Source organism: Anomaloglossus baeobatrachus, chromosome 4 (genome assembly GCF_048569485.1).
Source record: "Anomaloglossus baeobatrachus isolate aAnoBae1 chromosome 4, aAnoBae1.hap1, whole genome shotgun sequence".
Taxonomy (NCBI): domain Eukaryota; kingdom Metazoa; phylum Chordata; class Amphibia; order Anura; family Aromobatidae; genus Anomaloglossus; species Anomaloglossus baeobatrachus.
In genome coordinates this window covers 329,482,938-329,555,026 of record NC_134356.1, presented here as the reverse complement: position 1 = coordinate 329,555,026, position 72,089 = coordinate 329,482,938, and positions in this window count along the sequence as shown.

The following is a 72,089-nucleotide window of genomic DNA, read 5'->3' as shown; positions in this document are numbered from 1 at the left end:
GCTTGCTTTTTACAACCCTTTACATTTAATATTGCATGTTGGCACAGGGTTACATGTCATGCTAACTATTATTTGTGTTCTACCTTACATGTCATGATTGGGGTTCTTCATGCTCAGGGTGAACTGACCCCCTTTTCTTTGTCTATTGTACAATTTTTAATTGTTTTTAATATCTGTTTTTGGCACATAATAAAGGTGTCTGTGAAACGCCCACGCCGGGGCATGCATGGATGACACGGTCACTGGGCCGGTGGTATTCGGGGTCAGGCTGTGAGTGGCCCGACCTGGCTTCCATGACGCCGGCGGGTTTCAATAAAGGGAAAGTCCGACAGTCAGTCCGGTGTGACAAGGGGGATGGAAGGAGGGTAACGGGGTTCCTGGGGAGCTTGCCATCGCTCACAGCGGCCACTGAGGTCTCGGCCTCCTCTGCCGCCACTCTCCCCCAGGAAATGGTACGGGAACGGGGGATGCTAGCAGTGCCACCTGTGGTCTGCGGCCAGATGTTTAGCCGCCGCTGCACAGTCTCTCTCCGGGGCAGGTGTTACAGGCAGCCGGATGGAATCGCTCCCCACGGGTGGAGCGGGGGAGCCCCGGGAGGTTAATGAGACCCAGGGCAACAGTCCTCAGGGACACCGGGGGCACGGGGCGGTAGCATTACTCACACCAATCATGGAGTGCGGCTTCCAGTTTCTCTTTATTTACAGTCTGTTCCACATCGCACCAGGGTGCTGGTCCTCGCTGCCTGTAGCCTCTGGTCGGTCCCGGGCAGGTAGGAGGAAGGGTCCGGTGGAGTGATCTGGGGGTCCCTCTCTTTCGGTGCATTAATGCTATCCCCGTGGCATGGAGCATCTTGGGGACCAGCTGCCATTCTGTCTCTCTTGCCCGGTAGCGTACACCTTAACCGCCACCAGGTACAATGTTCTCAAAGATCCCCAGTCCTCGGCTCCATCCCCGTCCTCAAGACATTATCAGCCCTGGTCTCGTGGCATCTGCTCAACAGGAGCTGCTCTCTGGAGGAGTGCACTCTCTCGCAGCCTCTGACGTTCTGACTAAAACTTCAGTCTGCTCTGCACTAAACTCACACATTCAGGGCCCCCTCCCCTTGGGTTGTCATGGGGACCTGCACACCTGCTCATTAAGGAGACAGGATGAGTCATGCAGGCTCAAACTACATGCTGAAGAATTATTAACTCCTTCCTGCCAGTGTGTGTGTGTGTGGACTCTTCTCCTCCTGCCTGAGAAAAATGGGGTAATATTTAATACCCTGTAACGACCCGGTTGCAGGGGCGTTACATCTGTTTCATTATAGTAGATTGGTGTGCATCTGTTTCATGTGCAGTAGCTTTTTTATTCTTTGTGCTGCTGAATAGCTGACGAATATGTCGCCGCTCTTCGACTATTCGCGAATATTCGACCCCCCAATGCAAGTCTCTAGGAAACCAGAATAATTTCATGTTGTCGTTAGCGACATCGCAGCGTGTGACACGTACGAGCGACCTTCAACGATCGCAAAAGAGGTAAAGATCATTGGTTTTGGAGAGGTCATTCATTTACCAAAAATCGTTGCTGCTGCAGGTACGATGTTGTTTGTCATTCCTGCGGCACAACACATCGCTACGCGTGACACCGCAGGAACAACGAATATCTCCTTACCTGCGTCCACCGGAAAAGAAGGAAGGAAGGAGGTGGGCGGGGATCTTCCGCCCGCTCATCTCCACCCCTCCGCTTCTATTGGACGGCTGCCGTGTGACGTCGCTGTGACGCCGCACGAACCTCCCCCTTATAAAGGAGGCGGTTTGCCGACCAGAGCGACGTCGCAGGGAAGGTAAGTCCATGTGACGGGTGTTGGCGATGTTGTGCGCCACGGGCAGCGATTTGCCCATGACGCACAACCGACGGGGACAGGTACGCTCGCTAGCAATAACGGTACCAATATCGCAACGTGTAAAGTACCCTTAATGCGCCACCCACATTCACCCTCTTCCTCTGATATCTGTCGTATGTGCCATAAAACATGAGACAGAAAACTCATCCCCAGGTCCAGCTAAGTCATCCCCCATATCCACCCCAGTATTTTCATTTTCCGGTGTTCCCCCGGTGTTGATTACCTTTTTGCAGCATTTATCCCCCGCGTCCCTCCTCCTTCACAATACACGGTAGGCGCATGTGCAGAGCGTAGCTGTCAGCTCAGCTTGCTGTGTTCAGTGATAACGGCTGTGGAGCTGCGCTGGCTGCACGCACACTGCTGCTGTGACCCGGGGAGGGTAGGTGCAGATTCTTTGCACCCACATGCTGTAACGCCTGCCTGGATCCACAGACTCAGATGGGCTGTAACGGGGAGGCTAGAGGGAAGCCACTCACCAAGTAGGACCCCCAGAACCCTGAAACCCTTTAACCCCTATACAGGGATTTGGAATTACACAGGGAACTGGAGATTACCTGTGGAAAGCTGCAGTCCGATGAGAGTAGTCGTCAGGCAGGGTCAAACCAGGAATAGCGGAACAGGGACATAATCGGCAGGCAGTGAACGTAGCAGAGGTCAGATCCGGGTCGGGCAGCAAGGTACAAAAACAGTAGGCAGAAGGGTAGTCAAAAACACGCAGAAGTCAACACACAGGAATCACCAACAGAATAGGATGTAACAGGAGCCAGGAAAATCAGAACTATATCTGGCAGTAATCATGTGACAGGAGGGGAAATAAGAAGGGTGTGGTGTCTTCCCATTGGCTGTAGCTGAACGCTGGCAACTTCAGCTGGAAGACACATGCCACCCACAGTCAGCCAGCGGTACTGCAGATCCCAAGCTAACCCAGCCCAGTGGATAATCGGAGCCTGCGCCCACCGGTGCTGCTGGCATCGACTTCTCTCCCATCACCAGCACCATCTACGGCAGGAACACGGCATCGCCTGGCGATCGGAGCAGAAGTCGCTGGAGCAGACTCCGGCGGTGACGTAACACATGCCTCACATGGAGGGTATGCACTCCTAGAAAATGGGGGACACGTTCCCTAAGCATGCCCCCCATATTCTAGAAGGTCAAGAGTCGTTGTGAGACTTCCAAAATGGATTACAGATGATTTATTTTTTTTGCAATAAATTGGTGAAAGAGGGAATGTTTTGGGGTGTGTTTTTTCAAATAATTTTTTGTTTGTCGTCTATTTTTTTTCTACTTTTATTACTGACAGTTGGTGATGTCGGGTATCTGATAGATGCCATGACATCACCAACTGCTGAGTTTGATGTCAGGTGACATTACACATCTGGTATCAACCCCATTTATTACCCCATTTTCCACCACACCAGGGCAGGGGATGAGCTGGGTCGAAGCGCCAGGATTGGCTCATCCAATGGATGCGCCACTTTTGGGGCGGCTGCAGCCTGCTATTTTTAGGCTGGGAAGGGCCAATAACTACGGACCTTCCCACCCTGAGAATACCAGACCACAGCTGTCCGCTTTACCTGGCTGGTGAACCAATTTGGGGGGAACCCCATTTTTTTTATTATTTATTTATAAATAATTATAAAAAAGAGCATGGGGGCCCTCCAAATTGGATCCCCAACCAAGGTAAAGCTGCCAGCTGTGGTTTAAAGGCTGCAGCCATCTGATTTACCTTAGCTGGCTATCAAAATGGGGGGGACGTCACGTCGCTTTTTTTTTTAATTATTTATTTTTTTGGCTAAATACAAGGCTAGGCACCCTTTAGTGCCACATGCAAGTCACTAAAGAGTGCCAGCCTTGCCTTAGAAGCAAGGAGGTGGGACATTATATATGTGTTTGACATCGGTCTACCTGTCTATCTATCTGTCTATATATCCATCTATCCATTATCTGTCTATCTATCTATCCATTATCTATCTGTCTTTCTATCATTCTATCTTTCTATCTATCCCTCTATCTATCCCTCTATCTATCCATCCATCTATCTATCTATCCATTATCTATCCATCTATCTATCTAGCTATCTATCTATCCCTCTATCTATCCATTATCTATCCCTCTATCTATCCATCTATCCCTCTATCTATCTATCTATCTCTCTATCTATCCATTATCTATCTATCTCTCTATCCCTCTATCTGTCCATTATCTATCTATCTGTCTATGCCTCTATCCCTCTATCTATCTATCCATTACCTATCTATCTGTCTATCTATCCATTATCTATCCCTCTATCAAATCATTATCTATCTATCCATCCATCAATCTATCCCTCTATCTATCTATCTATCATCTATCCATCCATCGATCTATCCATCTATCTATCTATCTTTCTATCTATCCCTCTATCTATCCCTCTATCTATTTATCTATCTATCTATCTATCCATCTATCTATTTATCTCTCTATCCCTCTGTCTATCCATTATCTATCTATCCATCTATCTAACTATGTATCCCTCTATCCCTCTATCTATCTATCTATATATCAATCTATCTATCCATCAATCTATCCCTCTATCTATCCATTATCTATCTATCTATTAGCTATCTATCCATCTATCTCTCTATCCCTCTATCTATCTATCCCTTTATCTATCCCTCTATCTATCTATCAATCTATCTGATAGATGGATGGATGGATAGATAGATAGATGGATAGATAGAGTGATAGATAGATAAATGGATAGATAGATGGATAGATGGATAGATAGATAGGTAGGTAGATAGGTAGATAAATAATGGATAGATAAGGCTGCTTTACATGCAGCGACATCGCTAGCGATGTCGCTGGTGAAAGCACCCACCCCCGTCGGTTGTGCGTCACGGGCAAATCGCTGCCCGTGGAGCACAATATTGCTAGGCCCCATCACACGGACTTACCTTCCCTGCGACGTCGCTGTGGTCGGCGAACCGCCTCCTTTCTAAGGGGGCGGTTCGTGCGGCGTCACAGCGACGTCACACGGCAGGCGGCCAAGAGAAGCGGAGGGGCGGGGAGCAGCCGAAGGAAAGACACGCCCACCTCGTTGCTGGCTGGACGCAGGTACGGTGCTGTTCGTCGTTCCTGGGGTGTCACACGTAACGATGTGTGCTGCCTCAGGAACGACGAACAACCTGCGTCCAAAAGCAGCAACGATATTTGAGATTAGAACGACGTGTCAACAATCAACGATAAGGTGAATAATTTTGATAGTTAGCGGTCGTTCGTACGTTTCACACGCAACAACGTCGCTAACGAGGCTGGATGTGCGTCACGAATTCCGTGACCCCAACGACATCTCGTTAGCGATGTTGTTGCATGTAAAGCCCCCCATAGATAGATAGATAGATAATGGATAGATAGTTAGATGGATAGATAGATAGATAGATAATAGATAGAGGGATAGATGGATAGATAGATAGATGATATTACAGCTTTTATTTGTGATGTACAGTATGTGTTCCCCCCCAACAGTATGTGTGATGGAGCAGTGACCCTGCGGGAGCTTGGATCTGAGTTCTTGCAGGGTCACTGCCAGTCAGTGACGTCACTCTGAGTTGTACTTTATGGCAGCACCGAAGTTCTTGCGATCGGTAATCTGATGACATCACCGAACATGAGAAATGACCTGGAGTTACCCCTGCAGCATCATTCACGGAATAAGGCTGCATTGAGCACTCGCTCAAAGACGTCGCTGAATCAGTGTGGATTACGCCGGACCTGGATATTTGTGGGGTTAATAAAGTGGTGACAGAGGGGCTTTTTGGTGTTTTATTTCAGATAAAGGATTTTTCGGTGTTGTGTTTATTTACTTTACGTACAGATTAGTGATGGCGTGTCATAGATGCTGCCGTTACTAATCTTGGACTTAGTGGCAGCTATAAGCTGCTATTAACTCCCTATTACACTGATTGCCACCGCATCACAGCAATCAGGAAGGGCCAGTAACACGCCGGGACTGTCGCATCTAATGGATGCGACATTCTCAGGGCTGCAGAGGGCTGATATTCTCGGCTGCGAGAGGGGGGGGCCGTAATCATGGCCCTCGCCCTCCCCAGCCTGAGAATACCGGCCCGCTGCTGTGTGCTTACTTCGGCAGGGTATCATTTGGGGGAGGACCGCACATCATTGTTTTACATTATTTATTTATTTATTTTACTACACGATATAGACAAGCCCACCGGCGGCTGTGATTGGTTGCAGTAAGATAGCTGTCACTCAGCGTGGGGGCGTGTCTGACTGCAACCAATCATAGGCGCCGGTGGGCGGGGGAAGCAGGGAATACGAAATGGAATAATGTGCGGCCGGCGTTTTCAAAAGCAGGAGAAGCCGCCACAGTGTGACAGCCGTGCAGCGCCGTGCCCGTGATCGATGAGTAAGAAAGAAAGAGGGAGAGACCGACCGACCATAATGGCCGCAGGCTTATATAGCCCAGATGATGCTGTGTGGCCAAGCCAATCACAGTAATACCACAACAAAGATGGCTGCGGCGTTACTGTGAGGGCAAGCAACGTCAGATGTGTTCATTGGCTAGAAAAAGGCGCCAGGAAGTCCAGAAATGAAAATGAAAGTATCGGAGCGAATACCATATTAGCCGTTGGATAGCGAATACCTCGAATACCCCATTATCAGTCGGATACCGAATTGTGGCGAATACATTCGCTCATCCCTAGTATCGATGTGTGACTGCAACCGTGCCCCTCACATTAACTGACAACCACTCAGTATTAGACCTAACTGTCAGTCAGTTCGGGGGGTGTGGGTAAGCTGCTGCTCTCTATTGACAAAGCAGTGACTGAACCCCTGCGGGCGCCTCCCCATGATTGAAGCTCAAACACTGTCGGGAGGATTAAAGTTCATTTTCTCCGGGCAGTAAGGCTCTATGTGCAGGTGTCGGGCAGGTTTCAAATGCTATTAACCCCTTCAGCCCCCAGCCTGTTTTCACCTTAAAGACCCGGCCATTTTTTGCAATTTTGACCAGTGTCACTTTGACAGGTTATAACTCTGGAACGCTTCAACGGATCCTGGCGATTCTGACATTGTTTTTTCGTGACATATTGTACTTCATGTCAGTGGTAAATTTAGGCCGATATGTTTTGCGTTTATTTGTGAAAATTTCGGAAATTTAGCGAAAATTTTGAAAATTTTGCAATTTTCAAAATTTGAAATTTTATGCCCATAAATCTGAGAGAAATGTCACACAAAAAAGTTACTAAATAACATTTCCCACATGTCTACTTTACACCAGCGCAATTTTTGAAAAAAAAAAAATTTCCGTTAGGAAGTTAGAAGGGTTCAAAGTTCATCACCAATTTCTCATTTTTCCAACAAAATTTACAAAAAAAAATTGTTTAGGTACCACATCACATTTGGAGTGATTTGAGAAACCTAGGCGACAGAAAATACCCAAAAGTGACCCAATTCTAAAATCTGCACCCCTCACTCTGCTCAAAACCACATCCAAGAAGTTTATTAACCCTTTAGGAGCTTCACAGCAACCAAAGCAATGTAGACGAAAAAATGAAAATTTTACTTTTTTAACACAAAAATGTTACTTTAGCCATAAAAATTAGTATTTTCACAAGGGTATCAGGAAAAATGCATCATAAAATGTATCGTGCATTTTCTCCTGAGTACGCAGATACCCCATATGTGGTGGTAATCAAATGTTTGGGCGCACGGCAGGACTCGGAAGGCAAGGAGCGCAATTTGAATTTTTGAGTGCAAAATTAGCTGCACTCATTAGCGGACGCCATGTCGGGTTTGAAGACCCCCTGAGGTGCCTAAACAATGGAGCTCCCCCACAAATGACCCCATTTTGGAAACTAGAGCCCTCAAATATTTTTTCTAGATGTTTGATGTGCACTTTGAACCCCTGGGGGCTTCACAGAAGTTTATAACGTTGAGCCGTGAAAAGAAAAAAAAAATTTTTTACCACAAAACTGTTGCTTCAACCAGGTAGCTTTTTTTATCACAAGGGTATCAGGAAAAAATGCACCATAAAATTTATGGTGCATTTTCTCCTGAGTACGCAGATACCCCATATGTGGTGGAAATCAAATGTTTGGGCGCACGGCAGGACTCGGAAGGCAAGGAGCGCCATTTCACAGCAAAATTGGTTGGAATTATTAGCGGACGCCATGTTTCATTTGGAGACCCCCCTGAAGTGCCTAAACAATGGAGCTCCCCCACAATTGACCCCATTTTGGAAACTAGACCCCTCATGGAATTTATCTAGCTGTTTAGTGAGCACTTTGAACCCCTGGAGGCTTCACAAGCGTTTGTAATGTTCAGCCGTGAAAATATTTTATTCTTTTTTTTACCACAAAATTGTTTTTTCAAACAGGTAGCTTTTTTTTCCACAAGGGTATCAGAAAAAAATGCACCATAAAATGTATTGTGCAATTTCTCCTGAGTACGACGATACCTCATATGTGGTGGAAATCAATTGTTTGGGCGTACGGCGGGGCTCAGAAGAGAAGGAGCGCCATTTCACAGTAAAATTGATTGGAATTATTAGCAGACGCCATGTTTCATTTGGAGACCCCCCTGAGGTGCCTAAACAATGGAGCTCCCCCACATGTGATCCCATTTTGGAAACTAGCCCCCCCCCCCCCCCATAAAAAAAAAATTAGTTTGGCGAAATAAAAAATACAGACATCAGTAAAAAAAAAAAAAAAAAAGAGCGCCTGCCACTAAGACCAGTGCCAAACGTGAGAGCAATGCACAAGTCTCGCATCGCATCATCCACTGCAGTCTGGAAGCGAGCAACTGCGCTGGATAATGCGATGCGAGAGGGCGGGGCGGCAGATGAGAAAGAGAGCGCAGCGGATGGAAGATGGGAAAGGGCGCAGCGGGTGGAAGATGGGAAAGGGCGCAGCGGATGGAAGATGGGAAAGGGCGCAGCGGGTGGAGGAGCGGCAGAGGATGGGAAAGGGCGCAGCGGATGGATGATGGGAAATGGCGCAGCGGATGGAGGAGCGGCAGAGGATGGGGGGGTGAGATGGGGATACCTACCTTACAGGATGGATCTAGGCAGCAGAATCACAGCAGACAGAAGAGGCAGCAGATGAAGGAGGGTGAAAAGGATGGGAGAGAGCAGGCAGCAGATCAGGGAGGGGGGCAGAGTCTGATGGGAGGGGGGAGGCAGCACATGGAGTGGAGGCAGCACATGGAGGGAGGGGGGAGGCAGCACATGGGGGGGGGAGGCAGCACATGGGGGGGGGAGGCAGCACATGGGGGGGAGGCAGCACATGAGGGGGGAGGCAGCACATGGGGGGGAGGCAGCACATGGGGGGGGAGGCAGCACATGGGGGGGGAGGCAGCACATGGGGGGGGAGGCAGCACATGGGGGGGGAGGCAGCACATGGGGGGGGAGGCAGCACATGGGGGGGAGGCAGCACATGGGGGGAAGCAGCACATGGGGGGAAGCAGCACATGGGGGGAGGCAGCACATGGGGGGGAGGCAGCACATGGGGGGGAGGCAGCACATGGGGGGAGGCAGCACATGGGGGGGGAGGCAGCACATGGGGGGGGAGGCAGCACATGGGGGGGAAGGCAGCACATGGGGGGGAAGGCAGCACATGGGGGGAAGGCAGCACATGGGGGGAAGGCAGCACATGGGGGGAAGGCAGCACATGGAGGGAAGGCAGCACATGGGGGGGGAGGCAGCACATGGGGGGGAGGCAGCACATGGGGGGGAGGCAGCACATGGGGGGGAGGCAGCACATGGGGGGGGGAGGCAGCACATGGGGGGGGAGGCAGCACATGGGGGGGGAGGCAGCACATGGGGGGGGAGGCAGCACATGGGGGGGGAGGCAGCACATGGGGGGGGAGGCAGCACATGGGGGGGGAGGCAGCACATGGGGGGGGAGGCAGCACATGGGGGGGGAGGCAGCACATGGGGGGGAGGCAGCACATGGGAGGAGGCAGCACATGGGAGGAGGCAGCACATGGGGGGAGGCAGCACATGGAGGGGGGGGGAGGCAGCACATGGAGGGGGGAAGGCAGCACATGGAGGGGGGGAGGGGGGGGGAGGCAGCACATGGAGGGGGGAAGGGGAGGCAGCACATGGAGGGGGGGAAGGGAGGCAGCACATGGAGGGGGGGAAGGGAGGCAGCACATGGAGGGGGGGAGGGGAGGCAGCACATGGAGGGGGGGAGGCAGCACATGGAGGGGGGGAGGCAGCACATGGAGGGGGGGAGCCGATTAGGTGCAGTGGCAGCCGATGGAGGCGGCGGCCGATCGGGTGCAGCGGCGGCTGAAAAAGGTGGGTGCGACTGAAAGGGGACGGTGGCGGCAGGGACAGCGGCGTGTAAAGCGGCGTGGCGACCAGGGACAGCGGCGTGGCGGGCAGCAGAGGTGGATCGGCGGGCAGGGACAGCGGCGGGAACAGCGGCGTGGCGGGCAGGGACAGCGGCGTGTAAAGCGGCGTGGCGACCAGGGACAGCAGCGGTGGATCTCGGCGGGGAGCGGCGGTGGATCTCGGCGGGGAGCGGCGGTGGATCTCGGCGGGGAGCGGCGGTGGATCTCGGCGGGGAGCGGCGGTGGATCTCGGCGGGGAGCGGCGGTGGATCTCGGCGGGGAGCGGCGGTGGATCTCGGCGGTGGATCTCGGCGGGGAGCGGCGGTGGATCTCGGCGGGGAGCGGCGGTGGATCTCGGCGGGGAGCGGCGGTGGATCTCGGCGGGGAGCGGCGGTGGATCTCGGCGGGGAGCGGCGGTGGATCTCGGCGGGGAGCGGCGGTGGATCTCGGCGGGGAGCGGCGGTGGATCTCGGCGGGGAGCGGCGGGGGATCTCGGCGGGGAGCGGCGGGGGATCTCGGCGGGGAGCGGCGGGGGATCTCGGCGGGGGATCGGGGGGGGGGGGTGCTATAACTTACCGATGGGCACCTGCAGCGACCGCTCTCATCAGCTTTCACGGACGGAGTGAAGCTGAGGGTAGCGGTGACGGCACAAGATCCACAGTGATTGGGAGAGATCGGTCACAAGGCCGGTCTCTCCAATCAGAGCTGGGGGCGGGTGAAACAAAGTTCACCCAGCTCCAGCCAGTCATCAGTGCTACAGCAGCACTGATTATGGCTGGATTGCAATGTGTTAGCCATTTTCAATGGCTGACACATTACAGTGACTGTAATTGGCTGAGCGGCGTTCGTCAGCCAATCACAGCCTCTGTAGGTTCGGGGAGGAGGCACCACCCCTCCTGAGGTCAGGCAGAGGTCCCCTCCTTCCCGAATCCACCGTTTAGGTAAACAAATTTCACTCCCCGGGGCTCCGGGACCGCGATTTCGCCAGGACGTACTGAGTACGTCATGGGTCGTTTAGCACCATGTGACCATGACGTACTCAGTACATCCAAGGTCGTTAAGGGGTTAACCTGCCCGGTGCCTGACTGCCAGCAGGTTCTAATGCTGCAGTCATATCTGCAAGTTAATCGTGTTTTTACACGTGACAGGTTCCCTTGAATAGCGTAAGATGTAACTGAAATAATCGTAATATATAAAAAGAATTACCACATGTAATGCCCTTACTGATGTCCAGATCAATTTCAAACACTTCAGAAAATGTCATATGCTTCGGCAGATTAAACAAGATGTTATTTTGAAGGTATATCAGAAAAAACAATTTTATTTTATGCTTTAAGCAAGGATGAAATTGGTGAAACTAGGCGGTAATGTGATTTTCTGGTTCCTAATAGACTACTACTTGATACTTTCAAAAGATATTCTTGAATGTGACTTTTTATTCCTTCACATTTGAAATGTCGGCTAAATGATTGACGTACTTTGTGTGGCTTTTGATGCTATTTATTCTCTTTCTTTATGTGGTTAATCATTCTGCTGTACATTTAACAGAATTTTACAGTTACATCTGGAATTAGTGGTTCTCAGAGGCTAAAACAGTTGCAAACTTGCCATGTTGAACCATACAAAGCCTTATACCAAAGGATAACCCCTTTTTCACTTTTATTTAAAGTGATTTTTAAACTTAGAAGCAAATAGAGACACCCTAACATTGCTACTGCAATAGCAAAACCGCTTGTTGGACTAAAGAACAAACTTTCCAAAATATATAATTGATTCTGAAAACCACAAATAAAAATGATTAATTAAAGCATAAAATTTAAACTACAAAGGTTACTGCTTATATGTAGTTGTATGCAGTGTTATAACTAGAGTCCATTGAGACCCAGTCAAAAATGTGAATGTTCGTCAGATATATGGGCCCTTGTAGTGCTCCAGATCCTATGAAGACAAACGTAGTCGCCCCATGTAATACTATCTCCCATCTTGTAATAATGTCCTCGATCCTGGCTTCTTTTGAAAATAATGTCCCTCATCCTGGCGCCTTCCTGTTACAATTCCCCCATCCTGGGCCCATTTTGATTGGCTTGCATTGTGTATTGCAGTGCAGGGAACCAGCAATTCTGTGGGCTGCAATACATTTCAGCTAAATGTGTGTTCTCAGCGTCAGCAGGCCCGTTTCCAGAATGGACCCAGTCGTGGTTGCACCCTTTGTAACCATGCTCATTATGCCCCTGGCTGTATTAGTCTTACCTCACCCTAGTGCTGGATTCACAGCTACACTGCACATTATGGCTCTATTATGTTCATGCCTTTGCTATTGCCAGCAAGGCCGTAAGGTGAGCAGGATCTTCTCTTCTATGAGTGTGATGCGTATGAGAGCCATTTAATCTGCCAGTTTTGTTTTCAGTCTGGAGCTTAGATCAGGTATAACTGATAATTAAAAATACAGCCTGTGTAAGCTGAGTTGGCATTTTGATGCAGACAGTTATCTTTACAGGCGCAATGAGATTAAAAATAAGAAAAGCCTTTACTTAATTTGTCCATTAAGGACAAGCTGCACCATACAGTGCTAGCCAAAAGTATTGGCACCCCTGCAATTCTGTCAGATAATACTCAGTTTCTTCTTGAAAATGATTGCAATCACAAATTCTTTGGTATTATCTTCATTTAATTTGTCTTCAATGAAAAAAAAAAAAAATTGTCATAAAGCCAAATTGGATATAATTCCACACCAAACATAAAAAAGGGGGGGGGACAAAAGTATTGGCCCTGTTTGAAAAATCATGGGATGCTTCTCTAATTTGTGTAATTAACAGCACCTGTAACTTACCTGTGGCACCTAACAGGTGTTGGCAATAACTAAATCACACTTGCAGCCAGTTGACATGGATTAAAGTTGACTCAACCTCTGTCCTGTGTCATTGTGTGTACCACATTGAGCATGGAGAAAAGAAAGAAGACCAAAGAACTGTCTGAGGACTTGAGAATCCAAATTGTGAGGAAGCATGAGAAATCTCAAGGCTACAAGTCCATCTCCAAAGACCTGAAAGTTCCTGTGTCTACGGTGCACAGTGTAATCAAGAAGTTTAAATCCCATGGCACTGTGGCTAACCTCCCTATATGTGGAAGGAAAAGAAAAATTGACAAGAGATTTCAACGCAAGATTGTGAGGATGGTGGAAAAAGAACCTCGACTAACATCCAAACAAGTGCAAGCTACCCTGCGGTCCGAGGGTACAACAGTGTCAACCCGTACTATCCGTCGGCGTCTGAATGAAAAGGGACTGTTTGGGAGGATACCCAGGAAGACCCCACTTCTTACCCCGAGACATAAAAAAGCAAGGCTGGAGTTTGCCAAAACTTACCTGAGAAAGCCTAAAACATTTTGGAAGAATGTTCTCTGGTCAAATGAGACAAAAGTAGAGCTTTTTGGGAAAAGCCATCAACATAGAGTTTACAGGAAAAAAAAGATACATTCAAAGAAAAGTCCCTACAGTCAAACATGGCGGAGGTTCCCTGATGTTTTGGGGTTGCTTTGCTGCCTCTGGCACTGGACTGCTTGACCGTGTGCATGGCATTATGAAGTTTGAAGACTACCAACAAATTTTGCAGCATAATGTAGGGCCCAGTGTGAGAAAGCTGGGTTTTCCTCAGAGGTCATGGGTCTTCCAGCAGGACAATGACCCAAAACACACTTCAAAAAGCACTAGAAAATGGTTTGATAGAAAGCACTGGAGACTACTAAAGTGGCCAGCAATGAGTCCAGACCTGAATCCCATAGAACACCTGTGGAGAGATCTCAAAATGGCAGTTTGGAGAAGGCCCCCTTCAAAGCTCAGGGACCTGGAGCAGTTTGCCAAAGAAGAATGGTCTAAAATTCCAGCAGAGCATTGTAAGAAACTCATTGATGGTTACCGGAAGCGGTTGTTCGCAGTTATTTTGGCTAAAGGTTGTGCAACCAAGTATTAGGCTAAGGGTGCCAATATTTTTGTCTGGCCCATTTTTGGAGTTTTGTGTGAAATAATCAATGATTTGATTTTTGTTTCATTCTCTTTTGTGTTTTTTCTTTGCAAGCAAAATAAATAAAGATACAGTAATAATACTAAAGAATTTGTGATTGCAATCATTTTCAAGAAGAAACTGAGTATTATCTGACAGAATTGCAGGGGTGCCAATACTTTTGGCCAGCACTGTAGGAGCATTGATTCACTACAAAGCCAGTTGTCGATCTGTGCCAGGTGTGCTTATAGTCGCTACTCCAGGTGCTGTGAGCAGTAACTGTAATTGCTCCAAGCATGACTGAAAGCTAAAGGCTCCCGGAAGAAATAAAGGTAATTTAATCCCAAGCGCAACATTTTCAGTACTGTCAATAACATTTTCGGACCTAAAGGGTTCCCTTTAAATGCCCAATAAAATAGGACTTTTTAAAAACAGGTCTGGAATCTGATTGGTTACTATCGATAACTGCTACCCCCCAGGTACTTATGCTCATCCTCTCCTTATATGAAATGTAAGAAAATTTAAAGCAAAATTATCCTTACTTTATCATCTGACGGCAGTGACCATTTTACACTCTTTTATGTGCTGAACCAGATTTTCTGGCACATACCACCACATGCAGTGAATGTAAATAGTACCTATAATTTTTTTATAACTCAACAATGGAAGAGAAACTAAGAAACTATGCAATATATTTTAGAGAAGGAAACTAAATATGACTTGTACAAAAAGAGACATTTTTCTCCACTGAGTAAAATACGTTTACAAATCTATCTGTAGCAATGATAGGTAAAAATATTCTAAGTACCCCAAGGCTGTGTAATCACCTACACTAGAAATCCTCTGACTGGCACCCTGGGCAGCTCTCTCACTTACTAGGATTCTTTGATGTCACAAATATTGTAGTGTGTGGAGGATGACCGACGATCGCGTTCCTGACCCTCAAAACACCAAATGCTAACGTCTTGTAACGTATTGTGCCTTGTGAATTGTCATGTTTTAAATGCATAGATGAAGCAGTGTTAGTAATGTTATGAAGAATATAACAATTATGTATAGGACTGCTAAGAAGAAACATTATGTGGGTAAATTCTGTCATTAACAGAGTACAGGGACAAAAATAGTTAAGTATGGGATGAGCCTATGTACTGCCCCGCGGGCTCGGCTACGACCGCCGAGGCGCTTGGATCCGTGCTCGTACTGCGGGTGGTGGCTCGAGCCTCTCACAGACCCGGGGGTCACGTCGCTCTGCAAGGGAGTTGGCGCAACACGCCAATGGAATGACAGTTCGTGACGCCACCCACGGTTTGTGGTGATTGTGGACACCACCGCTGTGGTGAAGGTACGGGGATCCTGGGAGCGGTGTAATGGCGCAGCTAGGTGTCGACCCCTCCGTGAGTAGGGGTTGTGTTATGGGGGGACCGGCCGATTAGGACCAGGGGTTATATATCCCAATCGCCAGTCGGGGCCCACCGTGCTCCAGATGGCAATGGAGCTGCTGGCACCCTGTGGGTTAGGCGGACACTATAGAGCTGGACGGCTCTGAGATAACCCAGGGAACCGGTCACGTGTGTAGGGACACGTCAGACCGGACGACAACCCAGTTAGCATTTCGGGGGGGGCGGACGCTACTCCGACCACGTGTGTAGGGAACACGTCAGGCCTGATGGTAACCAGTTAGCGTTGACCGAGAAGACCGCTGTGACAGCGCCCTGTCGGCCACGTGTGTAAGACACGTCAGACCAAGCTGTCCTCCGATTAGCGTTTCTGGCCACCACTCGACTGGCCACATGTGTAAAGGACACATCAGACCAGGTAGTCACACCAGTAGCATTTGACTGGGAAGCCGAGGAGGATAATAGGGTTCACACACCCAATCCAGGAACACCCTGTTAACTTCACAGGGGTTATGGGGTGCGCTGTCCGTGCGCATAGAAGGCACAACCGGACAGGTGGTGCAGCAGGTACACTGTCCGTGTGCGTAGAGGGCACTCTCGGACAGGTGACGCAACAGGTATTCTGTCCGTGTGCGTAGGAGGCACAACTGAACAGGTGACGCAGCAGCCGCAGCCCAGTTAACGCCACTGGACTGCTCTAGCACAACAGGAACGGTAGCAAGGAAGCACGGCGCCTGACCCTCATGTGCTGAGCCACGAATCTTGGCATGACAGGCACCGTTCGCCTAGCCCTACCTACCGCTTCCAACAAGGCTTATGCCACCATGAACTCTAAATGAAGACTGCGCACCTCCATGTTGTCTCCAGCCCCTTTTATAACCTGGGTCCGCCCCAAACCCAGGGTGGAACCACCAAGGTCCAATAGCAGAGTTCTATGTCATCAGTGACGTCACATGCGACCTATCCGGAACCGCCATGTCATTGAGGACCTCATGGCAGCCACGCCCCAAACACTTCACCAGTCATCGTCTGACGACCAATGGTGAGGTGCCAGATCATAGGGGCGGGCCTCTGCGAGCCAGTCCGGAGTTGCCACATCATCAGGACACCTGACACCCTCTGCCCTATCAGGGCCTGCCACCTCACGGACATGCTCAGTGAGGTCCTTACCGGACCTAGCCTCTGATGCACTAAGTGCCTGAGCATGCTCAGTAGCCTGAGCAACAGGCTCAGAAAGCAGACTATCAGTTTGAGCATGCTCAGTAGGCACATCCCAGAACTTAGACACAGCACGAAGTCCAAGTACCTGTGCAAAGAGGCTGTTAGGGTTAATTGTGGGAGCATGCTCAGTAGCCTGAACTGGGAACTTAGTCTCAGATATAACACAATCATGCTGAGCATGCTCACTAGGCAAAACACCGGGCTTAGACTCTGGCTGGGGTAAATCAGCGCACGCATGCGCACTAGCCGCCTCTCCACACTTAGACGTGGTGGAAGGAGCAGCCAACTGGACGACCCGAGGCACGGCCAAGAATGGCAGCCAGCGCCTGGGCGCAACAGGAATCGCAGCAGGCTGCTTGCGGCTATGCCGGCGCTGGTTCGTAACAGGTTGTTGGTCCTGGGGCATGGTAGGTGAGGGCCTGGGTGCAGGGTGAAGTGTTGCGGGGTACAGGGATCCCGGGAGCGGTGTAATGGCGCAGCTAGGTGTCGACCCCTCCGTGGGTAGGGGTTGTTGGTCCCGGGGCCCGGTAGGCGAGGGCCGGGGTGCAGGGTGAGGTGTTGCGGTGCAGTGTGGTGCGGTGCCTGATGGCACTGGTGTACTCACTCTGACACAAGACACTGAAGTTTCTGGTAAACCAAACGGAGTGATGAATGGGGCCCGCAGCCGGCTGCAGCTTCTTCCAGACTAGGTTGGTGGTCTCCACCTTTCTCCGGCACCTCTGTGTAAGTGTTTTGACTCCTGTGCCTAGACACTGGTAGTCCGCTCCCCAACTGGTATATGCCGGACGTGCCTGTTTGCCTGCAGACGCTGGCCCTTTGGGTCTCTATGCCTTGGCGGTGGCGTTACCTGGTATGGTTGGGCTGTTGTCTTCTAAAGGGACTTGTGCGGGGTAGGTCCTTGAGACCAGCCCGCAATCAGCTGATTCGACTCGACCCTGTCGGTTTAGGGCTTTGGCCTTCATAGGTCTGGCCCCACACCCAGAAGGTGGCACTCCGTAAATTCTCTTTTTCGCGGATGGTGCGGGCCAGCACCTCTGCTCTCTGCCGTTCCCGGGCTGCAATTTCTCAGCCCAGCTGGTTCGGCTGCCGCTCCCAGTACAGAGCATCCGCATGCTCCCGCTGCGCGAGGGTTGGGCCCTGCCGGAGCTCCCCCGCACCAGCTACGACCGGTGCCTTTGAGGCTGGGGAGCCAGGCAGTGACATGGCTAGTGTTGCTGCTCTGCAGCGGCAACCCTGTGCTGCCTCAGCCAAGGCCTGGGGTTCGGGAGCAACGGGCCTCACCTGCCAGGCCTTGTTCTGGACAGCTTCCACCTTCTCCGTGGCCGGGCGGACTGCCAGGGCCGGCGGCTTCACCTCGCGTGCGGGCACCTCCCGGGGAAACCTTCCACGGCAACGGGATCGGTGCAGGCTGTACGAAGGGACGTCCACGGGCAGCATCCACTGGCTTGTCCTCATATGCGGATGGGATGGACTCTGCAGCCGGTGTCGGGGGCAGCGGACCGATTGGTGGGGCAGCGGCAACCAATACAGGCGGCGGGGGGAGCAGCAGGGTGAGCGGGAGCAGACCGGGTCTCTCAGCTGCAGCGGCCGTTCCCTCGGGTGCACAGGGACGTGGGTCGCCTACACGCTCCTGCAACACTGCCTCCACCTCGCGTTTCCGCACGGCCGCAGCTACTTCCTCCATTTCGGCCACCCACCTTTCCATGAGGAACCGGACTTGGGCCTGTTGACGGCAACACTTCTGCACCGTCCGGGCTTCCACCCATGCCGCTGTTCCTGGCGTGGGCTCCGGGATTTCGGGTTTGCCGAACAGGATGGACATACTGCTGTTGAGGAGTCCAGGAACCAAACGGGTAGCAGAGTCCTGGCGTCCCTGCCTTGTATCTCCTTAGTCAGATGAGGCCAAATCTTCACCCGCCCCCCCTTGGTATTTTCCGAGCACTCTCTTTGCTTTTTGCTCCGCTCTGCTCTTGGGGGGGCAGGGCTTCATCTTTGCGCCCTTTCTGTTCAGGGCGCACTTCCACAGGTAAGTGGATGGTTCTATCCTGTTCGCAGACTCCAGAAGAGTCGATGTGTACCGCCCCGCGGGCTCGTCTGCGACCGCCAAGCCACTCGGATCCGTGCTCGTACTGCGAGTGGTGGCTTGAGCCTCTCACGGACCCGGGGGTCACGTCGCTCTGCAAGGGAGTTGGCGCTACACGCGGGGATTTGGGTGTTTGATTTGGAATGACAGTTCGTGACGCCACCCACGGGTTGTGGTGATTGTGGACACCACCGCTGCGGTGAAAGTACAGGGATCCCGGGAGCGGTGTAATGGCGCAGCTAGGTGTCGACCCCTCCGTGGGTAGGGGTTGTTGGTCCCGGGACCCGGTAGGCGAGGGCCGGGATGCAGGGTGAAGTGTTGCGGTGCAGTGCGGTGCGGTGCCTGATGGCACTGGTGTACTCACTCGGACACAAGACACTGAAGTCTCTGGTAAACCAAACGGAGTGATGAACGGGGCCCGCAGCCAGCTGCAGCTTCTTCCAGACTAGGTTGGTGGTCTCCACCTTTCTCCTGTTTCTCCAGCACCTCTGTGTAAATGTTTTAACTCCTGTGCCTAGACACCGGTAGTCAGCTCCCCGATTGGTATATGCCGGAGGAGCCCGTTTGCCCGCCGACGCTGGCCCTTTGGGTCTCTATGCCTTGGCGGTGGCGTTACCCGGTATGGTTGGGCTGTTGTCTTCTAAAGGGACTTGTGTGGGGTAGGTCCTTGAGTCCAGCCCACAATCAGTTGATTCGTCCTGGCCCTGTCGGTTCAGGGCTTTGTACAGGGTCTGAGTACCCTGCCTGGTGCTCCGGTATCCAGTTGGCTCCCCGGTTCGGTTCTGGCAGGCCATTACCCTGTCCCGGTCCCTTACGGTAACACCAGTCGTATATCTGGTCTCCTACAGGCGGCCACCACCGTCTGCCTCCTTGCCAATGGTGACTGGGCCCCGACCCAGCCACCGGAGTCATCTTTGGCAGGCCTGAGCGCAGGTCTGCCTGTGAACTTATCTGCTCTGCACTCGTCCTTGAACTTGGCTCAGACTCAGACTAACTGTTTTCCCGCCTCCAGGCATGGGAACTCCTCGGTGGGCGGAGCCAACCACCTGGCTCCGCCCCCTGGTGTGGACATCAAACCTGGAGGGTGGTGACAAGGGTTTTGGTTTGGCTGGTGTTACCTAACCGGGAAGGGGGGTGTGGTGTTGTGTGTGACTACCTGGGACGACCTGGATAGTTCAGGGCGTCACACCTACAATGTAGATAGTCTCAAGGGCAAAGGACTGCTTCCTGGTTAGAAGGGTGTTAGGGCCTCAGATTGTGTGTACACGGTGTGTTTGGTGCAGTACAGATTCATACTGGAACTCCCTGATCAGGGAACTCCTGTAACATCTGGAGAGGAAGGCTCGTGGCTGGAGTATGGGTGGGCATCTGATCCGCTTCCTAACAGAGGACGTGAGATGTGGAGTCACAGGTGGGGAAGTATTGAACCTGGACATGCTGCGGGATTGAGCTGTGAATCCCTGGGTCAGATATTGTGCAAGCAAGGATATTCCAAGGTGAACAGAACAATAATATGGAAGTGTACGTTGCTTTGGAGAGAAGAAAGGGAAAATGTTGTGCCCATTATTATGTGCTGCTATATGATGAGTTTGGACTGTTAGGTAAACCTCTTTGGTTTGAAACGAACTTAGTGTCCCCTGATTCAAGTGTGGCGGCTCCAGTCGTATATCTGGTCTCCTACAGGCGGCCACCACCGTCTGCCTCCTTGCCAATGGTGACTGGGCCCCGACCCAGCCACCGGAGTCATCTTTGGCAGGCCTGAGCGCAGGTCTGCCTGTGAACTTTTCTGCTCTGCACTCGTCCTTGAACTTGGCTCAGACTCAGACTAACTGTTTTCCCGCCTCCAGGCATGGGAACTCCTCGGTGGGTGGAGCCAACCACCTGGCTCCGCCCCCTGGTGTGGACATCAAACCTGGAGGGTGGTGACAAGGGTTTTGGTTTGGCTGGTGTTACCTAACCGGGAAGGGGGGTGTGGTGTTGTGTGTGACTACCTGGGACGACCTGGATAGTTCAGGGCGTCACACCTACAATGTAGATAGTCTCAAGGGCAAAGGACTGCTTCCTGGTTAGAAGGGTGTTAGGGCCTCAGATTGTGTGTACACGGTGTGTTTGGTGCAGTACAGATTCATACTGGAACTCCCTGATCAGGGAACTCCTGTAACATCTGGAGAGGAAGGCTCGTGGCTGGAGTATGGGTGGGCATCTGATCCGCTTCCTAACAGAGGACGTGAGATGTGGAGTCACAGGTAGGGAAGTATTGAACCTGGACATGCTGCGGGATTGAGCTGTGAATCCCTGGGTCAGATATTGTGCAAGCAAGGATATTCCAAGGTGAACAGAACAATAATATGGAAGTGTACGTTGCTTTGGAGAGAAGAAAGGGAAAATGTTGTGCCCATTATTATGTGCTGCTATATGATGAGTTTGGACTGTTAGGTAAACCTCTTTGGTTTGAAACGAACTTAGTGTCCCCTGATTCAAGTGTGGCGGCTCCATGAAACAGAAGACTTGGAGACAGCTGAGGAAGAGTCAGAGTCAACAGAAGACTGCGGTGTGCATGTAAGTATTGCACATTCCACAGCATCAGACCGCACATCTATTCAGGGACACAACTTCTCTGTAGAGTGCCAGGGCGTTATGCAGCAGCAGCAGTTCGCCTACTACTACCTCCCTCTGGCACCCTTCAGGAGGGTTTGTCACTATGTGCATCGTGCCGGGACGGGACATCAATAAGTCACAAGGGCCAAGTAAGATCAAACTGCTGACTGTAGACTAATGATGCCTAACTGAAGACATTCCATTGTCTACCTGCATTGACGACTGGAACTTGAGGCCAAACTAGGGTAATTGAAATCTTTTTGTTCACCTCTAGTCGGCCCGAAGGCCCCTGACACAGCCATCACAGCCTGTGCGTCATAATAGACCATGATATTTCCTATATTCCATTGAATAACTGTAGTGTATAGTATAAACAATCAAGGGCATGTAAGTTTAAATCTGTTATGGGGGCTAAAAAGTAAAGTGAAATGTAGTAAACAAAGTGTACTTTCTTTAAAAAAAATTAATGGAATCAATAGCATGCAGTTTTGGTGCTTTTTTTTTGCCAGCATATACACATTTGGTGCAGAAATAGCTACGTCGGACCTGCAGGGTTGTTTTGGGTGTTCGTAAATAAGAGAAAGAGGGTATTTTTTGTTTTTTGTTATAAATAAATGATTTTTCTATGTGTTATGTTCATTTCTTTTTACTTACACGACTAGTAATGGAGGAGGTCTCATAGACCTAATCCCAATTACTAACCATGGTCTTGATGACAGCTGTCATTTGTGACAAATCACAGCTCTCATTAACTCCTTATATTACCCTGATTGCCATGACAGCAGGGCAATTGAGATGACCTGGATGAAGTGCTACAATTGGTGCATCTAATGGATGCACAAATTCTGGGGCAGCTGCAGACTACTATTTTTAGACTGGGGAGGGTATACTCCCCAGCCTGAGAATTACAGCCCCCAGCTGTCTGCTTTATCTTGGCTGGTTATCAAAATGGGGGGGATGCCATTCTGAATTTTTTAATTTATTTAATTTAAAAAAAGCAGTATGGGATCCCTCGTATTTTGAGACACAGCCAAGATAACGCACGCAGCTGTTAGCTGCAGACTCCAGCTGTCTGTTTTGTCTGTGCTGGGTATCAAAATACTGGGGACCCTATGTCATTTTTCTCAATTATATTTTTGTTTTTATACTCCACTTCCGTGACCCAAACAGCTAGTGTGAGGGTAAAAAAAAATCACAAATGCTGGCACGCCAGAAGTCTGACTGCAACCAATCATAGACGCTGTCAGAGAGGGTGGGTGTGGCACCCCTGATGCTTCAGTCACCAGAGGGTATTGCATCTGTCTTAGGCCTCTTTTACACATCAGTATTTTGCATCAGTGTTTTGTCAGCGTTTCACCAGGGTTTGTCCGCCAAAACCAGGAGTGGAACTTAGAGAGAAGAACTATAATTGAAAGACTGACCCCTGTTCTGTGTTTTAGAGACACTCCTGGTTTTGGCATGAAAAAGGCCTTAAGGTGTAGTACTTATCCCAGGTAAGAAGAGGTTAACCACTGGTGCTCAGAGCTTACACAACATCCTGTGGTCATAGCTTACACAACACAGCCAGTCAGCAGTTACATAACACAGGTGGTCACCATAGCAATGGGTTTTTCCCGAGCAGGGTGAGTCATCAGGAAGGTGGGGGCTGACTGGGGAAGTTACAGAACACAAAGGAAATGACTTCAGATCATTCTGACATGCAGATGAAGGAACATGTCATTAAGTGGTGTGCTAATAAGCTCCCCTCAGAAAGACCACCCGGGATGAGTGCTTCACAATTATCCCGGGGAAGGAGAGAGGGAGAGTGCCAGGACATCATGGACTCATCGGACCATGGTGGCGAAGGGGCGTGCTTCATAGCTCCCTCCGTTAGGACCGGGCAAACTGGAAAGGACCGGGCAGACAGGGATAAAAAAGAGACAACTGGGTGGAGCTGGTGAGACAGAGGAGCAACTCGGTAGCCGGAGGGTGAGCACCAACAGCCACTTCGGGACCAGCGCAGTCAGGATGCAGAGCCCTAGGGTAGAGCAAACCCCACGTTGGACTACGAGAATCTGCAGGGAAGGGGGATTTCATGTCCCATTCCCCACCACTACAGAGATCCCGAGACACAGCAGCATATAGAGACAGGAGTCAAGACCACGGTCGGGCCCATAATTGTTTTCTGCTGCCTGCGAACGGGATGGAAACTAAAGGCGAGAGCATCGGGGTCCCCAAGTAGCTTCAGGCCATGGGGATCCAACTCTAGAAACGCAAGGAGGAAGGTCTCACATGCTCCACAACACTGGTGGTGACCTCTGATTCATCCGGGATCGGCCTGGGCTCAGCACGGCGGTGACCGGTACCCTGAGGGCAGCATCCTAACAGCTGTGAGTAAAAGACCTGGACCCACAACCGCTGCCTCAGCCTCTTATTACCAGTGGCATCACCCCACGCTTTAGCGCCAACAGCCCTTCCCCCCGTTGCCACCATCCTCCCTTGGGCTCGCTCCACCTGTGGGGAGCCGGACGACCTGAGCTGCATCAATATCAGCTCCGGAGGAGAGCAACATCTCGCAGCGGCGGCTAATTACTGGCCGCACACCACGGGTGGCGCGGCAAAGCAAACCCCCACCCCCCTTGCACCCTTTTTGCCTGTAGCCGAAGGGGCCACGGAGCTGACTCAGGCCAGTCACAGCAACTCCAAAAAACCACTGGCCTGGTGACGAGTAGCCCTGCAGGCCTCATGGGGCACTACATGGGCAGGGAATCAGTGAATATTCATGAGATCTAATGATCGGACCTGGAAGCAGTGTCTGTGTGGGAGACTCTGTAAGTATAATTGTCCAATTGTCCTGTTTATAACCCCATTTTGCTTCCTTTATCAGCCCCCTAGATCTTGCCTCCACCATTTTATAACATTTCAGTTTGAGTCCCTTTGACTTGTATAGAGTTTGGCGTCTGGAGTCAAGTTCGAGTTCAAGTTGGGTCCTGAACCAGAATTTTCTTAGGCTATGTCCGCACGTTGCTTTTTACCTGCTTTTTTGCTGCTTTTTCAACTGCAGCGTTTAATGCCAAAATGGTTGTGTTCTGCTTTTCAATCAAAGTCTATGGGAATTTGGGTTTCTTGTCCGCACTATGCTGTTCAAACTGCAGCCTTTTTGTTGCAGAACTTTGGTCAAAAACTCAGCTTTGCAGTGCAAAACCCAAATGGCGAAAACAATTGACATGTCAATTGTTTTTGCCATTTGGGTTTTGCACTGCAAAGCTGAGTTTTTGACCAAAGTTCTGCAACAAAAAGGCTGCAGTTTGAACAGCATAGTGTGAACAAGAAACCCAAATTCCCATAGACTTTGATTGAAAAGCAGAACACAACCATTTTGGCATTAAATGCTGCAGTTGAAAAAGCAGCAAAAAAGCAGGTAAAAAGCAGGTAAAAAGCAACGTGCGGACTAAAGTCTGTCCGGACCTGCCGAACCCGAACATCTGCAGGTTTGCCCATTTGTATTTGTGATCTTGACTGAAGTGACAGATAGCAATGTCTGTAAATTGTTGTGTTATACAACGTAAGTGTGTATATGTATATAAGTAACATAAATACATAGGTTCAAAAAATGTTGTGCAATGTTGATGCAGTGTAAGTATCTTTATTGTAACTTTTCAAATGAGACTGGAAAATCTATTTTTTCACCAATGAACATAGGTTCAAAGAACATATATCAGACATCCAAGTCATTTTATATTCTGCTTAGTATTGCCTTTATTATAGTACAGTATTTATTATTCTGGACATTACACATAAAAAGATAATATTTCAAGCTATAATAATTTTATCTTAATGCTGAATTACACAAATAAGGTCTCATTACAAGGGTTTATTTATGCAGAGGTCATGAACAAATGTCAACTACTTATGGCTGGCATTTTTATATATCTAATATTTTGCATGTATTGCTGGTAAACTGCAGAAACTGACATGTTTTTGATGACCATTTATGGAACCACAACTCCCGAGAGTCAGATTTGTTTGTTGAATGTTTTTCTTAGTGCAAATCTAGAAAAGAAATCATCCCTGAATGCCATTTAGGTTAAAAGACTGTAATGGTGAATCCCATTTCTGCATCACGTTAATGATTGTTATATGTTGTGACATAAAGTCAAGTGTATTTTTACTATAATAATAGCAATCCCTTTAAAGGGAGTCTGCAAGCAGGATTTCACACTCAAACTATTATATGCGCATGAACAGATATCACAAAAGTGAGTGCAAATGACGCTTTAATACAATGAAAAGTAGTCAGTGTACAGCGTAAATTTGATTTGCCCTTTAATTAACTCAACACACAGCCATTAATGTGCAAACTGATGGCAACAAAAGTGACTACGCCCCTAAGCGAAAATAGCCATATTGTGCCCAAACTGTCAATATTTTGTGTGGCCATCATTATTTCCAAGCATTGCCTTAACTTTCTTGGGCATGGAGTTCATCAGAGCTTCATGGGAGCTACTGGAATCCTCTTCCACTCCTCCATGATGAAATCACAGAGCTGGTGGATGTTAGAGACTTTGCACTCCTACCCCTTCTGTTTGAGGATGCCCCACAGATGCTCAATAGGGTTTAGGTATGGAGACATTTTTGGCTAGTCCAGCATCTTTACCCTCATTTTCTTTATTAAGGCAGGGGTATTTTGCATGTGTGTTTGGGATAATAATCATGTTGGAATACTGCCCTGTGACCCAGATTCCAAAGGGAGGGGATCATGATCACTTTACTATTTCACAGTACATATTGGTATTCACAGTACATATTGGCATTCATGGTTCCCTCAATGAACTGTAGCTCCTTATAGCCGGCAACACTTGTGCAGCTTCAAACCATGACACTCACATCACCATGCTTGATTTCATCAGACCCCAGGACATGGTTTCAGTAAGCAAACTAAAGACATGGATTACTGGAACCATGTCCTGTGGTCTGTGACCATGTCTTGTGGTCTGGTGGTGGGAGGGTTGTAGGAGTGGTGTATTTAGGGGCGGGAACGTGATCACCATTTTCCACTAAATGCGTCAATGTTATGTAATGTGAATAATTTCTTGCGTCATTTGTAAATATTGTGTCATGAAGTGTGACACCCCACGAAGCCCAAGATAGGAGCTTCAAACCTAACCTGGTATACCCATCGCCGGGCCAGTGGTTTGCAGAAGTAGTAGCTTGACCCGGTTCCGTGGCCCCATGGGGCAAAGTAAAAGGGGCAAGCAAGGATTGTTCCTGAAGAAGCTGTCACCGATTATGGTGGTGACTAGGGTCCCAGCCTCCTCCGCTGCGGACTCTTCCTCCAACCTTTCCTTCTCTACGAATGGAATGGATGATGTCGACTACACCACCTGTGGTGTGCGGCCAGGGATAAGGCCGTCGCTGCAGGGTACCTCGCCGGGGAAGATGTTGGGGTGCAGCCAGGATGATATCACTCCCCACAGGCGGAGCGGCCCCCAGGAGGGAGAATGGGGGGGACTGAGAATGACTGGAGCGCAAGGCAATGACAAGCAGAGTCTGAGTCACTGGGTTGCGGGTTTCAGATCTTTTACTCACTGGTTCTTTTGTGTCGCTCCCTGGATGCTGGTCTTTACTGTAATGAGCTCCGGTCGATCCCAGGCAGGGCAGAGGTCGAAGTCTGGGAGGGCAGTCTGTGGGCTCCCTCATTTTGTGCTCTCGTGTGGCTATCCTCTCCCATTCCAGGTCTCTGCCAGCTAATGGATTGGGAACCTCCTAACTGGTGGCATCCAGTACCCACCGGGATCCTCTCTCTCAGCTTAGGGCCCTCAGCCATCCACCAGCCCGGTCCTAGGTGAGGGAAGGGTGTATGCACCGGTCTGGACCTTGTTGTTCTGCTGCTCTGCCTCCCTGAGAGAGAGCTCCCAGAGGGAGCTCCTCACTGTGCGTTCACTCTGTCTGGTCCCTTAAGCCGTTCTGAGGTAAAGTGAAACTAAGGCTGCTTTCACACTACGTTATTTTAACATGCGTCATGAACGTTTTTTTGCTGTAAAAGCAGATCCTGCTTTTACAGCAAAAAAACGCATGCAAACGCATGTGTTATTTTGCAAGATCCTGTCACTTTAAGTTTATGGGCGGGCATTGGAGTCATGTGATCGGGAGTCAGTGGAACTGAACGTGATAGACTAGGAGCCGGCATCTAACAGCTGCGGAGGCTCGTAACCAAGGTAAACATCGGGTAACTTGATGGATACCCGATATTTACCTTGGTTATGAGCATCCGCAGCTTCTAGGAGCCGGGCTGCCTGCTCCCTGCACACGTAACCAACGTAAACATCGGGTAACTAAGAGAAGCGCTTTGCTTGGTTACCCGATATTTATCTTGGTTACGAGTGTCCGCAGCTCTCAGGCGGGGGAGAGAGAGGAGAGGAAGGGGGAGAGAGACAGAGAGGGAGGGGGAGAGAGGGAGGGGGAGAGAGACAGAGAGGGAAGGGGAGAGAGGGAGGGGGAGAGAGAGACTGATCACGCGAGGCTGGTTTCTGTGCATGCTCAGTAGAGCAAGCAGGATCCTGTCTATCAGCATGCCAGCATTCACAAAACGTTCAGGACGCATGTTAAAAAAACATAGTGTGAAAGCAGCTTAAGCTCTCTGTTTTGTAACTCCCTGCTGCTCATGCCCCCACCTGAGGAATTCCCCCTCTCTTTGTGTGAGGCATCTGCTGTCTGTGTTTGCAAGGCTGTGTGATGCAGAAAACGAAACTTACCAGACCTTAACCTCTTCCTACCCAGGATGGACAGACATTAAAAAATACATAAAATACAATACTCTGCAGTGACCAGTCTCAGGGGCGCTACAGAAGCGTATTGTATTGTATTGTCATTTAGAATGTGATAAATATTGATAATGCAGTAAGATGAATATGAAATGTAAAGTATTTATATGAGAATATTATGTAGGTGATAGGTTAAATCTATCTACCAACAAACCGCAGGGACAGAGACAGTTAAGTGTTGGGACTAGCTCCCAAAGGTACGTTTACTGAAGGAGGATGAACCACAGAGTTGGTACTCGATGGCCTTTACCTGACTATCGGAGGCTACTAGGGGCTTGTTAGCTACCAAAGGAATTGGTGACTCCGGGACCATCCTCAAGTCCTGAAAGTTGCAGAAAGAAAATAACTGGGGAAACTGCCTCAACTCTCCCTGCAATCCCGAAAAGAATGTGAATCAGTTTTAGGTCAGGGTCACATTAGCGTATAGCATTCGATGTGACATCTTCAGATGCGATATGCTAATGACCCTCGGCTTAAACTGCTGTTAGCGTGAGCCGAGTGTCATTCTACTGTGCTCCGATTCGCTCACATGTTAGAATCAGATCACAGGTGCGGAGAAGATGGAAAGATTAATTTCTCCATCTTCTCCATTTCCTGTTTCTGCGTATATCGGACTGCACAGGGATGAAATCTGAGTGTGATTCTGAGAGTGAATGAATGTCCAGTACACTACAATGCAGGGAACCTTTATCAAGTGGTCCTGATCCTCCAAAAGTCATTGTGACACGTCTGAATTCCTGACATCCTGACAGCACAATTCCAAAGGCTTGCTTAATTTGGGATAACTATTATCCAGCATCCAGATTTGCCCAGTGTACAACAGCCATTTAAATGGGTGATTTAATTTCATTTTACTCTACTTAGAGGCTGGCTAAGAGTCTTGAACCACTCCTATATAAAAGTCCACAGTAGATAGCTAAGTCCACAATTTAACTTAATTAATAGCTTTACACAGCTTCATGTTAAACCAATAAAAAGAAAATTAAATGGATACTTAACTACCACAGCAGTGGAGGTCTTCAACACTTGGTACTATGTCCTTCACCAGTCTTCTCAAATCTATATATGGAGAATGGGGGCATGATATGACCATTGCAGCCAATCTACTGCTGCTTACTCAGGCTCACATTCCATCCATATGGCATCTGGTGCTCAGATGGAATGTGGAGGCTCTACTTAACAAGCAGCCACTGACTGACTACGACACTCACATGATGTTCCCCAACCAATGTTGATGTCAGAAGACTGGTGGAGGACACAGTATTAAATGTGGAGCAGCTGCGCAATTGGGTTAGGGAGATATCTTTTTATTATTTTTTGCCCCACCATGGCCACATTAAGAAAATGTTTAAAAGTGGTGATAACCTCTTTAAATATGTCTGCACTTAAACCATTTACTTATAATGGGCTTCCGTATGTTTTTGATAGGAACGTAAAACTTAGTTATTAAGGAGGACTAAGAAGGCTCTCAGAATCAATGACAAGTTAGTAAATCTCCCTGGCAGGCACCACTTTCAATTGCATCTGCATCCTCAGGAGTGGTGGCAACTCCTTTAATAAGTATGTCAGTTTTCTGTTTCCAAGAAACAGCAATTGAAAAATGTGTGTAAAAAATATGATTTCAAGTGGCCTAGTAGTGTCCCTTCTCTAAAATCAATTTATAATAACAACTAACATGTCGCCTTTAGAAATAACACAGCTGTATCAAATTACTCTTTTTTTCACAATTCTGTATTAGGTAATGCTCACAAAAAAGCAAGGTCTCCTAGACCTTGGGAAAAAAATAACATTTTGAAAGTCATTTCTTTTAGAAGACAGAGTTATTCCAAAGACATGCTCATCTTTGTTAAAACTAAGATCCCTACATTATCATTCAAACTATTTTCTATCTTACAAGCATCTCATGTTCCCTACTCAATCCAGGAAAGGTCATGCCATGTCCCATGGCTTTATGAGGAACAATAGTACAATTATGTACCACAGGTAGGATTTCCAAACCACATAATAGAGAAACACCTCCTATAGTTGGCTATCTGCTAGACAGGGACTATTGAGATTATTGAAGAGTTACAGCTATGTACTGTACGTATAGTATATGTAACACTTCTCTTACCTCCTATTGGCATTCCCTGTGACTGTAGGCTAAACTCAACATTTCTCTGCTAAATAATTATTATTCTCCTCCAGGTACTTGTTAAAAAAGGGATTTTATTTTTAGATTCACATTGTTCGTACAAGGCACCTGAGATCACCAATCATCTTGGTTACACACGTTAAAAAATTCCTATAAAATTCATCTATACTTTTAAATATTTTGTTAAGGGCCCTGCACTGGAATCTCCCAGACACTTTTTCACAGAATAGAATGGTTTTCACAAAAAGGCACAGAGATCTTTGTGGTTGGCACTCGTGATCTTACTTTAATAATTTATGTTCCAGTGGCTGTTTCATCCTAATATTAAATTAAGCATTTTATGACCCAAATAAAAAGTGAGAGAGCCCCTGAAGGCAAGGGAATCTGGTCTTTGCCCACCCAGCTTGTCTGACAGCTGAAGCTTGTACTGAGGAGTGTGATAATTTAGAATTAGGCCATGTTTCAGTAACTAGTGGTGTGGTCACCCTTAGACACGACCCCTTCTTCTTTGAATCACAGCATACCCTTTTCGTAGTTTGAGTCTTTAACCTTTCTACAAGATATGGGGAAACCAATCCTGATACGGTGTCAATGGATTTATGGAGCTCAAAAAACAGGCAGGAGGAATCAGAGCCTAGTGAGAGACAAGACTAGTCCAATGACATCACCGGATGGCTTCCCTACGCTCCGCTCCAGGTGATTGACAGATCTATGCCATGTATGTACACAGGGTTAGAACTGTTAATCACCTGGGGTGACACTGGAAGTAGCCAGCTGGGAGCGGCACAAGACTAGTCTCATCTCTAGCTATAGCCCGAGCTCTTCAAACTATGTTTTCATTGAAACACCATAGCCGGTATTGGCAGCATGAATCAAGAGACAAGTTTCCTTTAAACTTTTTGGAGCTTTTACAATGCTCCCTAAGAATACGTGTCCACTTGATCCCTTATAGACAGGTTCTTACACTAACTAGCCTCTGCAACTCTTTATTTCTGAATGAACCCTCTGAAGGCTTCTCAATCATATGTGGGGCCTATCTATCTTTTACTCTCACCATTCTCACACAGCGGTTACATGGACACTCATGAGGTTCAACTCACTTATTGGCTTTTTCCTTTTCTTAGCGCAAAAGAATGTTCCTTGATGGCTGACTGAGCCCAGATTATTATTTGTGTCACAGGAGGTCTCACATGCATCGAGGAACACACACCGACAAACACAAACTAAATATGCACCAAACACTAAAGATTGTATGCATTCGGATGATGCAGTCACAATGTTTATCGTCAAGTTATATGCATGGGATCAGCTTTGCTCCAATCCGAATAATACCACTACTTTAAAACCTAATCCTAAACAGTTTGTTTATAGCCTATAACCCTGAAGACATATAGGTGTAGATAGAAGCTACTGTATATAAAACTCAGTAAACTTTTTTGTAAAAATATGTTTTCTTTTAGGATGCTATGTACGTTATTAAAATTTAATCCGAAAGTACTAATACCTATGACGTCAGGTCTATAGGCATGAAGAAGACTCGGGAGCTGAGCCTGCACTATACCGGCAGCGCTTGCTGTGAGCATCTGCTGGCATCAGCAGCAACCGGAGCATAGTTAGGTAATGGATTCAAATGATACTGCAGGTCCAAGTCAGATCAAAGTGGATCTGTCTAGTTTTCTAAGCTATTCTGAGCACAATAGAGCAAAGGGTGTGATAGAGCAGAGAAAAACAATTTTTTATAGTTTGATTAATATGTAAATAGCCGAACTTATAGACAAAGCCTGCGCGTCTTCACCTCCTTCCACACAGAGTGATTGACAGCTCTTCCACAAAGCCGTCAATCACGCTATGTGTGAGGAGGTTAGTAGGATGCACATGTAAATCCTAGTAGCAATTCTACAGCTTGGTAATCATAACACTATAAGTAATAACTAGATGTCCATGAACTTTCTGGCTCCCCCTTAATAACATCCAACTGTCTTAAAGGTCACAGCTGACCACCAGGATGGTAAACTGACATGGTGAATGCGAGCCAACTCTGAACTATTTTTTGCTTACTTTTTTTTATCTAAGGGGAATTCTTAAGACAACTTTGATCCATATCTTGTAAATGTTATCCATCAACTTGTCCTTCTGGCTTTTTCTAATGTCTAGCCATGGATTAATATCATTTAGATAAATTGTTTAGTTTAGCTGTTCTAGCAAGAGGCACAGGTCATCTGTGGTCTTTGCAATGCACATAACATACTCAGAAGAGGCCATTCTGATGTTCCCTAGAAGAAAAAATGTCTGATTATATAAATTCATGGCTAAAATTAAAAGTACACCTGAAAAATAACACATAAATTAAACTGACTATCTATATATGACGCAAAGCAAACATCCAGGATTCACACTGTGAACTTATTTAAAGAATAACTAAACTTTATTTTTATCATTTTGTCCAGAATTGAAAGGTATGAAACTTTGCAAGTCACTTTATTAGGAATTTTTTCTTCATTTGTGTTAAAACAATGTGATATAAGTGGCTTCAAAACGCCTGTACTTCTCTAATTTCTTTGTGTGATTAGCACCTTTCTTCTCACCTGACCTGAATGTTGTATTTATTAGAGATGAGCCAACCTGAGATTCTGTTTTCAAACAGAACACCAAATTTAAAAATCAATATTCGGGTTCCAGGAACAAATGCTGTACATGGAAACAAAACTCGTGTGATCAAACCTATGCTCAGCTATGCTTGGTGCGCAGCCCTGTGGGAGCCGCTTGCAGTGTTTGAACAGCGCACACTGGGGTTAACAACATTGTGATTACATGTAGTGTTCAACAAATAAAAAAGTTTGAAAGAGCCCATCCACCCCCAGAAGTGATCTGCTCATGGCTGGCTGGATGTGGGCGGAGACTCAAACTGCCAATCAGTGACTTGATCCGGGGTTCGGGTCAAACTCGAACCTGTGGTGCTAAGCTCGTTTGCTGCCGGCGAACCAAATATTGATGGAACTGCTCATCTCTATTATTTATCAGAACAATCTCCTTTAGAAATTTACGAGAAAAACTGACTGATATTTTGGGTTCAAACTTTGATCTGAGTTTAGTCCAAGTGTCATTTTTATATTTCTACATATGAGGAAAACTAAGGTTTCTCCACCTTCTCCATTTTGACAGTCAGTGACTTGGATGTCATCCGAATGCTGTCCAATATTTTCATCGAATCATAGACTTGCGTTGACAATTTTCAAATTTTCTAATATGTCCGTAAAAAAATATTGTCTGTTCGGGATTTTTTCATAAGCTATCCTAAAAAAAAAATTGAAGTTGGCAACCCTGGACGTGGACATGGTGCACCTTTTCTTTTAAGTATAGAACAAATCCGTAGAGAATTATAGACCAAAAGCAGAAAAAAATCCCCAAAATAAAAATGTCATCAGAAGTACATTTAAGATAAATGACTACACGATCACACAACTTCCAGGTACAGCACAAAGATTCGAGCCATTGAATAGCAAAACATTCATTGGTTCATATCGATGATAGGGAATCCAAAGAATGTACATTATGATGCGTTGGCTTGTAGATCATTGATTAATAACCCATGAAAGTACTGTGTAGTCATGGCGATGCGTTTAACTAGTTTTCAAGTGCCGTACAAAGAAACAATGCAAGTGCGTACATGAAGTCATGTGAGCCTTAAAGTAGTTTCAGTCTAACAAAATAGGAAGTATCTAAGAAAATGTGTTTTGTTTTTTCATTTCTCCTATAAGAGGTTACTTGTTAACTTTCTTTATTATTGGTGCAACCAAGCAAATACATTCCTGCTGATACTGGACAAATATCTTCATAGCTTCACCTTTATGTCACAGCTTTTCAGTAAATAATTACAGTTTTGATTGCATTTTTAAAATGACTCTCTAAGCAGCCAGCTGTAGACCCCCCTGCATTTCATTTCACTGGCATCTCCCAGAAGGGCAATACGTATTTATGACATATACATGAGATATGCCATCAAGGCCTGGTCCCAATATTGCAAATAGCCTCTTTGAGAACTCTAGTACCACCTGATGGAGGTAGTAATACTTAATGGGAACGAACCATCAGGATTTTCATATATAAAGTAAGTCCAGTGCTATACTGGCTCTAGGATGCTGAATGTAAGCATAGCTTTTGTTCAGAGATTGGATGCTTTACTTTAGAAATGTGTGCAAGTAAAGTTCTAGCAATGCACTGACCTGACCCAACCAACATATTATCTTCCTTTTGCACTTATCAATCAAATAGCAGTGCCTTGCTGTAACTTTACTTGCACATATTTCTGAAATAAAACCTCCAATTTCCGAACAAAACGTATGGTTAAATTCAACGTCCTAGCTCCAGCATAGCACTGGCCTTACTTTATATATGAAAATCCTGCTGGTTGGTTCCTTTTAAATTCATAATCAACCCTTTGATGACTTAGGATAACAAGCCAAACTAGACACACCATATCCAGACACATGTTTCGGTTGTTTTCCCCTCATCAGTGCAAATCATTAAGTTTGATTTGGCTGGGTGAGATGCTTTTCCTAGTGGAAAGTGCAAAACTACTTAAGCTGATGGCACTTTCCACACGGAGAAATGTTAACTCTTAGAACTCCTGTAAGAGGCCACTCACTCAGCCATATCAAACCACATGCTTTGCACTAATGTGAGGAAAACATCCGAAAACATTTATTTGCAAATGCAGTTACCGATTTTGCTTCTGAGCCTAAGTCATGTATCAAGGCTCATTAAATTGTCAATCTCTCTCTCGTAAAAAGCTATTTGCATATTTCAATTCCCAGAGAAGCATTGCATGGCCTATAACTCTTCTTACACTAACTAAATGTTACCCCATGGTCCTACTTTTGAAATTCTATGGAAGTTACGTATCTCCCAGAGCACCCTCTCCATTAGTAAATGTGGGCTGTAGTAACACTCAACTATTGATTATTTATGGCCTATTCTATAGAGAATAAATAATTTGCCTAAATGGAAATACTAGTTTTAATATTTTTTTTCCTTTCTTATTCATTTTATGTTTTGATAGTCAAACATATTGAAATAGACATTAAAACTTTGGGTAAAATATATTCTAATATACATTTAAGATGTGACATAATTTCCAGGTCCTGCTTTTTATAACAGAGGTCATAGATTGGGACAGATTTCATAGCATAGGGATAATATTTGAAGGTATGCAATACATTTCTATAAAAAGTAATAGTTCTTTACCCTTCATATTCATTGGCAAATGATACAATTTGGTAATAAATTTCGTAAGTAATTAAGATAAATGTTAGTCTCATTAACAGGACACGTTTATGAATTTTGATTTTACAGCACATGTTCATTATTTGTGATATATTGCCCTGGCAATGACAGAAATAATTGATTCCATATTTTAATTCATGATTAGAATTGGCATGATTAACAAGCTCTTATGCTTGTTTCATCAAGGAGTAAATGCATATGATTTCTGTTGGATTTATGAGATGGCTGGTACAATGCACCTATTCATGAATCCCTTCCTTCAAGCTTATACTTGCTGGTGATTCACAGCAGCGGAGGGATAAGTGCCCAATGTCCTAGACTTGGAGAAAGACAACATAATTCAGGAATGCAGTCCCCATGCCTGAACATGACTATGGATAAAATATATAGATGTCATTTTGGGCAAAATCTGAACAAGGAAACACATTTATTACTGGAACATGAACTGTGAGCAGTTTCAGGGCAAAGATTATTATCAGCATGCCTTCATTATTAATGACTTTATTTGCATTTACACAATATGTGCAGTTAAGTCTTTTACAGATGTAAAATTGAAGGCTGAGTGAGAAAACATGAGGTTAAACTTGGCTTCGATGGCTTGGTCAGAACTGACTAATATAGTATATTACATTAATGGTGCATTCTGGGTAAGAATGTTTCACACCCTCCTCCTTCTAGTGTTTTAATCTATGTTAAATAAATTTCTCTTAATGGTTTTTACTTCCCCATTGAGAAATCTCGCAGTGGCATCCAGCTTGTACAGTCCTAAATAAAGAGAAGAGTAAAAGGGCTGTGCTTTAACGATAACTGTGTGATGTTTCTAAACAATCTTTACGCTACAAGTTGCAGAATTCTCAATCACCATCTTGTCACAATGTAGAATCACAAGTGCCTCCGTTTTCTGATTCCATAATTTCCGAGCAGCCTGAAATACCCCTTATGTGTCATTGACTGTTTTAAAATGACTTCTTAATGCCATGCAAGACTTTTTGTCTTCTGAAGATGCAATGACACTGGAAATAAATAGACACCACTAGCCCTAGATAATGTGCATTTCTACTTGTAAATATGGCTACTACACATGCTTCGGCACACTTTGTAAAAAGTATACAGGAAGTATAATAACGTTTTTTTCACACTAGCAGGTGTGGACCCACTGCACCACGGACCAATGGACTAGGCTACTGGTAGACACTAGGGACTACTTACAGGCAGTCCCCAGTACTGCAGCAGCTGACCCAACAGTCAGGGATGCACTTACGGAGGGCATGCAGGTCATCGCAGTTAGTAGAGACTGACAGGATGGCCTGCGTACAGAAGACAGGCTGGACAGACAGGTTAGGTGCAGGTACACAGACAGACTAGACAGGTTCCGGAACTGGAGACAGGCAGGCCTGGTTTGTGTACAGGGAGAGGCGGGACAGGTACAGGTTCAGATACAGGAGACAGGCGGAACTTGCAGGATAGGTCCAGAGCAATCAGACAGAAGACGGAACTGGAGTCAAACCGAAGTCAAACCGGAGTCAAAGATGGTGGAATGGGACCAGAGCAGTGACGGGAAGAGCAGAAAATGGCGGCTGGTAACTATTTTGCTACATGCCACTCTGGCGGTGAAATAAAATAAAAAGCATGAGAGTGTGCTTTAATGTGATTTACAGTTATGTAACTGACCGTCACCTCTCCCTATCAACTGTATATTGTTTAAAAGGTACAGATTACAATTATTATTATAATTGGCTGCTTGGGGAGATATTTGCTTCCAGCCGGCATTTGGCCAGCAATAATTTAAAGTATATGGTCAAAATCATGAATTTTCTACCTCCTACTTGTACAATAAAATATTTAGTGTAAAATGTCATATCCACAGTCAATAGTAAGCTGAAGCTTATGAAAGGCAATCTTGTAGGATTAGTCAGCAACCACATCTGATAGAAGTGATCCTACTATAAAAGTTTCTAATTTGTTTTCCCATAAAAGATTATGTCATTTAATTTAAACATTAAAATAATATGAAAACTTTCTATCAGACTATTGTTAGCAATTTCAGATTAAAAGGAGTCTGTCATCCTCAAAATGCATTTTAAATTAGCTATACAGTGTAGTGGGGGACTTAGCCCCTATAAAAATCTTACTAGTACTATATTGTGCCTGAGAAAATAACTTTGAATTCTTATGCAAATGAGGGGGCTTTGATGTACCCTTGACATGGCCAAGAGTTCTGTGCACTATTACACCTCTGCATTTACTTATTATTATTACTAATTATTATTATTATTATTATTATAATAATCTATTTTTAGAGCACCATTGGTTCCATGATCATGTACAAGTCAAAATGGATTTACATATAAAATACAATTACAAATTACAATTGATAAACTAACAATGACAGTCGGGTACAGATTAGAGAGGGCCCGGCCTTTGAGGTTTTAAGGTACCATCACACTTAGCGACGCTCCAGCGATCCCACCAGCGATCTGACCTGGCAGGGATCGCTGGAGCGTCGCTACATGGTCGCTGGTGAGCTGTCAATCAGGCAGATCTCCACAGCGATCAGAGATCAGCCACCAGCCACCAGCGACCCATGTAACAACGCTGTGCTTGGTAACCATAGTACACATAGGCTGTGTTTGACAGCGAGAGAGCAACGATCTAAATGTGCAGGAAGCAGGGAGCCGGCTTTTGCGGACGCTGGTAACCGAGGTACACATCGGGTAACAAAGCAAAGCGCTTTGCTTATAGTTACCCGATGTGTACCTTGGCTACATGTGCAGGGAGCAGGGAGCCGGCTTCTAGAAGCTGCGGACACTGGTAACCAAGGTAAATATCAGGTAACCAAGCGAAGCGCTTTGCTTTGTTACCCGATGTGTACCTCGGTTACCAGCGTCCGCAAAAGCCGGCTCCCTGCTTCCTGCACATTTAGATCGTTGCTCTCTCGCTGTCAAACACAGCGATGTGTGCTTCACAGCGGGAGAGCAATGACCAAAAAATGGTCCAGGACATTCAGCAACGACTGGCGGCCTCACAGCAGGGGCCAGGTCGTCGCTGGATGTCACACACAGAGACATCGCTAGCAAGATCGCTGTTGCGTCACAAAAACTGTGACTCAACAGCGATGTCACTAGCGATGTCGCTTAGTGAGACGTGGCCTTTACATTCTACAGGATTACGGGAAAGAAGACAGTAGATTGGGAGATTGCGGCAGTGGCATCATTGCAGGCTTTAAGCTTTCCTTGAAGAGATGGGTTTTTAAGTTCTGTCTGAAGATTGTGAATGTGGCAGATAATCAGACATGTTAGGGCATAAAATTCTAGAGGCTGGGGGATACTCAGGTGAAGCATTGGTTGGCAATTGGGTGAGAAATGTACTTGTGTGGAAGAGAGAAGGATGTCTTGGGAGAACTGGAGATTACGTGTGGGAAGATATCGGGAAATTAGCTTGGAGATATATGGAGAATACAGATTACAGACGGCTTTGTAGGTCAATTTTAGTAGTTTGAACTGGATATGTTGGGGAATTCAGAGCTAATGAATGGATTTGCAGAGAGGAGAAGCAGAGCCATAGCATGTAGAGAGGTAGATTGGAGACCATTCCCTGTATCTAATTTGCAGTACTCACTTCCCACACCGAGCATTGTCTGAATGTTGTCAGCATGAGTGCTCATGTGCGGTGACACTCCCTTTGTCTGACTAGATACAAACAACATAGTGTTCTTCTCCCTGTCTCTTTTCTGCTGTGTTTGTGTGGCGCCCCTGACCTGGTCAGGCACCACAGAGTATTGCACCCATGCGGGGACAATGCTTCCAGGTAATTTCCAAAGGCCAGGATGAGGTGCACACACAAACATATAGTGACCAGGCCTCCCACATCACCAGAGGGGACCCTTGGGTAGCCAGAAGGAGTTAACTTTCAATTCCCAGCTAGGGGTGTGTTCAGGGGCTGGTTGCTAGGAAGCAGGGCAGAGAGAGAGAGGAAGTGAGGGAGTCGAGAGGAAGAAGTTGAAGTGTATGGAGGGGGAGCAGAGAAGCTCCCGTGCAGACAGGTCCTGAGGAGTGCTGTAGCTGAAAGCGGAGGAGAACGGAGTACTGTGGGTCGGCCTGAAGAGCATCCAGAGAAAGAGGGGTGGCTGAGTACGGAGATCCCAGTATCCGAGCACACAAGGGGAACTAGGTCCCCAGAACAGGCAGCAGATCATCCAGAGCTGCTTAACCTACAGGTTGGGGGGGGTACTTCATGCCCTCACCACGACTACACAGAGCTTGAGCCAAGCAGCACACCAGGCCCATAAGGGGACAGGGCCAGAAGCCATCCCACCAAGGCCACGCTGCCGGCAGACGAGCCAGAGAGAGGGGAGCAGGGTGGTAACAGCTTCCCTGGAGGGGTCCTACCACGCTTCAAGCAAAGGATCCTCCTAAAACAGAAAGAGTGCAAGGAAGGCGAGTGGACAGCTACCCTCAGAACGGCCTCCTGGAATTCCTGGTTCCACCTGGTTATCACAGTGTCGCCCGGGCATCTCACCGTGACCTCCAAACAGTGAGTAAACACGTTAAAAGACTTCTTGGACTGTGTTTGAGTCATTCTGCGACTTGTGGTACTACAAACCCACACCGGGCCCTGGGGCTTGCCTCACTCTCAGGAGGCTACTATATCCGACTGCACCCACCATCAGCCCCAGGCGTCCCCTAACCTGCAGTGGCGGTCCCCACTGACCGCAATACTGAGAGTGGCGTCACGATTAAAACTGAAGATTCCCTACCTGTGACCAGCACCAGCTACGTGGAGTCCCTGAAGGTATGCACCGATACAACACCTGTGGGGCTTCACATCTTCTGGCGTCACGAACAGGATAAGGACTAGACCTGTTCAGACAGGTGACCGTGTGCCTCAGAGGTCCGACCGCAAAAATTGAACCGCCGCCATATTGCCATCTTCAAAAGCGCGCGCTGCAGCCCGCGCGAGGGAGAAGAGCACCGCCCACGAAGAGGTGTGGCCGCCCCAGAATCCCCACAATTCAGAGAGCGTACTGACCCAGGAAGTGGAAAGGGAGCGCGCAGATTTCTGAAGAAAAATGGACGCTGCAGGAGGTAATGCCCCTGGTCAGGGCGACGCAGCCCAAGCGATGCCAGCCCCTGTCGCGCTGGACGCCGCAGCGCCTGGTGCCGGTGCCGCGGTCGCAGCTGCGCCGGCCGAGGTCGCCCCCATAATGCCAGTGTCCTTGTTGTATGCCCCAGGGGCGCAATGGCTGCCTCAATACGCCGGTAAAATAGACACGCTGACCGGGTTTAAGAAAAAGATCAACACCCTGCTAGACATGCACGCGATGACTGGTAAACAGAGGGCCGCTGTGGTGCTGGGACAATTGACTGGAGCAGCAGAATTGGAAGCTGAGTCCTGGGCCAATGATGACCGGAGCTCTGTTGAGACCATCTTTGCCAAACTAGCAGCTGCTTTTGAACACCGCACGGAGGGAGAGCTGAGAACGGACTTCTATCACTGCCGTCAGAAGCCCCAAGATAGTATAAGAGACTATGCCCTCAGGCTGCAGGCTGCACTACGGGCTCTCAAGCTGGTGGACCCTGTCAGTGACCAGGAAGGAAACCGGATGATGAAGGAACAATTCCTGCGGGGCCTGCGCTCTCCTGAGGATGGGAAGCAGATGAAGCTGTGGTCCCTAGAACACCCCGACGTGGACTTTGCCATTCTGAAAGACCGGGCAGTGAAAGCACTCCAACCCCCTGTGGACACAGACCCTGCCAGTTCCACGGCTGCAGGAGCGGAATCCTCCACGCAGGCCCTGATGACTGCAAAAGGACTCAACGCGCCAGCAGAGACCATAAGTACGCTATCCTCCCAAGTGCAGCAGCTCACTAAGGACGTCGCACAAATCCTGAAAGCAATGCAGTTGCCCTCAGAGACCAAAGTCCCTCATCAGATCCTGCTAGCCGACAACCCAGAGGACGTCCCTTGGATGCGGAGGAGAAGGGGTCCCCCAACTCGAGGCAGGAGCAGTGATCGCTATGACTCAGCTGGACAACCCATCTGTCGTCGTTGCCAGAAGGCAGGTCACTATGCAAGGGCCTGTCCTTTAAACGAGTCAAACCTGGGGCCGAGGGCCAGTCCTCAGGATTAAGAAGATCAGGCCCAAGTCGCTGCTGTGATCAGTACGTGGGTGGACGTCCTGTCCTGTCCATCGTCTTGGACGGGATCCCTACCCCGGCATTATTGGACACCGGCTCTCAGGTCACCACGATCCCGCATGTCCTTTATCGGAGGTTTTGGTCGGACGGCGATCTCCGACCACCGGACCCCTCCCTCACCATCTATGCTGCCAACGGACAACCTATAGACCAGATCGGGGTCAAAGAGGTAACCATAAAGGTGGGAAGGCAGGAAATGAAGGGACAAGGACTGATTGTTGTGGACACTGATGTTAGAGAAAGGAACCCGCAAATGATTTTAGGCACTAATGTCATAGAAAATTGCCTAGGGGAAGTGTTGTTGTTGCTTCACCAGATTGTTGAAGGTGCTGACGGCAGGTCGCAAAGAGCCTTGCAAAAGGAGATCCGAATCATTCTGAGGAAGCAACAGGTAAAACAGACTGGCGGTGAGATTGGTAGTGTACGGGTGATGGATGCTAACCCCATTGTGATACCCCCACGGAGTGAAATGATGATGTGGTGTAGAGCAGCGGTAGGTCTCAGAGGACAAGATTACCAGGCTGTACTAGAGCCCACTCATTCAGACCACTGGCCCACGATTCTGACAGCCAGGGGGGTCGTTGATGTACACAAGGGACGAGTGCCTGTACGAGTGTTGAACTGTGGGGAGGAGGAAGCCAGACTACCAAGGTACGCTACCATAGCCAAACTGTTTACATGCTCAGATGACGCCATAACACCTGTAGGTCCCCTGACACAAGCTGACTCAAAAGAGGGCGAGACCTCCCAAAAGCAGTTAGAGGACTGGTGCCAGAAACTACACGTGGGGACTGACTCTACACCCGACTACCAGAAACATGGGGTTTACAGGGTCGTGCAGGAATACAAGCAGGTCTTTAGTAAGAACCCACTAGACTTTGGTAGGATCAAAGGGGTGCAACATCACATACCCACAGGCAGTCATCCTCCCATTAAGGAAAGACATAGGCCTATTCCACCAGCCCATTACCAGCGCACAAAGGACATGCTGAAGGACATGAAGGAGGCAGGAGTCATAAGGGACAGTTGTAGCCCCTGGGCAGCTCCCCTAGTCCTGGTAAGAAAGAAGGATGGCACGATGAGGATGTGTGTGGATTACAGACGGATAAATCAGATAACACACAAGGATGCCTACCCTTTGCCAAGGATAGAGGAATCCCTCGCTGCCTTGAAAGCCTCTAACTACTTTTCTACCCTAGATCTTACTAGTGGCTACTGGCAAGTATCTGTAGCAGAAGAAGATCGGGAGAAGACGGCCTTCACCACCCCAATGGGCCTCTGTGAGTTCAACAGCATGCCATTTGGACTCTGCAATGCCCCCGGGACCTTCCAGAGGCTTATGGAATGCTGCCTAGGGCACCTCAACTTTGAAACCGTCCTGCTCTACCTGGATGATGTCATCGTGTACTCCAAGACCTACGAGGACCACCTGAAACACCTGGCTGAAGTCTTTGAAGCACTATCCCGATATGGAATGAAGCTGAAACCATCCAAGTGCCATTTACTGAAGCCAAAGGTCCAGTACCTAGGTCACGTGGTCAGTGCAGAAGGAGTAGCACCGGACCCAGAGAAGGTCACAGTCATCCAGGAGTGGCCCACACCTACTACCGTCCGGGAGGTACGCCAGTTCCTTGGCTTGGTAGGCTACTACAGAAGGTTCATCAAGGGCTACACGAAAATGGCAGCGCCTTTGCAAGAGCTCCTGGTAGGCCACCCAAAGAAGAAAGGAAAGACCTCCGGCCCGCCATTTCACTGGGGAGAAGCAGAGGAACACTCCTTCAGACAAATGAAAGGGGCCTTGACGGGTGAAGAGATCCTAGCCTACCCTGACTACGGTCTGCCATTCGTACTGTACACAGATGCCAGTAATGTGGGACTGGGAGCAGTGCTTTCACAGGTGCAGGGAGGCAAAGAGCGTGTGATTGCTTACGCCAGCAGGAAGCTCAGGCCTACTGAAAGAAACCCAGAAAATTATAGCTCATTCAAGCTAGAGTTCCTGGCCATGGTATGGGCTATCACAGAGCGGTTCAAGCACTACCTGGCAGCCACCAAATTCACTGTCTTCACGGACAACAACCCCCTGACCCACTTGGATACTGCTAAATTGGGTGCCATGGAGCAGCGTTGGGTAGCCCGACTGGCGAATTATGACTTTACTGTCAAGTATCGAGCTGGCCGCAAGAACGGCAACGCAGATGCTCTGTCCAGGATGCCTCACCTAGCAGACGAGGGTGAAGATGAAGATGATCTGGAAGAGATTGAGCTGCCAGCGTTCCATCGCCATGGAGCAAAACAGTGTCGGCAGTCGCGTGCCAACCGCCAAGAGGTGACCCTGAACCCACTACCTCATTACAACTGGAAGGAGACCCAGGAAAATGATCCAGCGGTAGGCTTGGTAAAGAAACTGATCAGCCAGCCTGGCGCCAGCCTTGACAAAGGAGCCCCACCTGAGGCACAGTACCTATGGAAGGAGAGGGGTCGATTATTCATCTATCAAGACAAACTTTACAGGAGCATCATTGACCCGAGGACGCATGAGAAGGTGTGGCAAGTGATTGTACCACAGAAGGATACGAGGATGGTGCTAGAAGCCTATCACAATGGTGCAGGCCACTTTGGTTGGAAGAAACTGGAGGCCCTACTTAAAGTAAGATTCTACTGGGTGGGCATGAGATCTGCCCTAGAGAAGTGGTGTCGAAACTGCGGGCCTTGCAATCTTAGAAGAAAAGACCAGCACCGCCAGAGAGCACCACTCCAGCCCATCCAAACTAAACGGCCCCTGGAGATCGTGGCCCTGGACCATGTAAAGTTGGCACCCAGCAGACAAGGCTACAACTACGCTCTCACTATGGTTGACCACTACTCCAGATTCCTGGTGGTAGTACCAGTCAAGGACTTGACAGGTCAAACTGCAGCCAAAGCTTTCCAGACACACTTCTGTCGACCACATGGCTATCCAGATCAAGTGCTCACTGACCAAGGACCAGCCTTTGAAGCTGAAGTGTTTAAGGAGTTTTGTAACCTATACGGCTGCCAGAAGATCCGTACTACGCCTTACCATCCTCAGACCAATGGCATGTGTGAGAAGATGAACCACATCATTCTCGATCTTCTGAAGACGCTCCCATTGGAGGAACGAAGTCAGTGGCCAGAAAAACTGCCCGATCTAGTGGACATGTATAACAACATCCCTGTGAGTTCCACGAACTGCACACCGGCATACCTGATGAGGGCCAGACCAGGGAGGTTGCCAGTAGATCTGGAAATGGGAGTTGAGACCCCTGAAGACCATCTACAAGGTGCTGATTGGGATTCCAACCGCCAAGCCCAATACAAGAAAGTACAAGAGTGTGTGGAGCGAAGCCTGACTCAGCAGCGTGAGAAACAAGAAAAGGCCTACAATCGAAAAGCACCTGCTGTTCCTTTGATGCCGGGAGATATAGTTCTCAAGGGAAAGAGAAGGCGTCATAAACTTGACAATCACTGGGAAGAAGAACCCTATACTGTGTTACCATCAACGCTTAGCAATGAAAAGACATGCCTTATCAGCAAAGATGGAGGAAAAACAACAGCTGTCGTTTCTAGAGATCGCTTAAAGAAATGTCCTGAACAACTAAGAATCCCTGAAGAAATTCCCAACCCTTTGCCAGTTCAGGAACCAAAAGAAAGGATGATCCATACTGCGCTTGGAGATTTTCCAGCAAGTTGGCCTCAATACAATGGAGCAGTTGTTATTCCAGTCATTACATTCACTCAATCTAGAGAAGTAGGAGACCTAGAAGCACCTGTTCAGAACCTAGAAGTGCCAAATGTAGCTGAAGCAGAAAACCACGCATTGGTATCAGTACCCAGTACACCCAGAATTCACATTGAGACACATACATCGGGTGGGAGGACACAACCTCAGACAGATGACAGTATAGTACTGCGTAGATCAACCCGCAGCAACTTTGGTCAGCTCCCATTACGCTATAGACAAAGTACAGTTTAGTTCAAAGTGACTGTATGAAATGTAATGTTTAACCTGTTTACAGTTAGGTAACGTTTAAGCGAAATGTGCCCACAAGGACTATTGTGAGACCTCCTTAAAATGTTAGACCACTGGTTATGAACTGGCTTTAACCACAAACTTTGCATTGTAAAAAGTTGCCTTCTTGGTATCAACCACAGAGTCTGCCTGTTGAGGGGCATGGCTCTGCACCAACAAGGGGGCACGCCTGTTTATGGGGCCTGCCCTCCAACACTCGGAAGCGGGTACGCCTGTTTATGGGGCCTACCTTACACCACTCTCCTCAGGAGAGGAAGATTGGAGGAAAGGTCTGGGGAATGTGATGGCCCAGCCCTGGTCACCAAAAGGACCGGCGACCTACCTCCTGGAGGTTTTTGGGTGGGGTTCGGACATGTGGGTGGTTGGTGGTGGAATGGTACCTGGCATGTTTAAATGTAAATAATTGCCCCTGCGTGGGAAAAGTTTGTATTTACCTTTTTCTCTTGTCTTTGCAGCCCGAGGACGTGCTGATGATAACTAAGGGGGAATGTGGCGCCCCTGACCTGGTCAGGCACCACAGAGTATTGCACCCATGCGGGGACAATGCTTCCAGGTAATTTCCAAAGGCCAGGATGAGGTGCACACACAAACATATAGTGACCAGGCCTCCCACATCACCAGAGGGGACCCTTGGGTAGCCAGAAGGAGTTAACTTTCAATTCCCAGCTAGGGGTGTGTTCAGGGGCTGGTTGCTAGGAAGCAGGGCAGAGAGAGAGAGGAAGTGAGGGAGTCGAGAGGAAGAAGTTGAAGTGTATGGAGGGGGAGCAGAGAAGCTCCCGTGCAGACAGGTCCTGAGGAGTGCTGTAGCTGAAAGCGGAGGAGAACGGAGTACTGTGGGTCGGCCTGAAGAGCATCCAGAGAAAGAGGGGTGGCTGAGTACGGAGATCCCAGTATCCGAGCACACAAGGGGAACTAGGTCCCCAGAACAGGCAGCAGATCATCCAGAGCTGCTTAACCTACAGGTTGGGGGGGGTACTTCATGCCCTCACCACGACTACACAGAGCTTGAGCCAAGCAGCACACCAGGCCCATAAGGGGACAGGGCCAGAAGCCATCCCACCAAGGCCACGCTGCCGGCAGACGAGCCAGAGAGAGGGGAGCAGGGTGGTAACAGCTTCCCTGGAGGGGTCCTACCACGCTTCAAGCAAAGGATCCTCCTAAAACAGAAAGAGTGCAAGGAAGGCGAGTGGACAGCTACCCTCAGAACGGCCTCCTGGAATTCCTGGTTCCACCTGGTTATCACAGTGTCGCCCGGGCATCTCACCGTGACCTCCAAACAGTGAGTAAACACGTTAAAAGACTTCTTGGACTGTGTTTGAGTCATTCTGCGACTTGTGGTACTACAAACCCACACCGGGCCCTGGGGCTTGCCTCACTCTCAGGAGGCTACTATATCCGACTGCACCCACCATCAGCCCCAGGCGTCCCCTAACCTGCAGTGGCGGTCCCCACTGACCGCAATACTGAGAGTGGCGTCACGATTAAAACTGAAGATTCCCTACCTGTGACCAGCACCAGCTACGTGGAGTCCCTGAAGGTATGCACCGATACAACACCTGTGGGGCTTCACATTTGCTCTCTGTCTTCTCTTCTTTGAAGCGATTTGTTACTCTTCCGGCTGTTTTAGTGTAGCGAGCAGCATTAGCAGAAAGGAGACATTGAGGAGAATGCGCTGTGGATGCTCACAGTCAGGCACAGGTAGTATCAGTATTTATACAAAAACAGTCAGACAGTGCTCACTCTGAGAAGTCAGCATTGTCAATCATAAGAAGGGGACGGTTCACAATATGCAAGGGAGAAGACATAATGATGCACCAAACCCCCCTCATTTGCACACAAATTAAAAGTGATTTTCTGAGGCACTGTACAGTGCTTGTATGATTTTTATAAGAGCTATATGCCCCTATATCACTAAAAAAAAACAAAAAAACAATAAAACACAAACCAATCATGGTGTCAAGTACAAAAAACAAACAAAACCGCTCACCACTGCAGAGACAAGCCTGAATATATCTTCCTGTTAGTCCCCTTTGGTCCGGCACGGATTACGGCAGCAAGCCGAGAAGATAATAGAAGAAAGCAGTGGAAAAATCCAGCTGGACTCCAAAGGGATAAATAAAAATGCTTCTTTATTTATATCAACTCGATTAAAAATATATATCCATTTCTCAAGTAAAGACACCGGCTTGTTCACACTGATGCATGGCAGATGTATACTACTACGCGTTTCGGCGGAACGCCTTCCTCAGGTCATAGTCAGTACAAGATTAAGAGGATATTTATAAATGTTTTTCCTGAGCAGCGAAGTAACTCACATGTTCTCAATAAATTAATTATATAGGGGAGTATACACTGCTCAGGTAAAATCACAAATTCACAAGAGGAAAGTACAAAAAGACCATGAAGTATTTATCTAACCTTAAATTACATAGGTATCCATCCAGATAAAATACAGAAAAAAATATATATATATCAATTAACATCTAGGTATGAAAATCTTATATATAGATAAATATACATATCTTTTTTTCTTTCTTTTTTTTCCCATAAATGGACATGAAAATCAATAGACACAATAAAACCCCACTTTATAGATGTAGATAATCAGATTCGTTTGTCAAAACACATTATAGGAAGCAAGACATATAAAAAGGACACTGCCCACAGGTATAAGAAGAGAGAGAGAGAAAAAAAAAAAAATGTATAATGTCTCGCAGTTGTCAGCCGAGGCCTACCCGTATATGTAAGGCTCAAACAGAACACATATCAATATTAATGAGCGACAGAAATATCAGTGTTGAGATCTACAACAACAAATCAACCACGCTCATACAATGGAAGTGTAAAGTGCTGTTGTATTAGTCTCGCAGTTGTCAGCCAAAAAAAAAAAAAAAAAAAAAAAAAAAAGGTTAAAGGAGGGGCTTTGGTCATTATGAACTCTGGACTTTATAAGAAATTGAATTTCATAGATCTTTCTAACGATCACATGTATTTGGAACTTATGTCTGATCCTACAGAAAAATATAAGTCTGAGTTATTGTCTATTTTGAATGAGGGTTTAACTATTAATGCAATTGATGGTAAACTTAAAGACTATTTATTTGTGAATCATCCTGTGGTCCCGGTGTATCATTCCTTACCTAAAACACATAAGGGGTTATTTCCACCTCCCCTTAGACCCATAATAGCGGGTATTGGGGGTCTCAATGAAAAGCTGGGTGAGTGGGTCGACCATTATTTGCAGCCGCTGGTCAGACTGATCCCTAGCTACATTAGAGATTCCAAATCGATTATTTCCCTTTTTGATAATATGGAATGGAAAAAAGAATACACCTGGATCACAGTAGATGTTATTGGTTTGTACCCGGCAATACCTCATGATGTAGCCATTAATTGTTTGGAATATTTTTTGAACAGTTTCAGCAATTATAACCCTTCTATTGTCGAATTTTTGCTAATTGCGGTCAAGTATCTCCTCAGTCACAATTATTTTTCATTTGATAAACTTTTTTTTTGCAGCGGAGTGGTGTTAGCATGGGAGCGGTTTTCTCACCCTCCCTTGCTAACATTGTTATGGCGGTTTGGGAAGAGAGGTTTTTATACAGTACTAATTCACCTTTTTTTAGTGATATTTTGTGGCTGGGGAGATACATAGATGACATGTTACTCGTATGGAGGAGCACAGAATCCAGAGCTGAGGAATTGTTTTCATATTTGGATAATAATGAGTTCAATCTGAAATTCACACACAATCTACATAAAACAAAAATTAATTTTTTGGATATTGAATTCTCCATCAAAGATAACAGAGTATGTATTTCTCCATTTAGGAAACCTCTGGCCACTAATAACACACTGAATGCATCTTCCTGCCATCCTAAACATGTTCTGAGAAATATTCCAGTGGGAGAATTGATCCGTACTAAGAGAAATAGTTCCAGCCCAGCTACATACAAAAAAGAGGCACAAAGGGTTAAAGACAGACTCAGAGCACGAGATTATCCTGGGTGGGTATTAGACAGAGCAGAGCATATAGTTGATAGAGTAAATAGAGTAGACCTCCTTGCCGACAAATCTAAACAGAGGGACAACGATAATTGTTTTATTACCTTCTCCACGCAATTCAGTGATCAATTTGACAGTATAAAAAATATCATAAAAAAATACTTACCTCTGCTGAACCAAGATCTGAGATTGAAGGAAATCATGAGCAAGAATGCAGTTAGATTTGTTGCCAGAAAGGCTCCCACTTTGCAGAGTATTTTGTCTCCTAGCACATTTGTCTCCGCACGGCCGGTCAGATCTACCACGTGGTTAGAAGTCAAAGGTTTTTTTAAGTGCGGTGCCGCTAAATGTAAATGCTGCAGTTTTGTTAGCAAGAGTGATACCTTTGTATCTTTCCACAATGGTAATAGCTTTAACATTAATACTTTCATTAACTGTAATAGTGATCATGTGGTATATCTGATAGAGTGTGAACAATGCCAGATTCAGTACGTAGGCTGTACAGTGGGGCCACTTAAAAAACGTATACGCAAGCACATGTCCGATTCAGTGAACGCTAATACCATTGGTATCTCTGCGGTATCTAGACATTTTGCCACAGTCCACAAGGGCAATTTGACAGCTTTTAAATTCAAGGGTATAGAGAAGGTTTTTAAACCATTGAGAGGAGGCGACTATAGGAGAAAGCTACTTAATCATGAAAGTCGGTGGATTTTTATGTTGGATACCCGCCTCCCAAAGGGATTAAATAGCAGACATGATTTGATCTTATGCTATTGAGGTTTTTGAAAAAAAGAGAGAAATTTAACCTTTTTTTTTTTTTTTTTTTTTTTGGCTGACAACTGCGAGACTAATACAACAGCACTTTACACTTCCATTGTATGAGCGTGGTTGATTTGTTGTTGTAGATCTCAACACTGATATTTCTGTCGCTCATTAATATTGATATGTGTTCTGTTTGAGCCTTACATATACGGGTAGGCCTCGGCTGACAACTGCGAGACATTATAAATTTTTTTTTTTTTTTTTTTTCTCTCTCTCTCTTCTTATACCTGTGGGCAGTGTCCTTTTTATATGTCTTGCTTCCTATAATGTGTTTTGACAAACGAATGTGATTATCTACATCTATAAAGTGGGGTTTTATTGTGTCTATTGATTTTCATGTCCATTTATGGGAAAAAAAAGAAAGAAAAAAAGATATGTATATTTATCTATATATAAGATTTTCATACCTAGATGTTAATTGATATATATATATTTTTTTCTGTATTTTATCTGGATGGATACCTATGTAATTTAAGGTTAGATAAATACTTCATGGTCTTTTTGTACTTTCCTCTTGTGAATTTGTGATTTTACCTGAGCAGTGTATACTCCCCTATATAATTAATTTATTGAGAACATGTGAGTTACTTCGCTGCTCAGGAAAAACATTTATAAATATCCTCTTAATCTTGTACTGACTATGACCTGAGGAAGGCGTTCCGCCGAAACGCGTAGTAGTATACATCTGCCATGCATCAGTGTGAACAAGCCGGTGTCTTTACTTGAGAAATGGATATATATTTTTAATCGAGTTGATATAAATAAAGAAGCATTTTTATTTATCCCTTTGGAGTCCAGCTGGATTTTTCCACTGCTTTCTTCTATAATCATGGTGTCAAGGAATACATTGTCATAAACAGCACTCTGCTACCCCCAATCGTTAGGACAATTACGCAATTGACTTATGACTAATGTACAAGGCTGTGGCTAAACCACTACTAGGCCGATTATTGGGAAACCCACAGTGACCGTATTGTATATATACAACCGATTCAAATGCATGGAATACATATACACCTTGGTACGGTCACTGCCAAGCTCCACAATAACCCAAGAAAAATTACTAGCTGCCACCACCAATCGCTTATACAGGCCAATTAGACACCTGTTACAGGTAGCTTATGGCTGTGGGCATGTGGTTTATAGAGCAAGAAGAATGAAGCTATAAAATTTAATATACTTAATCTAAAAACTAGACAGTGTTTATAAAAATATGCAATAGATGTTACAAGGGGGACAAAACAATACAGTATATAAAATTACATAAAAAAGGAATAATTAAAGAAAATTACTAAATCTGTGTCACAGAAATGACTCAGATTTATGGAGGGAAGAACTCCAATGAAACATGGGACAATCCTACGCAGCAATGTTTCTTCCTGGCATTGAACAAGGTATCAATCCAAACTTCTGTATTTATTAGATAACAGTCACTCCCACATACTTTCCCTCCAGTGACTCATAACAGAGCTGGTCATGAGATGTGGCTTCAGTCTCTGGAAAATTATGAGATCCCCAACTTTCAGGATATCTTTGCATCTATAGATCCAAGGCGGAAGATATCATGGTCATGTTTCGTATCATGATTTTACCTTTCCATAGAGTTGAAACATGGCATGCATAGTATCATCCATTTAACTGATATTAATTTGGGGCTGATGCGCTGATCTCACAATAATAAAAAAATATACATGCTCTTCCCCTTGGGATCACAAAACTTAAAAGGTGCCTCATAAATATCAGATAGATACAAACCCCAATATTCATCACTTATCATTGGCAGCAATAAGTCTGGGACAATCTTTGATGTCTTTATTGATTTTACAATTTCTCTAAGACAATCATAATTAAGGAACATACAAAAGATGAATTACAAACAACTAAAGGTGTGTAGTGGAAATATACACTCAGAAAAGGGGTGCACAAACTTCAGTGTAGAAAAAAATAATAAATAGTTGTGGGAATGGTATAACAAGTAGGAGACTTGTTGAAATCTCATTAAATTATATGCTGCAGTAGGGACACGTGAAAGAGACATATATGAACAACTGTATTAACTATGTATATACCAAGTGGTACACAGAATGCACTTATAATTTCCAGCAGCCAAACAGAAAATACCGAAAGGTACACAGATGAGCAAAAAACTGTACTTACAAAAAGAGCACCCAACGAAGAGTGGCACATACCCCAACACACGTTTTGGCATTGCCTTCTCAGGAGTTCACACCAAAACCCCTCATTTGCACATGAATAACAAGTGATTTTCTCAGGCATTCTGTAGTGCTAGGATGAGCTTTATAAGGGTTATGTCCCTATATTATATAGTTAATTTAAAATGCATTTTGGGGGATATAGACTCCCTTTAAGATATGTTTTGTATGAATTGTTCATGAAATTAGCAATAACTATTTTTACCTCTATGTTCATTGTTAAATAAATGTTTTAGCTCCAGTATGTCAAGAAACTCACATGGAACCATATAACATGTCACATACCTACAGTACCTGTCTTCAGCACTTAAACAATTAATAAAAACTCAAGGAAAGATAAGTCCAATCATCTTTTACAATTAATGACACTATTACTCTTAAACCAGTGAAACCAATTTATATGCTTTGTATGGGAATATATGCCTTCTTAATGCACGAACAGCTAACTGTCAAAAATTCAAAGTCAGCAAAAAGTGCAATTTAACAGACTTATGGAAAATGTATCCTGACAGTAAAACAAAAACATTTGTACCTTTATTATGACACTTCAGTAAATTAACATAGTGTCAGCTCAGCTATTATTAAATCAGAACATAATTGCTTTAAATTTATTTCTGCTGATACGCAGCATTTGTTTTGTAACATCTTTTGCTCTTCTGTCTCTACAAATGTAGATGAAGCAGTTTGAGAGCAAAATGGTATTGATCTTTTCCCAGCAGCCATCATAAATGACAAGATTTTATTTTTTTTATGCCATAAAAGCCATAAGTGGGAGCCAGTTGTTGGTAGACGAGCTCTCGTAAAGAGAAAGCTGGTGAACTGTCAACGCAAGTTCAAGTCTGATGACTACGGTTTTCAATCATGGAACACTAAACTAATGTGGATGTTGGGATTTTTATGTAGCACTCTCATGGAAAAGGTCTTATCTTAAGTAAAAGGCAAGAAAATTAGTTTATTTCAATTGTAATAATGAGGATTAAGAGTGTTTTCTCTCCTAACACAGCAGCAGAAGAAATAGCCTTACAATGTCAAAAGCCCCTTGTTTAAGAGAATTTTGCAGAACAGGATTAAGATGCCTAGATACTGTACATCCTCCAACTTCCCAGGCTATGCCTTAACCATCACTAACGTCTTCCAGGAGATATAGCGCTATGGTACACTAGGTTTTAGATTAAAAGTAAATTCACTCAAGAATTATGTCATCTCACAGATATCGGATATAAAAAAAAAAATTGGTGAAGCCATTAATGGGGTTGTCACAAGGAGGTAAGTTTTCACCAATCCACAGGATAGATGATGATAACTTGCTGATTGATGGGGGCTTACTGCTGGGACAGCTACTATTCCAGAAAACAGGACCATGACAGGGAACCACTGCTGCATTCATTCTCTCTGGGACTGTAATACAGATAGATTAGCATTAGAGTTGAGCAGATTAACGAGATTTTAATTTGAAAAATTGCACGGATTGTAAAGAGAAATTAATTTTGCAGCAAAGTTACTTTCCACAAATTGAATGTTCCAGTTTATACTTAGAGGTCTCACAAGACACCAAAGCATTGTAATCATAATATGTAAAGAAAATAAAAGCAAACTAATACATCACCACTCACCTGTTCTGGTACCACCCCTCCGATGTCCGGTGACCATCTGTCCTCAGGGCCACATTTGCATATTCACGCTGGTGTCTTCACTCAAGCACAGGGCTTTTGGTAGCGGCCAGGTCCTGCTAGTCACAGCAAGTCATGGCATTATGACATTACGATGCACTTCATGGCTGGAAGTCCTGTTCTAGAGTGAAAACACCATTGTGTGACTGTGGAAAGAAGAAGCCCTGAGGGCCAAACAGTGGGCAGCAAGCATCAAGGCAATAGGGACAGTTGAGGGGTAAAGTCTTGTGTCTTTTTAAACCTTTAGCCGACCCTCTACCTTTCCTCAAATTGGTGACTGCAGCTAAGTGCCATTTTGCTGAATTTGCATGGAGCAAAATACAACAAATCTATAAATTTTATAAAATTTCAGTAGAATTTATTTTCAGTCTAGTAAATTTGAATAAATGTCTTCATCTTAGTCCTATAGTGGGTCAATATAGTAATGGCTCCACTCTAAAGGGACATTTAGCTCCAGCTTAAAAAACTTCTACTTTGTATACAAATTTTTGAAACAATATTTTAAATTCAATATCTGAATTTTCTAAGCACTGGTTGGGTATTATATAGAGCACCATAGGCCATACATTTGGGAAATTTATGATGTTCTAAGCTCCACCGAGGTGAACTTCTGACTTTTCTATACGACAACTCAGAACTTGAAGATCACTTAATAAATTCTTTTATTCTGGAGCTTTCACACGTCTACTATGTCTTGGTAGATAAGTAATCACTTGACAACTTTTCATGTTAGAGATTCTGACATTATTAGTCACAGCCTGTCATTGATCTTTCAGGCATTCGATAGCTATTAAATGACATCGGTAAGTGAAAGATTAGCAGTAGTGACAACTCTTCTTATTTTGCCATTGTGTGCTGAATGTAGGGTAAAATTGGCAACTAACTGTAGATTCCTGAAAAATGTTCACATTAAGCATTCCTTTATAGTGTCACTACAAAAAATTTGGTGTCTATCATTTAATAAAAAAAACCCTGAACTAGCATGTACATACTATGGGGATTGTAATTATCATGATTACTGTCAATGTGTTCACATTGTTATTCTTATCTATAGACAAATATGTCTTCTAACCTTTACTAGGTTATTAGACAGTTGGCCCTGCTAATTTAGTTCACGATATAAATCCCCCTTTAAGACCTATTAACACACATAAATGTTGTGTGACAGTGGAAAATATTAGACATACCAGCATTTTATTATCATATTTACATTATCAAAACATACTCCTAAAAATTATCTCTGCAGCACACAACTTACCCAAGCCTCAAGCTGTTGATTGACAGCTTTCTTTGGAGGTCAGTGGAAGCCGGCATTTCATGAATACTTCGGACTCTTGCTGGAAGCATATGCCATGAGCTGCAAAGATTAAAATGCAAATTCTGGAATATGACAGAACACTATCAAATAAGTGGCAAGGTGCTGTAATTAGCACGTCTGACGTTACTTTATACTATCTTCAGAGAGGATTTGCCAGCTTACATTTTTGGCAGGTGATCTTTAAGACCCTCCAAAATTCTGTCATTTAAAGTACTATTACTGCCCCCAATATATGTCATGCTCCCCGGGTCCCGGCACCATCTGTCACTCACCGCTCTGGTTCCCGGTTCTTCTGCCCGCGGCTGCCCTCCTCACTCTCCCTCCTCTGCGTCCTCCGTGCCTCCTGCCCACCGGTCCCGGCGTCTCCCTGCGACCCAGGACGCTCTGTCTTGTCCCCCTGCATCTCCTGCACCGCTTCCTGCTCTGGTCTCCAGCACACAAGCCTCGCGCATGCACATTAGGGCGCGCGTGCGTTCACTCACCTCTTCTTCAAGGGCCAGCATCCCGGAAACAGGATATGGTAAATTACAGGTACAGGGTATATCAGGACTTCATTTCCATGTGGGTGGTGCCTGATCAACCTGTTCCCATAGCTAGGTGTTCAGGTCCCTTTGTGCATTGTCTTCATTTAACTCTGTCTCTTCCACAGAGCCCGCCTGCCACCCTAACTCGGTCCTGATGGCTGATTCCCCAGGAAGTCCCCCGGTGACTGTCTGCTGAGGATCCCGCCATCTCCCATCAGCCTGAACCCGTCACCGATCCCCGACTTCACCTGGTAAACATCAGTCTGCATGTCTCGCTGGACCCGGACTCCGTTTGCTGTTCCTACCCAGCACCTGTATCCTGTTCCTGTCGTCCGTCCTGCCTACGGTGCCATACGGTATCCTATAGACTTCCAGTATATACAGTATACAGTTAGGTCCAGAAATATTTGGACAGTGACACAATTTTCGCGAGTTGGGCTCTACATGCCACCACATTGGATTTGAAATGAAACCTCTACAACAGAATTCAAGTGCAGATTGTAACGTTTAATTTGAAGGTTTGAACAAAAATATCTGATAGAAATTGTAGGAATTGTACACATTTCTTTACAAACACTGCACATTTTAGGAGGTCAAAAGTAATTGGACAAATAAACCAAACACAAACAAAATATTTTTATTTTCAATATTTTGTTGCGAATCCTTTGGAGGCAATCACTGCCTTAAGTCTGGAACCCATGGACATCACCAAATGCTGGGTTTCCTCCTTCTTATTGCTTTGCCAGGCCTTTACAGCCGCAGCCTTCAGGTCTTGCTTGTTTGTGGGTCTTTCCGTCTTAAGTCTGGATTTGAGCAAGTGAAATGCATGCTCAATTGGGTTAAGATCTGGTGATTGACTTGGCCATTGCAGAATGTTCCACTTTTTTGAACTCCTGGGTAGCTTTGGCTGTATGCTTGGGGTCCATCTGTACTATGAAGCGCCGTCCGATCAACTTTGCGGCATTTGGCTGAATCTGGGCTGAAAGTATATCCCGGTACACTTCAGAATTCATCCGGCTACTCTTGTCTGCTGTTATGTCATCAATAAACACAAGTGACCCAGTGCCATTGAAAGCCATGCATGCCCATGCCATCACGTTGCCTCCACCATGTTTTACAGAGGATGTGGTGTGCCTTGGATCATGTGCCGTTCCCTTTCTTCTCCAAACTTTTTTCTTCCCATCATTCTGGTACAGGTTGATCTTTGTCTCATCTGTCCATAGAATACTTTTCCAGAACTGAGCTGGCTTCATGAGGTGTTTTTCAGCAAATTTAACTCTGGCCTGTCTATTTTTGGAATTGATGAATGGTTTGCATCTAGATGTGAACCCTTTGTATTTACTTTCATTGAGTCTTCTCTTTACTGTTGACTTAGAGACAGATACACCTACTTCACTGAGAGTGTTCTGGACTTCAGTTGATGTTGTGAATGGGTTCTTCTTCACTAAAGAAAGTATGCGGCGATCATCCACCACTGTTGTCATCCGTGGACGCCCAGGCCTTTTTGAGTTCCCAAGCTCACCAGTCAATTCCTTTTTTCTCAGAATGTACCCGACTGTTGATTTTGCTACTCCAAGCATGTCTGCTATCTCTCTGATGGATTTTTTCTTTTTTTTCAGCCTCAGGATGTTCTGCTTCACTTCAATTGAGAGTTCCTTAGACCGCATGTTGTCTGGTCACAGCAACAGCTTCCAAATGCAAAACCACACACCTGTAATCAACCCAAGACCTTTTAACTACTTCATTGATTACAGGTTAATGAGGGAGACGCCTTCAGAGTTAATTGCAGCCCTTGGAGTCCCTTGTCCAATTACTTTTGGTCCCTTGAAAAAGAGGAGGCTATGCATTACAGAGCTATGATTCCTAAACCCTTTCTCCGATTTGGATGTGAAAACTCTCATATTGCAGCTGGGAGTGTGCACTTTCAGCCCATGTTATATATATAATTGTATTTCTGAACATGTTTTTGTAAACAGCTAAAATAACAAAACTTGTGTCACTGTCCAAATATTTCTGGCCCTGACTGTATATACAGTATATATATATATATATATATATATATATATATATATATATATATATATATATATATACAGTATACATATATATATATATATATATATATATATATATATATATTTAAACTTTTGGCCTTTGGAGCTCAGGAAATGTCTTCATCCACTTACCATATAATTGAACTTGACAACAGGCTGATTTGTTTCTTCCATGTCACAGATGTATGACAACTTAGTAAAAAATGCTGCTACATCTCCCATGAGATCAGCTACATGTAAGAGTGAGCTCAACAGCTGCTTTTCTGTCAATAAGAAAGACGACTGTATTATGAACACTTCTGGAAGATGGTTAAACTTACATTCAATGCTAATTACTAACAGTACACATTAACAATATTGGAAAAAAATGCTAAAAGCCATACAGACTGAGTTTGTCAAAACAACTATGTAACAGACAACTTCTGCTAACACACTAATTCAAAGTTGGCCAAACTCGGCGATTTTGGTAGAACCGGATTATCAGCTGATGTGTGTGGAAGCCTCCTAACTCTCCCCAGACAAATGACGTAAGAGAAAAATGGATTGGGCAGTTGGGATTTCAATCCTCCGTGCGGTGTACACGCATGTCCGTTAGTCCGTTATTGCCACACAGAGACATGTCCATTTTTTTCTGGCATTACTGATGTCCCATGGATCACACTATGGTGTGGTCCGTGAAACAAGTACCAGAAAAACACGGACATTGAAAATAAAAAGCATTTTTAACTCACCTTCTCCAGCGATGCTTATCTCCAGCCGTTGCTGGCTGCTGCTTCAGAGTCAGTTAATTACTGGCATGCATATTCGTATATGCAGCCACGGCCGACTCGGAAGTAGCTGCAGCAGGGGCGGAAACACAGCAGAGCCAAAGAGTTCAGCAACACGAACAGCAGGAGCCTGGACAGTTGAGTTTATCTCAATGTGCAATCACGGATAACAGAGCACATATCTCGGATTGCACATGGACAACCCACGTGTGCCGTGAATCACAGAACACGGAGGGACATATGCATTATTTACATGTCAGTGAAAAACGGCTGTGTTTTTCACTGACATGTGAAACAGGTCTTATGCAGATGTTCCAACTCCAAGCTGTGTACAGTTGAATGCTTATTGGATGAAGCATACGTATAAGGTGATGTGTATTTGTGGAATGAGGTAGGCGACAGGGTCACAAAAACATGTTGAAAAACAAAGATGCACATTAACTGCCAAAGACTTGAGAAGCATCAAATCAAGTGACCAGGAACCAATTATCCTCCAGAGCAGTCATACTCCAGAACTGCAACCTCCCTGGAGGACCCAGAAGTACAAGGTGTTCAGTGCTCAGAGACCCGGCCAAGGTAAGGGAGGCTGAAACCTGTCCACCACTGAATAAGACACAGAAGGTGAAATGTTAAGACTGGGCTAATAAATATTTGGATGCAGATTAATCAAAGATTTTATGAGCTGATGAGATGACAGTGACTCTTGACGGACCAGATGGATGTGTCCGTGGGTGGACTACTTCAAGTTTTTAGAAGATAGTTTCTTTAAGCAATGGTACTGAAAAAAGTCTGCATCTTTCAAGAAAACATGAGTAAGGCTATGTTCACACGTTGCATCTTATTTTTACCACAAAGATGCAGCGTTTTTGTCCCAAAAAATGAATCAAAAACGCACCGCGGCAAAAAAGCATCAAAAACGTAATGCATTTTTGATGCGTTTTTACCACGTTTTGCCCAATGTGTTTTTAAGTCAAATCTATTGAACTCACAAACGCTGAGAAACCGCAAAAAGAATTGACATGCTGCATGTTGAGTGCATCTTCAAAAAACGCAGCCAAGATGCAGCCAACAAAAGATACCCAGTGTGGACAGGAAAAACAAAATCTAATACACTTTGTGACCTCAAAAACGCACCAAAAATGCAGCAAAAGATGCACTGTGTAAACTTAGCCTTATATGTAGGATAATGCTTCATTGCATGGATCGAAGTACTCCACTGTTTTAATAGCCAGTAAAGGCCTTAAAGAGGTTTTTCTATGAACAATGTTAATTTTAAAGTTGATTTTAATCAATAGATCTTGGAATAATAATAGTTTCCACAATTGGATTTGATTAAAAAAATGTTCCTATGCTTAGATAATATAAATATATGTGCCCCTGCTATGTACTGTGTAATAGCTGGGTCTGACGGTACAGGAACATGGTCTGATCATACCACATCTCCTGGGCCGGGGAGTAAAGAGTATAAAGACATTCCAGCACGGGATCATAGCTGATTCTTTTCCCTGTCTGATTTTTTTTAAAATGTTTTATCTCAAATAAAGAATAATTTGTGATTCCATGCTGTAATATCTGTATACTTATTTTTTACTTCTTCCCCGGATCACGAGATGTGGTATGATCAGACCATGGTCCGTCACAGCCATTACATAGTACATAGCAGTGACATATCTATACGATTATTTCAGCACGGGAACATTTAAACACATCCAAGTATGGGATTTAATATTATGCCAAGATCTACTGATTAAAATGAACTTTTGCTCATAGAACAACCCATTTGAAAATTAAAGAATAATTACATGGCTCCCTTCCTAACCTGATCAAAATCCTGTTGAGAACTTGTGGCCCTTCTTAAATGGGAGATTTATAGTGAATACACTTTTTGTAAAAGTCGAGTGCAAATAAATTTGAAATTGAATTCTACTCAAATTTTACAAAAATCTGCATGAGCAAAAATATGGTATTTTTGAAATTTGCTTCAATGTGGACTCTGAGCCATAAAAAGCCATCAAAATGTTAACTTTTTAAAAAAATTTTTATAAAACCCCTCCCAGCCAATACCCATCACCCATCTGATCCTCGCCACCTGTTCAGGTTTCACTCAAGCTGAAATACCTGACCCTCTCATGCTGGGCTGAGACTTCTGGCTTTTTGGGGCTGGCACGATTCTGTGCATGGTCACCAAAGGTCACAGTTTCATGATGTCACGATGTGTGCCATGGCCTTGCGCACATCACTTCAACAAAACTGGAAGTTCTGGCCCAGCATGAGAGGCCCAGAGCTTTCAGTACAAGAGGCAAAGACGATCTGAAGATGCAGTGAAAACCGACAGGTGACAGTGAGAAGCGGAGAAGCTGGAGAGGTGAGGGGGTATAAGTTTTTTTTATTTTTTTTTACATATTATGCTTATTATGCTCTGGGATATGGAGAGACCCAAGAGCATAATAAGGGAAATTAAATTGATGGAGAATCACTTCTCCACAAATCAAATTTCCCTGGAAAATCTGTGTGATCAGGGAAATTTTAATTTTTCCAGATACACTCATCTCTACTGACCATTCATTCTCAAAATTCTTAATTAACAGCCAAATTCTATCTTTAGTGAATTCAAATTTCCCCATTACTAAAATGCGAGATGACAGTTAATGCTCACAAACTTCTATTGAGAACTGTAATTGTCATGCGGTCTAGTCGTGTTTGTGGCATCTGGTCTAGAGTCTGGACCATTTAGTGGGTCTGGTCTGAGGTCCTAAATAAATGTGTATATTTGTATAGCTAAAGAGTATAAATGATTTAGAGGTTCCAATCTGGGATCTGATTAAGTTAAAGGGTGGGTCTGATGTCAAAATTAATTTAAGATTCTTTCATTTGTTCTGATAAATTTTAGGGCATCTGGTCTGGAGTCTGATTAACATATGGGGTCTGAATAATGAAAAATAGAGTTGAGCGAGTACCTAACTATTCGTACTCGCTATACCCATAACAAATGCTGTCTAATACTTGCAGGCTTTGTTAATTAAGCACCATTTACTTGAGCCTGTTCCACCTTCATTCATGGACCCTGGTCTGGCACTGTGAGGGCCAATTCTGAAATTGTCCTGGTGTGTATGGCGTTCGCTGCACATGCTGGGACCTGGACTGCCGTTATTCACGGTTGCCTCTCCTTGCAAACATGTAAGCGGTTTCTGAAAAGATACAGGTAAATGTGTTGCTTCAAAATGGTTCTGCTTTTAATGAATTTAGGAGGCTGCATGGCACAAGGGAAATATTAAATATAGAGTAGAACCCCCTTATTGAGATTTGCCGTGATGTGGTAGGGGTGGTTCAAAAAATTGATCAATAGTTTGCTAAAAATCTAATTTTGCATTATAGTACAGTTGGAATAATTTGTGAATTTACACTTTTAATTGTTTGCATGCCACTCTCAAGCAGTGCTGGCTCTCCCCCTTTCTGTTGTCTAGTACTCGTGTATTCATTCCAAATAGCATATACAAAGCAAGTAAATGGGGAAAAACTCGCAAAGTAACGAGTAACCCGATTCGTGTGAGTAGCGAATAGTGCGGAATTCGGGTTACTCATTAGATTGCGAGTATTCCCCATTGACTTGCATTGCAAATGCTATTGAGAATGAATATGCGAGTAGTAGACAGTAGTCGTTATGAGTATAATGAGTACGAATAGTTAGGTACTCACTCAACTAAAAAGAAAAGGTTTGGTTTCAGGATTAACATTTTTAGGGGTATAAATTAACTTAGTTGACTACTCTGTGATCTGAATAAAAGAAAAAGTATGGTCTAGAGCAGAGTTCCCCAGCTCCAGTCCTCAAGAGCCAACCAACACTGCATGTTTTTAGGATTACTTAGTATTGCACACGTGATAATTTAATCTCCTGCACTGGTGATGATTCCAACACCTGATCAATGCTAAGGAAACCCTGAAAACATGACCTGTTGGTGGCTCCCGAGGACTGGAGTTGGGGAACACAGGTCTAGAGTTTGAAATATTTAGGGGTCTGGTATTGGGACTCATTTCATTTAGGGTGTATGAATTAATTTAGTGGTCTTGTTTAAGGTCTAAATTTGTATTGGCATACAGGGTAGAAATAAACTTGTAAAAGTGAGGCGTCAGAAAAGCCTTGTCAGTAAAACCTGCAGTCTTTGGTGTGGATGTAAAATAAAGTGAATGACTACAATCACAGATGACATCTGTGAGTTACTATATTTATTAATCTTACCTGATGGGACGATTCTTGTTTGATGTTTGCCATGACAGAAAACTTTAGAAAAACTATCCTGGAAATGAGAATTATATTCTTCTTAAAAGTGAAGATGCCACTTTCTTCAAAGTCTCTCTGTACAGTTCTTCCTGATGCTGGTTTGTCTCAAGTTTCTGCATTGGTGATGAAAGCTAAGTAATAGTCAGAAGGTTAAGTTACCGTCACCCATGGGCCTACTCAAATTGTATGTCATGAATATGGTCATATCAACAAGAAGGTGATGATTATGCCTTTTAATCTTCCAGAGAACTGAAAGGAAAAGCAGTGGATGCCTTGCCTGCAAATATTTTTCCATGAATATCATGTGAAGATGTTAGCAAATGGAAAAAAAAAAAAAAAACTAAATAGAAAGGGTTATCAACTTATCATGCTTAAAAAATAAAATTGCGCACATATGGTAAAACTCTGTACTGTAAATGGTTTAATCACAAAGCATTAAACAGATCTTTATTGTATATTTATTATTTACTGCACCATTAACAACCATGAGGCTATTAAGGGTTCTCTACACTGGTGGATCTTGATAAATAGCCACCATCAGCAATCAGAATAGAGTATTTAATTAAAATAATGAAAAATATTTTAAAGGCGCTTCTGCATCATAATTCTTCAGTCTTATTACTTTCTTTGCTATTTCTTCAGACAGCATAACTGCGGTGCACTCATTAATAAGAAGACATTATCAAAGGACCTTTTCTAATTTTAAATTGAATTCTAAATTGCTAAATTCTTATTCTGACATCTACAAATGATTGTTCTTCTAATTGCCTAGGTCATTTTAGCATTTTTGTTAGCATCCACTTAATGCTCAGAACAAAAATCCATTATTCAGTTTCATTTCTTCTAATCCATTGAATTATACTCAATATTACGGGGATGTGCATTGTCACAAATACGTTGTTATTCAGGCTGTGTTACTGATATCGTCTTGTTAAGAGGAATGCCTGAACCAGCTGAAAAATAAAAGGTCAGTAGGCAAATGAACAGCAGCACAGCAACATTATTGAAAAATGGTATAGCCCTGTAGAGCAGTAATCTAGGTTATATCCACCGGCCTACAAGTAGATCCAAGGTAAAAAGAAAATAAAGTAGTTCTTGTAGAATTGAAGGATGAATTTCATGGAACTAAAGTGGTATTCCATTCATATCACACGTTTACTTTACATCTCTGAATAATCTCCAAGTGGTACATTTACCACTTTGTTTCCTGCTTAGCAGCTGCTGAATTTGATTAATTGTTTAGGCATACTCGATGTAATTGAAAAAGGAATATCTCTCTGTTTCCTCTAAAAGTCACCCTGGGATGGGAACACATTTGGTTGGGGTGTAGATATAATTGAATATAAGTATGTGAACCATTGTACTATTCCACCGTTGACCCTTGACGTCGTACACATATAATGGTTCCAGAGTCAAAGGGGTTAATAGGTAATCAGCGGGCAGTTTAGACAAGTGCACCAATAGGTAAATTTATAGAATTTGTATTTGGTATAAGGGTTCTCAGCTGGGTAGCACAAGGGTCTTGGCCTCCCTGCTGAATGTCTATAAAATATTTTGTGCTATTTCTACTTTTGGGGTATTCCCAGAACCAAAGTAAAGTATAGCTGGTGAGTGCATTGGTGTAAGGGGTACTTTGCACGCTTTGACATTGCTACTGCAATCTCGTCGGGGTAAAATCGAAAGTGACGCACATCCGGCGCCAGCAACGACGTCGCAACGTGTAAAGCCTAGATGCGCCGATAAATGATCGCAAAAGCGGCGTAAATCGGTGATCTGTGTAGTGTCGGTCATTTTCATAATGTCGCACCAATAGGAGATACGATGTTGTTCCTTGTTCCTGCGGCAGCAGACATCGCTGTGTGTGAAGCCGCAGGAGTGAGGAACATCTCCTTACCTGCCTCCAGCGGCTATGCCTAAGGAAGGAGGTGGGCGGAATGTTTACATCCCGCTCCTCTCCGCCCCTCTGCTTCTATTGGCCGCCTGCCGTGTGACGTTGCACGACCCGCCCCCTTAGGAAGGAGGCGGGTCGCCAGCCAGAGCGACGTCGCAGGGCAGGTAAGTGCGTGTGAAGCTGCCGTAGCGATAATGTTCGCTACGGCAGCTATCACAAGATATCGCATGTGAAACGGGGCAGGTACTATCGTGCTTGGCATCGCAAGCATTGGCTAGCGATGTCGCAGCGTGCAAAGTACCCCTAAGAGTCTTTCTTGTTATTTACTTTGCGGTATCCTGAAGAACCCCACTGGACCATAGTTTACAACCACACAGAAGGCAAACAGATGGACCAGGGAACTAGAAGAAGACCCTATCTGCAGTTCTGCCCCAATGACAGAGCTGTCATTAGAATAAAAGTTCAGAGGCTGATTACTGAACAACCAGAGATTGGATTCCTTCACTAAAGGTAAAACTAAAGTTTAAATAGTTTAACAGAACCATTATAGCAATGTCTTTCCTTTATTTTGCTAAATCCTGTTAACAGATTTTCTTTAAAGAGTAATTAATCTTTGGTAAACAAAACAAAAAAATACATATTTTTTTCCAGAGAGTCTCACAAATGGCTTAAACATATGCCAAGAAGTGCACAGCTCAGAATAACGGAGCACACAGCTCCTTCCTGAGTGAGAGCACAGATTGGAGTATGGGATTAATAAAAAGTATAGAGGCATTCCTGCTTTCCTGATGAGAGGTGCACAACTCAGGACAAGAGAACACACAGCTCCTTCCTGAGCGAGTGCACAGATTGGAGTATGGGATTAATAAAAAGTATAGAGGCATTACTGCTCTCCTGATGAGAAATGCACAGCTCAGTATTAGGGAGCACACAGCTCCTTCCCGAGTGAGCACGCAGGTTAGAGGATGGATTTAATAGAATGTATAGAGGCATTAATTGCAACATAGAATGTTAGAGTTGTTAGAGACCTCCTGGGTCATCTGGTCTAACCCCCTGCTCAATGGAGGATTAACTAAATCATACTGTTAGGGCCAGGTGGACGGGCAGACCCAGGAGGTGGATCCACTGGGCTGAACACCTCACCGAGGGCAAGGTGCCCGGTAGCCGGAACACTAGCAGGACAGTCCGTTTAGAGGAGTGGAGTAAAGAAGTCCCTGGGACCACGGGGTCTCTGATGGTAGTCCGGGTGACGGAGCTCAGGTTCGGAGGCCGAGATGTCGTCAGGCAAAGTCCGGAACCAATGGAGCGAGAAGATGGGTCACCACAGGGATCGGAGATGGCAGGAACTGACGGGATGGCAGGCCGTCACCGTTCGGGGTTCGGGTATCGTCAGGACCGGTTGGCGAGGCAGGAGCGGCTCTATGAGAGAGATAGGTGAGTATATCACAGACACAAGGAGACCTGACTCCTAGCTTAGAAAACACGAAGAACAGGCCCCGCCCACTTGGAAAGGAACCCCCTATATACCCTGCACCTGAATCTTCAATATCCTGTTGGAGGACGCTGGCCCTTTAAGAGAGGGTCAATGACCGCGCGCACGCCCTAATGCGCATGCGCGAGGCCCGGGTGCCAGAAGCCAGAGCAGGGAGCGGTGCAAAGGAGGCAGGAGCGTTCAGCATCGCAGATGGGCGCCGGGACCGAGGATCGGGTTGCCTGGAGGACGCAGGTGAGTATACATGGAGGCCGTGGAGCGGGGGACGCCTTGCAAAGGAGCGTGGCAGGGGAGCCGGGGAGCGTGGCCGGGGAGCCGGGAAGCGTGGAAGGGGAGCCGGTGAGCATGGCAGGGGGGGCGGTGAGTGTGACAGTACCCCCTCCCCCACGCCCCCCTCCCCGCAACCGGGACAGGAAGGCACGAATTAGGGGAGTACCCACATTCTCCCGGGGTTCCCAGGACCTATCCTCAGGACCATACCCAGCCCAGCCCACCAGGAAGAACTGTCGGCCCCGCACGGTCTTCATGGCCACGATATCCCTTACCGCATAGATGTCATCATCAGCAATAGGAGGAGGAGCAGAACTGGCAGCAGCGGAGAAGGGACCAAGGACAACCGGCTTGAGCAGGGAGACGTGGAAGGAGTTGGGTATCCTCATCGTGGCCGGGAGCTGCAGCTTGTAGGAGACCTCATTTATTTTGCTGATGACTTTAAACGGCCCGATGTAGCGAGGGCCCAGCTTGTATGATGGTAGCTTCAATCGGACGTACTTGGAAGCAAGCCAGACCAGATCTCCTGGAGAGAAACACGGAGGATCCAGACGCCTCTTGTCTGAGTGTCTCTTCATCCGCAGGGAAGCACGTCCAAGGGACGTCTTGACAGAGTCCCAAATTGTAGAAAAGTCACGGACTACAGCATCAGCAGCAGGGACATCCGAGGAAGAGGATACCGGTAATGGGACGGAAGGCTGAAGTCCATAAACGACATGGAAGGGAGAGCTGGAGGAGGACTCACTGACGTGGTGGTTATGGGAGAATTCAGCCCAAGGAAGAAGCGTGGACCAGTCGTCATGATGGGCGTTGACGTAGTGATGTAAGAAGGAGGTCAAGATCTGATTGACTCGTTCCACTTGGCCGTTCGACTGAGGATGGTAGGCTGAAGAAAAGTCCAGAGTCACTCCCAGATGTTTGCAGAGGGCCCTCCAGAAGCGGGAGGTAAACTGAGTTCCTCTGTTGGACACAATGTGAGAGGGAAAGCCATGCAACCGGAAGATGTGTTGTATGTAGGCGTCAGCGAGTTCCTGGGCAGAGGGCAGTCCAGCCATAGGGACGAAATGAGCCATTTTGGAGAACCGATCCACCACGACCCATATGACTGTGTGTCCGGAGGACAGGGGCAAGTCCGTAATAAAGTCCATCGCAATGTGTTGCCACGGAACGGAGGGTATAGGCAGAGGCAGAAGACGACCATATGGCAGGTGTTTGGGTGTCTTGTTCCTGGCACAAGAGGAGCAGGCTGAGACAAAAGAAGCGACGTCCGTGCGAAGGGATGGCCACCAGTAGTGACGTACAATTGTACTCCATGTTTTCTTCTGACCAGCATGGCCGGCTATTTTTTAGGCATGGCCCCAGTGCAACACTTTTTGCCTGTCAGTCTCAGAGACATAGGTCTTCCCGGGCGGTATCTGTGCCAGGGTGACAGGAGCCACCGGAATGATCTTACTAGGACAGATGATGGGCTGTGATGTCTCCTCCTCCTGTTCCATGGGTACGAATGACCTGGACAAGGCATCTGCTCGCACATTCTTATCCGCGGGCCGAAAATGGAGCTGAAAATCGAACCTGGCAAAGAACAAGGACCACCTGGCTTGCCGTGGGTTCAGTCGCTGAGCGGACCGCAGGTATTCCAGGTTCTTGTGGTCCGTGTAAATGATCACGGGGTACACTGCTCCCTCCAGAAGGTAGCGCCATTCCTCCAGAGCCAGTTTGACCGCCAATAGCTCTCGGTCACCGATGGTGTAGTTGCGTTCAGGCACTGAGAAGCTCTTGGAGAAGAAACCGCAGGTAACCATCTTCCCGGAGGAGGACTTCTGCATGAGCACTGCTCCGGCTCCCGAGGAGGAGGCATCCACTTCCAAGGTAAACTGTCGGTTTAACTCAGGACGGTGGAGCACAGGGGAAGAAGCAAATGCCTGTTTCAGGGAGACAAATGCGGCGTCAGCCGCCGGTGACCAGTCCTTTGGATTAGCCCCCTTCTTGGTCAAGGCGGAGAGAGGTGCAGTCAGAGCAGAGAAGTGAGGGATGAACTGACGATAATAGTTTGCGAATCCCAGAAAGCGTTGGATTGCCTTCAGTCCGGAAGGAGGGGGCCAGTTGAGAATGAAAGAGACCTTCTCCGGGTCCATCTGCAGACCGGTATCGGAGATTACGTAACCCAAGAAGGGAAGAGAAGACTGCTCGAAGACACACTTCTCGTACTTGGCGTACAGGCGATTCTCTCTCAGTCTTTGTAGTACCAGCTGCACGTTCTCTCTGTGGGTCTGGAGGTCCGGAGAGAAGACCAGGATATCGTCAAGATACACCACCACACAGACGTAGAGAAGGTCCCGGAACACGTTGTTCACCAATTCCTGAAACACTGCTGGTGCGTTACAGAGGCCGAAGGGCATCACACAGTATTCATAGTGCCCATCGCGAGTATTGAATGCGGTCTTCCATTCGTCCCCAGAGCGGATGCGGACCAGGTTGTAGGCACCCCGAAGATCCAACTTGGTAAACACACGAGCTCCTCTAAGCCGATCAAACAATTCAGGGATGAGCGGCAGGGGGTATTTATTTTTCACGGTGATTTGGTTCAATCCCCGGTAGTCAATGCATGGGCGTAGATCGCCCTCTTTCTTCTTAACGAAGAAGAAGCCTGCTCCCGCAGGAGAGGAGGATCTCCGAATGAATCCCCTTGCCAGGTTCTCCGTGATGTAGGCAGACATGGCCCTTGTTTCAGCAGGAGACAGCGGATATATCCGTCCTCGAGGTGGTGTAGCTCCCGGGAGTAAGTCGATGGCACAGTCATAAGGACGATGTGGCGGAAGTACCTCTCCTTTTTATCAAAGACGTCCGTGAAGGACCAATAGGCCGAGGGCAGTCCCGGTAGGGACTCCGGAACCGGAGGTCGTCGGATGGGCTGTATCGTCTTCAGACAATTCTCGTGGCAAGAGGAGCCCCATTGGGTGATTTCACCAGTCCCCCAGCTGACTGACGGTTCGTGTGTCCGTAACCAGGGGAGTCACAGCAGGATTTGATGGGACATGTGTGGGAGGACGTAGAGAGCGATGTTCTCGGTGTGCAGGGCACCGATACGTAGTTCCACCGGCTTGGTGATCCACGAGATGGTGTCAGAGAGGGGTCTCCCATCCACTGAGGCAATCACGAGGGGTTTGTCGAGTGGAGTAACAGGCACCTGGTACTTGTCCACCGTGGCCTGCTGGATGAAATTGCCTGCTGCCCCGGAATCGAGGTACGCCTCGGCCGTGAACCGCGTCTCTCCCGTTGTCACTTCAACAGTCCACGTAACCGGGTCTGAGAGAGTCCCAGCACCTAGGGTGGCCTCTCCTACCAGCCCTAGGCTTTGGAGTTTCCCGGCCTCTCTGGACAGGAACGTAGCAGGTGTGTGCTCTCTCCGCAGTAGAAGCAGAGGCCCTTGGCGAGCCGTTCTGCTCGGCGTTGTTCGGACTGCCGCAAACGGTCAATCTGCATGGGCTCGTGGACAGAGACACCAGACGACGCTGACTGAAGTACGGCGGGCTTCTGCGGAGGAGAGGAATGCCGTATCGGACGTCTCTCACGGGACACCTCTTTGGATCGTTCCTGGAATCGGAGGTCCACGCGGGTGGCTAGTGCAATCAGGGCATCCAGGGTGGAAGGAACATTGCGGCCTGCCAGCTCGTCCTTAATACGACTGGAGAGTCCTTCCCAGAAGGCGGCGGTGAGGGCTTCATTGTTCCACCCCAATTCTGAGGCCAAAGTGCGGAAGCGGATGGCATACTGCCCTACCGTCATGGTCCCCTGATGTAGCCTGAGGAGTGATGAGGCGGATGCAGCGGCACGTCCAGGTTCGTCAAAGGTGTTTCTGAATGCCTGCAGGAAGTCCTGGATGTTAGTAGTCACAGGGTCCTCCTTTTCCCACAAGGGGTTCATCCAGGCCAGTGCCTCACCCTCTAGATGGGACATCACAAATGCCACCTTGGCTTGGTCGGAGGCAAACAAGTGCGGAAGCAGCTTGAAAAGAAGGGAGCACTGGTTTAGGAATCCCCTGCAGGTCTTGGGATCTCCGGCGTACCGGGGTGGTGAGGCCAAACGAAGTCTGGAAGCATCCGAGGAGGCTGCCACGGGAGCTGTGGCCGTGGATTGTACAGTGGAAACCTGAGATGCCAAGGATGTGGCCGTCGCTTGTAGCGTGTTCAGGCGGGTATCCACAGAAGACATGAAGTTCAGCATGCGGGTCTGGGTCTCGCGCTGGCGTGTGAGTTCCTGCTGCAAGGCCGCTAGTGCTTCAGCGGGATCCATGGCCTGTTCTTACTGTTAGGGCCAGGTGGACGGGCAGACCCAGGAGGTGGATCCACTGGGCTGGACACCTCACCGAGGGCAAGGTGCCCGGTAGCCGGAACACTAGCAGGACAGTCCGTTTAGAGGAGTGGAGTAAAGAAGTCCCTGGGACCACGGGGTCTCTGATGGTAGTCCGGGTGACGGAGCTCAGGTTCGGAGGCCGAGATGTCGTCAGGCAGAGTCCGGAACCAATGGAGCGAGAAGACGGGTCACCACAGGGATCGGAGATGGCAGGAACTGACGGGATGGCAGGCCGTCACCGTTCGGGGTTCGGGTATCATCAGGACCGGTTGGCGAGGCAGGAGCGGCTCTACGAGAGAGATAGGTGAGTATATCACAGACACAAGGAGACCTGACTCCTAGCTTAGAAAACACGAAGAACAGGCCCCGCCCACTTGGAAAGGAACCCCCTATATACCCTGCACCTGAATCTTCAATATCCTGTTGGAGGACGCTGGCCCTTTA